Raw genomic sequence first — 71,091 nt, 5'->3', positions numbered from 1 at the left:
TGTGAACACAACAATGCTTTATGTAAAAGTGGTAACCCCACTTGTGCTTAAACGATGAGTATGACCTATGATCAAATGTTCTCATTTGACTCCTAAGTCAATATACTCATATATAGATGACCTAGTCATCGCAAATTGTTTGATAGATGCTAGAATTGGTTGTGCATGCTTTGCCACATATTTCAATTGCCATTTTATTGTGTGAGCATGTTGATTGCATATTTTACTCATTCGAGGACATCCACTTGTTGTTTTGATTGATTGGTTTTCTTTTGCCAAGTGGATGGACAAGAATGCCTAAGAACCCTCTCTAGCTATCTATGCTTTTCTCGTCTCAAACTCTATTCATGCTACATCACAAAATTTGATCAAGTCAGATTCGAACCACTCTGTGTGAGGAGCACTCGAAGTCCCCGATTCGTCATAGACTTAAACTTCCCAAACTTCTTTGTGATTTTCGGTCTGGCCGATTCCTCCATTTTGGTCATACCAAGATCACTAAGTCGATCAAGGTTTTCAATCTCGGTGCAACCGATTTGAACTTTTCGATCACACCGAGTTGCTGTAACTGTCAACAGTTATGCATCTCGGTGCCACCGAGTTGTTCCACTCGGTCACACCGACAGGGTCGGGCTATATATACTCACGGGCAAAATTTTGGAAATTTCTCCGAAACCCCTTCGCCCGCGCATAGCTTGCTCTGCCTCCAGGGTCTCCGGATCGTCTTCCTCGTCGCCAGCCGCCTCCTGTCGCTGGTCTCCGCCGCCGTCAACGGAATTCTTCCCCGCCGTTGCTGCCGTAGCGAGTTCATCGCCGAACTAGGGTATGGACTCGATCACAGTGCTATCCCCGTCTGATTCCTAGCACATTGTGTTCATTATGATTCTTACCACAATTGAAACGCTTCTATCCAGTCAAAACACTCTGTAGATTAGAGTTGAATCGAAAATTTAGGGTTAGGTTTGCGCCGAAACCATCTCGGACCCACCGGGTTGCAGAACTCGGTTCCACCGATTCGGCCAAGGCCATTGCACATGTGGTTCTCGGTCTGACCGAGAATTACAAATCGGTTGATCCGAAATGCTTTCTGTGGAAAACTAAAACTAAGTTTTTGACTCATTCTTTTGCAAAAACCTCTGCATTTTGTGATGCTCGTCCATTCTATCTCATCTATATCTATTCACAGGGTCTGCAGTTAGTGTTTGCAACATGTCTAACCAGAGTGACAGCTAGAACAGGTCAGAGGAGCAGGTTCACCTGAGTGAGGGCACTAGTCCCTCTAACAGTTCAGATGATGGTAGCAGGAGCACCCCAAGCAATTTGCCAAAGGTTGCCACTAGAGCAAGCAAGAAGAAAACTTCAAAGTCTGAGGATGAAGACTATGTGGCCACTGAGGATGAGGCCACATCAAATAAGAAAGTGGTTAAGAAGGAGTATAGCTCAGCTGCAGTTAAGCCAGGATGAAGATCAAAAGGCCAGCAGGAAGACAACCAATGTCTAAGGCCAGAGCATCCTCTCAAGCATCTTTGGAATCTCAACCCAAAGAGCCTGCTGCAGAAGGAAAGAAAAGGAAGGAAAGGGTCAAGAAGACCATGGCCAGAGTGATTGGAAAGGCTTCCATGATAGAAGAAGAAGAGGAAGAAGAGGTTGTTGCACCAGCACCTAAGGCCCAGAAGCTTATGGTGATGCTATCAGGACAGGGGCTGCATCATCAAAGCCCAAAGAAGCACCCAAAGTTGCCTCCAAGACCAAGACTGCACCAAAGAGAAATACCAGAAACATACCAACTGCTGAGAAGAACAAGGCCCCAGTGCCTGAGACTATTGCTGAAGAAGAAGATGAAGAGCATGTTCTGAGAAAATTGAAGCCAAAAATTCCAGACCACAATGATGCTCATCCTATGGCTGAGAACATGAAGATCAAGAGAGACTCGGGACTGAGGAAATGGAGAGAGACAGATCCATATGCTACCAGGAGAAGGATTGCTGTTGATTACAGGTTCCACACAAAGGAACATCAGGATTTCTATGAGACAATTTTGTTGGACAAGAAGCCTATAGTGTGTGATATGAGGTGGGTCAACTAGACCTACATGAAGGAAAATGAGGAACACTATCCTGGTGTGTTTGACAGCTTCCATGCTTGTGGAGTTGCAGACTTTGTTGGGAAGAAGCTCACAAAGTGGAATGAGGAGCTCATGATGCAATTCTACTCCACAGCACACTTCTATCCAGATGGCAGAATAGTTTGGATGTTTGAAGGTACGAGATACCAATCAACTATTGAGGAATGGGCCAATCTGATCAATGCCCCAAAGGAAAGTGAAGATGACTTGGATGTTTATGCCAAGAAAAAGATGGATCACAATTCTATGTCACAGATGTACAAGGAGATTCCTGAAGATGCTCTTGAGACTTTCAAGTTTGGGTCAGTCCATTTTCTTCTGTCAGGACTGCCAACGATCAACTAGATCCTAAGGCACACTCTTTTGCCCAAGTCAGGTGACCACAACAGGACCAGAGGGCATGCAATTAACTTGCAACATATATTTGATGTGCCATAGAATTTCAAGGTCATGAGCCTTATAGTTGAGACTATCAAGAGAATTGCAGCTGACCAGAAAAGAATTTTTGGATATGCCCCACAGATCCAGGAGTTGATAAACTCAAAGATGGGCACAGGCACATACTTGTTGGATAAGGAACACTTGCCTATCTATCCTGACTTCGAGGACAACCAAGTTGTGATGAATGAAGATGAACCCTCCTCAGTGCAAGCACAAGCAAAGAAGGAGAAGGCAAGGAAAGAGAAGGCTGCCAAGATGCCAACTCAAGAGGAGGCATCTGAGTATTTTTTTGAAAAGCAAGCAGGACCAGCTTGGTTACTTGATAGCATCATCTCTGAGGATTGAGAAGGGGTTGGCCACCCTAACTCAAAACCAGGAGAGCCTGGAAAGAATCGTGGAACAAAAATTCTATGATTTATATGTCAAAGTAACTGAGATTCAGTCTATTGTGGAGCAGCTACAAGATGACATGCAGGAGAGGAAGGGCAAGACAACCACTGATGCATTTGCCAGAGTGCCTCGAGCTCAGAGATCTGCTGCAGTGCCTGTTCCAGACACCAGAGCCACTTCATCTACACCAGCTACAGCTTCAGTGCCGCCAGCTCTAGCACCTACCCCAGCAGCTCCATCTACTTCGACTGAAGCCTTCGTCCTTGGAGTTCTCCGGACACCACCACCTGAAGACCAAGCCTGAGGGACGTTCTAGTGCTATGCATTTTCTATGAACTTTTTGGTAACTTGCTGCCAAAGCAGGAGAAAAATGTATAGATCATAGGCTTCGAGAGAGAGAGAGTTTGCTTTTGTTCTCTCTTGTCTTCTTGGTTGAACTTTGTTTGTCTTTTGATTGCTTGAGATACTATGCCATTATCTGTGAGACATTGATGATCATGTGGTTGATCATAAGCTACACTTATGCTTGTTAGATGATATTATCTCACTTATCCTTATATGATCATTCACTTTGCTTGGTGATGAGTGCATATATTTAATTCTTATCATTTTGAGCGCTCCACCAAGATGTATGTGACATGGAAGAGTAACCCATGATCCTAACTCATTGTGCATTTGCAGTCCAAAGCAAATCTTAAGATATGCACAAATTTAGAGGGAGCTCTTGCTTTTCACATACTTCTCAAAGCGACGATATCTTTCACTTTTATTATCATTTGTCGAAGCTTTGATCTATATGTTGTCATCAATTACCAAAAAGGGGGAGATTGAAAGTGCAACTATCCCCGGGTGGTTTTGGTAATTCCTAACAACATATAGCTCATTGAGCTAACATTACTCCAAGATTAATATTTCAGAAAAGCTCAATGAATGGCATGGCATGGATGAGGAAAGTGGATCCCTCAAAATTCTAAGGACAAAAAGTTTGGCTCAAGCTTCAAGATCAAGACTCTACATTTTATATTTTAGTGATCCAAGATCACATTGAGTCTATAGGAAAAGCCAATACTATCAAGGAGGGATGAGGTGTTGCTTAATGGCTTGCTTGCTCAAAGTGCTTAGTGATATGCTCCAAAACCCTCAACTACCTTCCCACATCCACATATGACCTAAACCAAAAGTCAAACTCGGCCCCACCGATTCTTTCTATCCGGCGCCACCGAGTTTCAAATGTCACAGCCACTGCCACAAACCCTAGCAATTCGGTCTCACTGATAGGGATCTCGGTCTCACCGAGATGGGATTGTAATCTTTCTGTTTCCCTTCGTAACGTTTCGGTCTTACCGAGATGAGTGATCGGTCCCACCGAGATTGTAATGTAAACTCTCTGTTTCCCTTTTGTAACATTTCGGTCCCACCGAGATGAGCAAATCGGTCCCACCGAGTTTACCTGACCAACTCTCTGGTTAGCTTATTACCAAAATCGGTCCCACCGAGTTTGTGTAATCGGTCACACCGAGATTACGTTATGCCTTAACCCTAACCATATCGGTCCTACCGAGTTGCATCTCAGTCCCACCGAAAATCCTAACGGTCACTAGGTTTGCTGAATCGGTCCGACCGAGTTTAACCATTCGGTCCCACCGAGTTTGGCAAATTGTGTGTAACGGTTAGATTCTGTGTGGAGGCTATATATACCCCTCCACCCACTCTTCATTCGTGGAGAGAGCCATCAGAACATACCTACACTTCCAATACACATTTTCTGAGAGAGAACCACCTACACTTGTGTTGAGGTCAAGATATTCAATTCCAACCATATGAATCTTGATCTCTAGCCTTCCCCAAGTTGCTTTCCACTCAAATCTTCTTTCCACCAAATCCAAATCCTGTGAGAGAGAGTTGAGTGTTGGGGAGACTATCATTTGAAGCACAAGAGCAAGGAGTTCATCATCAACACACCATTTGTTACTTCTTGAAGAGTGGTGTCTCCTAGATTGGCTAGGTGTCACTTGGGAGCCTCCGACAAGATTGTGGAGTTGAACCAAGGAGTTTGTAAGGGCAAGGAGATCGCCTACTTCGTGAAGATCTACCGCTAGTGAGGTAAGTCCTTCGTGGGCGACAGCCATGATGGAATAGACAAGGTTGCTTCTTCGTGGACCCTTCATGGGTGGAGCCCTCCGTGGACTCGCGCAACCGTTACCCTCCGTGGGTTGAAGTCTCCATCAACGTGGATGTACGATAGCACCACCTATCGGAACCACGACAAAAACATCTGTGTCTCCAATTGCGTTTGAATCCTCCAAACCCTTCCCTTTACATTCTTGCAAGTTGCATGCTTTACTTTCCGCTGCTCATATACTCTTTTGCGTACTTGCTTGAATTGTGTGGAGATTGCTTGACTTGTGCTAAGATAGCTAAAATCTGCCAAGAACTAAAATTGGGAAAAGGCTAGATTTTTATTTGGTCAAGTAGTCTAATCACCCCCCCCCCTCTAGACATACTTTCGATCCTACACTCTCTCATTTGGTGCTCCAAGGCTCCGCAGAAGCTAAAAGTTTTTGCATGGCTCCTCTTCAAGGATCGGATCAATACTAGGGCAAATCTGGCGCACAAGAACATCATCTCTTCCAACTTATGCCCAAGATGTTCTCAGCTGCCCGAGGATACGATCCACCTCTTCATCACATGCTCTCTTGCAGATAGGGTGTGGCAGCATCGGCATTACTCCGCAGGTTTCGGAGATTGCCGAGCTGTGGGACGTCACTCTTCCTCCCAACGCTTTGCCTATGGTTTTATTAACTCAGTTATGGAAGATTTGGGCTGCCCGCAACGAGATGCTATTTAGGTCCGTTGACCAATGTTCTGTAATAACCCTATGACTTGTTATCTCATACTTAGATCTCTGGTTGCATTATTTCATGGAAACGAGTGACAAGGAGGACGTCTCCTCCAACATGCCTTTGTAATTCTGTACTTGCTGCTTCGGCAGACTTTGAGTAATATATTCTGGTGGGGAACCCCCCTCCCCCCCCGACGGTGATTCTCAAAAAACAACATCAGCAGCACACACATATACTGTATTATTGAGCCAAAGTAATAGCTCTGCAGCACACTACAGTAAAATCCTTACTTTTGAAATAATCAACCAATAATTCCAGAGTTAAGATGCACCAAAACACACAGATGAAAACAGATACAACATGTCTTAGACACACAATAAAATGTTCTGTCGTGTTCATTTTTCAATAAAGGGTGGATTTTATTGACTCAAAATAGAGCATCAAGAAGATACAAACACGATGAGCATACACCCGGCCTCTCCATAGGTAGGATGCACACAACCAACACCAACGCACACACACAAAAACATGCCGGAAAATAGCAAAGTCATATAAGACCAAAGCTATGCGTATAGGCGAGGAAAAAAGAAAAAAATGTCCAAAGCAATCCGATCCTGGATCGACAAACTATAACAATGACCATATCTGCACCGACCATCTCATGACACCACACGGACGGTGAGGTTTTTCAACAGCAACGCCTTCAGGGTAACGACGTAAAAACATCGCCATTGCCAGGTATACCCAACTCGGGCCAAACCTAGGCTTTCACCCCGAAGTTCAAGACCGGGTGCTCAAGTAGCACCACCATCAAAGTCATTCGTGTGTTGTCGCCACCACTTTTCCACAATCCTAGCAGCAACATGCGGTGTGACCGCCGCCACCGCACAACCATCCCTCTGCATCAAGACTTCGTCCATAGTTTGCATTTCTCGCAGCCGAAGTCAACCACAGGATTTTGAAGATGAACTCTCAGAAAATCTTTTGATGGTGACCACAAACCACAGCGAGACCGCCGCTGTCCCAGATCCAATTCCTGGTGACGCAATCAGAAGCGAGAAAGCAGATCTGCCAACTCCACCTAGTCCTGAAGACCCGGGCATGCCGCTGCCCGCCAAGACCTAGGTGACCAAGCAGCCGTGAATATGTGCTGCAGCTAGCCGGCAGCCTGGACGAGCATCTGCACGCATGTGCACCTCTGAAGCAGCCGTGTGGATGCGTCCATGAACCAGCCCCGCACGTAGTCTAGGCCACGGATTTCATCCAAATCGGAAGGCCGGAATCACCAGGTAGCTGCCAGATCAGGAAGCCAGCGGCCAGATCGAGAAGCCAGCGGCTAGATCGGAAGGCGACCAAGGAGAAGAACAGAAGAAAAAACAAGAGGCCGGAGATGCCCCGCCATCGCCGCCCGCCGGGCGGCCGGCCTCCTCCGGCGGCGGCGTGGTGAACGGCGCTGCGAGGGAGGGCCTCCGAAGGTTGCTGCGGCGGCGCCTCCGGAGTCGCCTGAAGCGACCCGGGAGGCTAGGGGTTCTGTTACAGGGAGATGACCGCTCGTGTTCATACGTTACGAGTTTACGACTGTCCAAACTGGGAACTGATAGTTAGCAGAACACAAATGGAAATAATTACTACAATAAGGGTTACGAGTTTACGACTGTCCAAACTGGGAACTGATAGTTATCAAAACACAAATGGAAATAATTACTGCAATAAGGGTGAAGCAGCTACGTACGTGGCAAATAGTACATGACGTCCCGTTGTCCTCTGGGGTCTTCCAACTTCCAACTAGTCCAGCTCCATCGCCTGTCATCTAGTCCTCCTTGTACTTGAAGAACGAAACATGGTCAGCAAAAGCAAATTTTGCTCCCTAAATAAAGCAAAGCAAATTTGGCAAAAAAAAAGGAGCAGAGTTTTTACTTAACAGTCAACACACAGAACACGGCACCACTAGTACATCTATAGGTTAGCAAGTTTTCAAAAATGTCACCTATAGGAAATTACTCAAAACATCAGTAGTATTCTGTACGGACTAAGCATTGGAACTAACAAGCAGGAAAAAAAACATTCGACACAATTCAGGTAGGTGTGATCAACAAGTAAGTTCTGCGTACAAGTTGGATTTTACCTGCATAATGCATGCGTATTTTAAACAATATAGAAGTAAAAGCTGGATAGAAAACAAGTGTTAGCACAAATACCTTGGGCGGGATCATCTATTGATCTGCTCCGCTTCCTCTAACTTTGGACACCTGCTTATCTCCACCTCCTTTATATTTGCAACTGCCTCTGCGCCACCAATTGAAACTAGGTCTGGACAATCTTCAATCACCAATTTGTTGAGTGATACAAGATTACTGCGCCAAATGTTCCATGGAATGGATGTTATACCATTGCATCCACCAATTTGAAGTGAGACAAGGGATGTGAGGCACTTTAGGCAGCTCGGAACATATGGAGAGATATTCCCACACCACTCTAAGCTGAGCCTTTGGAGAGATGATGGCAATACCAATCCTCTTTGCCAGTTGAGACTTGGGCAGTTATCAACCACCAGATGTTTCAGATTAGGAGAACTCCCAAACCTTTCAAATGGCAGGGACAGTAACTCGAGACAATCTGCGACGTGAATTTCCTCAATAGCAAGTAGACATTCTTGTGTTAAGAGGTCATCAAGGGTTAACAATTTATAACAATATTTAACTGTTAGGACATTAAGGGATGAGAATGTTGTAATGCTGCCTCCAATAGATGCAAGAGATTGGCAAATGATGGTTAACTCTCGTAGAGATGGAAGACTCCACGTTTGTAGTTGGATGGACTTGACACGCCCACTTGCTAAATAAAAGTAGGTGAGGGAGCAGCAATCAATATTGCAAAAGGGACCAGCACCACGCAGGCTGAGCTTCTTAAGGGACGATGATACCAGTCTTTGGGAGCAGATGTTTGGACAATAGCCAATGTCAAGTTCTTCAAGGAAATGAAAATCCCCAAACTTTTCAGTTGGTATTGTTGCTAACATCGTGCAGCTTTCAATTTTTATTTTCTTGATGGCTGGTACACACTCTGGATGCAGAAACTGTTCCAGGCTTGATATATTTTCGTTCCTTTCAATGGTTAGGTCTGTCACTGACAGTGATAGAAAGGTACCAATTGCATGTATCTCATTTAAGTTTATCCTCCGTGAATCAAGAGTAAATCCATGCAGTTCAAATTTTTGTAAACCGGTCAACTTGCCAAAGTCGTTGGACAAGTTTTCTAGCTTGCATTTCTTGGCTTTTAAAATCTGCAGATTATATAGCCAACAGAAAGATGAAGGAATCCTTTTTAAAGGACAAGCTCCGGAGATTTCAAGGTACCGAAGATGCTTCCAGTTGCCAATAGTGTCTGGTAACTCATTTGTGAAGGCACAAGAAATAACATGCATACGCGGAAGATTAGTACACCAATGAGCCATTGCAAAACATGTCTTTTGCCCTAAATTCTTCTTGCAAATTAGGGTACGCAGCTTCGTGTACTTGCATAGTGTCAACAAGTTGGAATCATCAAAGTCGCAGCTAGGGAGTACGTATAGATGACGAACATTCTGGGGAACCTTATCAAAGTCACTCTTATTTCTTAAGATGAAGCAGTCGTGCTCGGAAACCTTTTGAGCCATGTCATGCAGCAAGTCATGGATTACATATCCACCACCAGCTTTTTGAAAGAAGGACCGTGCTACAAGGTCTTCAAAATAGTGACGGCTAAGAACTTTAATTGGAACACCACCTTGCGGTTCCACAAAGCCTTCTGCTACCCAAATTTCAGCCAAGCGTGCCTTCTGGAATTTGTAATCTTTTGGGTACACAGCACAAAATGCGAAACACTGCTTCAAATAGAATGGTAAATACATGTAGCTCAACCGAAGCGCAGGCAAAATATCTGTCTCCTCTTGTCTCAACTCCCACAGTTGACTCTCAAGTATAAAATTCCAATGTGATGCTTGAAGGTCCATGCTTAACATGCGTCCCAACGTTTTGGCAGCCAAAGGAGAACCCTTCAGTTTACGAAGTATTCCTCTACCAATGCGCTCTAACTCAGCATCATTGTTAGACTCCTCAGATCCAAACGCACACAATTTGAAGAAATTCCAAAACACGTCATCCTTTAGACCTTCTAAGTTAACCGGATCCATTGTGCGCACCCCCTCAATAACTTTTGGACATCTAGTGGTGACCAACATCATACTTCCCTCTTGGACATTTCTAAAAGGTGCACAAAACCTCTTCCAACACTGCCCATTTTCCTTCAAGGCATCATCCCACATGTCATCTAGGACTATCAATAACCTTTTGTTTTTCACTTTGTTTGAAAGAGCATGCTGAAGAGAATCCAGATTATCGTTTGTTCCCTCGTTTCTAGTACAGGATTGTATGGCCTCTTTAGTTAGCCTCTTCACATCAAAGTCATCTGAGACACAAACCCAAATTATCAGGTCAAAGTGGGACCTCACTCGTTGATGGCTGCAGATAAGCTGGGCCAAAGTAGTCTTTCCAACACCACCAATTCCAGCTATTGGCAAAACAGGAAGAAAGAATATTCTTGATTTGTTACCAACATGGTTGCTTGTTGACACAGTGATTGATCTAGTTGCTCTCTTGCGTTTTGAATTTTCAGGTACATTGAGAAATCTCAATACTTGCTCCAGGTCCTTATCACGACCAAATATTTTTGTTTCACTTGGCAAAGAGGTGGTCTCCAGCCTGACAAATTTGTCAAATCGCTGTGTAACTCCATGAAGCCCGATATCCTTTAGCTGACTCGAAAGACGATCCAATCTCAATTGGGCATCATTCAGCTTGTTGAAGCTACTTTGGATGACAATATCGAAGAATTCAACGAAAGGAGACTGACCTGCATCGCCCTCCACTTGCACCTTCTTCTCATACCAACTAAACTCATCAATAAGGTCCTCGGCATCAGACACTGAATCCTTGAGTTTCGGAAGGAGACTTGCCACAACGTCATCATGGCTCCTCCACTCTGCTTTATTAATGAGGTCATGCATTATGGGAAGAGTATCTCTGAGACCTTGTAGGTCACTCTCCAACTGTGATACACGACCTTGGAGATCTTGCTGCTGTGAGCCACTCCATCGGGAGTGTAGAGATGAAATGGCGGATTTGGCCCACTGAAACAAAGTGACACACTCATTGATGGCACCGATGACCCCAATGGAAGATAAGCTCATGTTGGCTAGAGTCTGGACATCTATTTTTCAACCTACGAGCAAACAATGAACGTAATTAGCATTATAGAAACACCATCACACAACTAGCATTATGGAAGTAAATTTTGCAGTCATACAGTATAAAATAAGCCAACAATTCTAGCAACCATTTCCCCCAGATATGTTTCCACCAAAAGTTTTCATGAAATTAGGCAAGGAAACTTTCTCATGAAATTAGTCTCAACTGATACATCAGCAAAACAACAAGCTAGTGAAACATCGCGAATGATCTTCCAGTGACAATAAAATCATTAAGTTTCAATATGTCTTTGCAATTATTAACAAACATACTGTTCTTTGACTAGAAATCCTGTATGTATTTGCATACATAATGAAATGTATGTCCTGACGTGAAATATACACTGCATATTGAAATGAAAATGTATTATATTCACATATGGAGCCGAGAGAAAGAAAAGCCTGGGGAGGGCCGTGCAAATGTAGGAAAAGGCTGCATACTATAGACCCAAAGTGGTCGGACCCTTCCGCGGATCCTGCGCAAGTGAGAGCTACATGCACCGGGCTGCCCTTTTTTTATGAATTTATTTATGAACTAGAAGCAGTACACGAGAAGACCAAATTATCTTCTGTGCCTCCTCCACACCTTTTTTTAACAAAAAGGTAGATCATTTGCTAGCTTATGCATTCAAAACGGGCGAAGAGCCCGGATGACCAAAGTTATTTACATGAAGGTGATGTTAACGCTGCACAAAGACATGCAGCAGGCCATCACCAAACCTCAAGGGAGAGAAAGAGTATAGAGGCGAGGAAGACAGCTATGCGGACGCTAGAGCTTGTTCAACCTCATGCTCCATAGTTTGATCAGAGCAGCAACCTCGTTGTAGACTTGCCTCTCGCACCAGGAGATCCCGTCAAAAACTCCCGCGTTCCTCCTCCACACGGACCACACCTTCACAACACAGCCGTCTGCTTGCTGAAATTTCCCTTGAGTTCTCTTCTTTGAAAAAACGGTTTGTTCAGAGCTAAAATAGGTTGGTGGATTCTATTTTTAACAACACAAAGGAGAATCAGAGAGTTCATAGAGCGCAGAAGAAAAAGAGGAAGCTCACCTGTACCGGCGCTTCTTGCCGTCTAACGAGCAGCGAGCGACTCTGCGGTCGAATGGGCAGCCCCAGCAGGAGGAGGAGAGAAATACTGAGAGAAGGAAGCCTAACAACAATCTCTTGGGAAGTGTCAACCATCACACACAGCTTGTGGGCGTGAGGAGCCTAAAAGATCTCCTAGGAAGTGCCAACCCTCACACACAGCTCCTGGGCGGAAGCACCAAAGCATGATCGATCGTTTTGTTGGCTTGTCCTTCCTTGGCGCAGGTGAGGTCCTATGCCTATGATATCATCATATCTTAATCTGTTTCATGCTAGCTGCTCCTTGTTGCATAGATAATCCTAAATTATATTTTTTTATTTACTTCCAAGCTGGACATGGTCGCAAAAACAAATGTATCAATATGGAGCAAGCCGAATACCGACATCCTCGATCACAAGTGTATATCGCACTTGTAGAAAAAAAAAAAAAATACTCCTTCTGGTTCTGGGAATTATCACAAACATGTTGAAGCATGTGGATTATGGAATGATCATCTTATCGTGACGGCAGCAACAGAAGCAGTGAACCATTCCATGAATTCATCTGTTGCAGCTCGAGATGCTAAAAGGGAATTAGTTGAAAACCAAACTGTCATCTTCACTTACTCAAACCTCAGTAGTTGTATGTAGTATCTGATAAAAGTGCAAGAGGAATGGGCAAAAACGCCACCAAAACTGTCCCTACATCGCAAATCATTTGAGTTGCATCAATCAGTCACTGCACTGCATCAACACCTCAAATCTGCTTGCTTGTCCATTGCTCAGACTAGTCACAACATGTCTTGGAGATGCTCAAACAAAAACTCTGAATTGACTTGGTTGCAGCTTTAAACAATCACAAAAGAGTAGTCTGAACCCTGCAAAACAAAATTGTTTTCCTTACTTCTGAAACCCCAAACACTGTCTTAAACAATACGGGCAGTAAGCAGGCTTCGGGCTGTGAACCAACTCCAAGCACCAGCAGCTCCACATCAGAAGCATATACTGTATTAGTGAGCTGCTTCAGCAAATTGTTTTCGGTACTCTTGAACCCCAAACACTGTCTTAAAAAAAAGTGCGGTAAGCCGGCTTCAGGTTCTCAAATCACTCAAAGCACCAGCATCAACATGAGCAGCAGCACATATACTTAAATAATAAAGAACATTCCTTAGCTAAACTCTGCTCATTGTCCAAACTAATCCTAATTTACTATCAAATGTATAACCCTGCATCTGAAAGTGCAGCTTCCTGCCGGCCACCATCAGAACTAAAAATGGCATTTAGTTTAACTCTGTGGCAGTAGAAATGTGTCACCTGCAACCTGCTTCAGCAAACTAGCTAATAGAAAAAAATCCTAATTTATGATGCTACCTGCTCCTTGTTGCATATCTTAAATTATACGTTTCCAAATGTTCTCTTTAGTTGTCACTGAAACCACAGAGTCATGCTCTGCTGGTAAAAGAAAGCAGCGGATGCTACTCCAATAACCACAGAAATGGCGAAAACGACAGTTTGATTCCTTTCAGTAATCAAAGGCATCAAATGCTTGCTTAACAAGGCAAAACCGAATGCCACCGATTTGGCTTGTAAGAGCATCTCCCCCTGGGGGCGCACCGGCGCTAAACCGCGTGCTGGGGGCGAGATGCCCCCCAGTCGTGGCGCCCACGCTTTTTTAAAAACTCACAAACACGACGCAAATTAAACCAAACTTCGGCGAGTTCGTTCATATTTAAAATATTTTACAAAAAAGAAAAAAACGCTATTAGTCTGCTCCTCGCCGCCCGCCACCCTTGCAGTTCTACATGCCGAGGAGGCTGTAGAACCGCGTGTAGTCGCCGCCGCCGCCATCGTCGTCGTCGTCGTCGTCGCCTCCGCCGAGGCCGCCATCCCTGCTGTACCCCTCCCCCGGTTGGCGCGACTTGTTGGACGGTCCAGCGGCGTCCTCGTCGTCGTCGCTGTCGAGGATCACGACGTCGTGCTTATCCTCGCGCCCATGTTTGCGGGCGGGTATCTCCTCCAGGGCCCGACGCTGCCGGACCATCTCGTCGCGGAGGTAGTCGTCGCGCGCCCACCGTAGGGCGTCCTCGTCGGAGAAGCCGCGCCGGGCTATCTCCTCGTACTCCAGGGGGAGGCTGGGCTCCGGTTTGGGAGCGACGAGGACGAGGCGTCCCGAGGCGGGGGTCGAGTCGGTGATGCGGACACCGGAGCTGCGGGTGCGCTGGCTGACAGGCGTGTCCTGGGGCTCCGGCTTGACGGGGCGGAGGCATGGAGAGCCGGTCGACCGACCGGACGAGGAGGACGCCCCGAGGTCCACGCGCCTCGGCGTCCATGAGCACCCACGGCGGCGAGAGAAGGACGGGGGCTCGGGGTACTCCATCCTCGGCGTGTTGCCGCCCTCGATGTACTCGAAGACGGCCTCCAGCGTGCGGTCGGGCACGCCCCATCATCAGCGCCGCCCCTCGGAGTTGAGCCTGCCGGAGGGCACAACGCCGTTGGTGGCCTCGAGCTGCTCGGTGTGGGGCCGCAGAAGTACGGCTCCCAGAGCGGGCTGTCGGGGACGTAGCGCGGCCCCTCCCTCGCCGCCCGCCGCAGGGAGGCACGGATACGCGCGATCTCCGCAAGCCGCGCTGCCCCGATGAGCGGTGGTGGCACCTAAACCCGCCGGCGCTGATTCTCCACGCCCCGGGCACCCGCATGTCCGGCGGGACCGGGTACTCGGCCTCGAAGAGGAGCCAAGCTTCGTCCTCGTGAAGGTGGCGGCGGGCGAAGCCGTTCGCTGCCGCGCCGTCACCTGGGAATCGTTCGGCCATTTCTTTAAACTGGGGACGGCGAGGGGAGAGGGGGGAAGGGGGAGAGAGGGCGCGTCGGCTGTGGAGACTCTGTGCGTGCCACTGGCGCGCTGGGGGTCGGCTTATATAGGCGGAGGCGCCGCGCGCATGCGTGGCCGCCGCGTCTACGCGTGGCATGCGCGGGGACGCGCGTTGTCATGCCTTCACCGCGCCGCCCGTGAGGCATCAATGGCGGAGGCTGACCGGCGCGGCAGCGCGCGGTAGCTTTGGCATTTATTCGCCGCGGAAAACGAGGCGATGAGGACGACGAAGCGGCGAGAAGCGAGACGAGTCGCTGGCAAGATGGGCCGCGGCTCTTTCGCATCAAAAACGATTCGCCCGGCGCCCTCGAGCGCCCCCCAGCACGCCGGGTTCGGGTTGGGTCCGCCAGCACCAATTTCGGCCCAAGCGGAGCCCTTGACGGCGCGACTGGGCCGATTTTTTAGCGCCGACGGCCGAAATGTCGTCTTGGGGGCCTTGTTGGGGCGCGGCTGGAGAAGCTCTAATGCACCCTCTCAGCACCCCACACCTCAAATCTGCATGACCATCAAGAGACAGGCAGATGCATGCTACAACTTGGTTGCAGTTTGAAACAATCAAAAGGCAAAGCAAACACAAAATACTTTAGCTTGGTTGGTTGCAGCTTCATTTTGGTAGCTTGGTTGAAGTTTCGAATAAATCATTAGAATTACTGTTGTCCTCTGTTTCGTTCAGAAATTAAGCCTGTTAGTTAATCCAGAAACCTCACAAGGCAATAATTAGTTATTAATATGGGTTGCAATCATCATAGCATAAAATTAAGTCTGAACCCTGCAACACCGATTAGACTGTTCCCTCAGAAAACCTAAAGGGGCCACTTTTGTTTGGTGCCGCGATCTGAAGGTCAAAAAGAAGAAGCTGAAAATTAAATTGTTTCCTGTGTTCCGAAGGCTTTTTTCTGACAATCAAACCGAACTGTTCAATTTTACTACTACTTAACCCACCCAAGCTATCATGGGATGCAAAGCGTGAACCACGTCGGCGGCGGCTTGTTCCGGTGCGGCCCAAGGCCCTCGACCTTCTCCTCCCTGCCGTCCTTCAGGATGAACACCCCGGTGCCACGCTGGTTGTCGGGTAGTACAGTGACAGGTCGTCCACAGTGTAGTAGACGCAACCAGCCCTAAGCTCAGGGTGCTCCCTCGTCGACACGCACAGCAAACCATTCACCCCGACAAACAGCGCGGCGTCGCCGATGTCGTCCACCTCCTTCCATTGTTTAGCAGTGGCGTCAAGGACTTGCACCTTGAATGTCAACCGATGCGTGATCTTATCAGACTGCTTGAGCACTACCATCGGCCGACCGTCCGGCGGTGTCACCAGGTGTGGTCGCACCAGGGCTGCTTTGGCGCTACCACCACACTGGTGAACACGGCGGTACCATCGGCACCCTGCTCCCACGCCTCCAACTTGCTGGAGTAAGTGATCGAGTAGAACCTGCCCTCATGGTGGACGACGTCCTCGATGCTGTCGCATGAGGGTGGCCTCGGCCACCTAGCACACTTGGTGCTGGCCTTGTTGATGCCATGGCACGAGGGCACTAGCTTCCATAGACGGCCCTCCGCCATGACGAAGGCCACGGCGCCGTACCGTAGATCAGTGATGAGCATGGCAATGGCGGCGGAGTCGGAGAGGACGACCTTGCAGTAGAAGTAGCGGCGCATGGAGCCGGGGGTCATCGCTGCGAATCCGTCAGGGTACGGCGGGGGCCCCCCTGATGAACTTCTTCTCCTCGAACGAGAAGACGAAGCCCCCACGTTCGGCGTCGATGCAGGGAATGGTCTCGATGGCCGGGAGCGTGCGCTGCTCGCAGGTGACCGGGTTGACGAGGCGCAACCGGGCGAAGGCATCGGCGGTGACGACCCACCCGCGGGAGAATGAGGATCCCAAGACGAGGTGGTCGGCCCCCGGGGCGCGCACGACGGTGGAGCGACGGTGCGCGAGCGAGAAAAGCGTGGCCGTCTCCGGGTCCGGGGTGTTGCCGGGCAGGACGAGCAACGGCGCCTCCAGCATGCGGAGGGCGGCGGGGAAGGCGAGATGGTCGAGGAGGCCTAGGCGGTCTTGGATGTTGGCTAGCATGTCCGGCGGGAGGCCGGAGACGCTGGCTGCGGCGTCGGCCTCTGCTCGATCTCGCGGCATTGGATTAGGGATGGAGAAGTTAGGGATTGGAGGGAAGATGGCATGGTCTGCGTGGTCCGATTGAGGATCAACGGTTAAAACTAATTGACTAGCCTTCCTTATACCCTAATAAGTTGGAAAGAATTCCTTTTTTACATAAATTGGAAAGAATTCCTTATATAACAATAAAAAACAGACAAGTTGCATCCCGACCTAATTGTACATGGAACCATTAAAAAATATTATTGCTTCTTTGGTCATGTGAATAATTTTGGTCTCAACTTGCATCAGGGGTAAAATTCTCTGTATATGTCATTTGACACTGTTAGTAGTCGAAATGGATGCAGATATGTTGGGACAAAGTGGTCCTCAATGGTCCTCATAAAGGTGGTGATCACGTTCTTGTGCTTGATAGGACGAGGAAGAGGGGCGACTTGATGGAAGAGGAACTGAGCGCCTTTAGCGGCATGACTGACCTTGTTAAGGAGGTGGCAACTGCATTAGGGAGAGCAAGTCAGTCGACGTCCACCCTGACATGTACACCGCCGACATGGATCAAGGCGGCTTCAGTCCGGAGCCTCTAATGGTTGCTCTTAGCCACTTGTTGGACGACACGACACAGGGCATGTGCTTGGTTCATTGCCATGGGGGATGCTCATAGGGTGATCTGGCTTATGACCTAGTTAGGCAAGCACTACGACCAGCGTAGCTTCTAGTGCTGGTGACGGCGTGCATGATGGTCGACAACTATGACGATGCACATTTTGTGGTAGCTAGGGCTTCAAAAAGTTGGCATGTATATTTTGATGAGGTGGTATATACTAAGCCATCACGCTAATGACGAATGACGGTGCACTACACCAGGGGTGGCCTGCGTGCTAGGAAGCCCGAGAGTGGGCCAGCCTCAGGGCCCCGCAATGACACAGACCCCTTAGGACCCCTCCCCCCCCCAATCGCCTATGGCGAATGACAATGGATTGGACTGAGGACACCGAAAGATTACTCACTGAGGATGGTGTTTGGCAGGAGATCATTCGTAATAAATATGTTGGGTCCAAAGCAATCTCCCAGGTCTACTGGAAACCAGGTGACTCTCATTTTTGGAGTGGGGTTATGAAAGCTAAAGAATTCTTTTTCCAATTTGGCACTTTCTCGGTTAGGGACGGCTCCCAGATTCGATTCTGGGAAGACACCTGGCTCTGGACTACTTCTCTAAATGTGCAATACCCAATCTTATATCGGATAGTTAGACATAAGTTTGTCACGATTAAGCAGGTATTGGGACAAGAACACCCGGATATTTCTTTTCGCAGAACGATTTCTGGACCACGTCTGACTGCATGGAACGATTTGTTGACTCGTTTGGGAGCTGTCCAACTGTCGGCTGAATCAGACATCTTTAAATGGAACCTGCATCTGAATGGAAGATTTTCGGTTAAATCCATGTATGATGCATTGGTTCATAACGAGGTTCCATCTGATAATAGAAAATTGTGGAAGCTTAAGATTCCTCTAAAAGTGAAAATTTTCCTATGGTTTCTCAACAAAGGAGTTATCTTAACTAGGGACAATCTAGCTCGGCGAAACTGGCAAGGCTGCAAAAAATGTGTTTTCTGCAATCATAATGAATCCATTGAACACCTATTTTTTGATTGCAACTTTGCTAGATCGGTATGGGCAATAGTCCAAATTGCTTCGAATCTATATCCCTCCACGCAGCGTACGGAATATGTTCGGCAATTGGTTGAGGGGAATAGATAAACAATTGTCTAAGCACATTCTTGCGGGGGCGGCTGCCTTATGTTGGGCGTTGTGGCTCACCAGGAATGATATTGTTTTTAATCACAAAAGTGTTTCATCTCCTATGCAGGTAATTCATATATGCTCGCGATGGCTCCGTATGTGGTCTATCCTGCAGAGGCCGGAGGACAAAGACTTTTTTATGATGGCTTCTACCCGGTTGGAGTGCTTGGCCAGGGACATTTTTTACCCCCATGGATGGCGGTGTGACCTTCGGATTGGACCGGCATCACCTTAGGCCTCTTTTATCTTTTTTCGCTACTGCTGGCGTTTTTTGCCTTTTTATTTTGGCTTCTAGTACTTTGAAACTTTGGCTGTGTGCATCTAGCTATGCAGAGGCCGGGTGATCTTTGATGCGGTTGTATCAATTTCAATTCAATGAAAAGCCCTTTATCGAAAAAATGTCTCTTCCATGTACTTTGTCAACTCCTCCCCGCCTCCGTAATGAGAAGCAGTGAAGTACAAGGATCGTATAAATACTCCTCTTTCTTGAGAAGGTTGTAGGAAGCTATAGGAACCATTTAGCATGGCAATGCCCAATACCAATAGCATGTTCAGCTTTTCCTGTATTGTCGTCCTAGCCCTAGGCAGTAGAACCTGTAGTTGCTTGCAGTTTACTTATCCCAACTTCAACGCAATCAAGATGGATAATTTCACCTTCAGCACAGGCTCAACAATTGCAGATGGTGCCTTGCAGATCACCCCAAGTACCGGAAACATGCGCCACCGGTCCGGGAGAGTGGTTTATGCAAGGGAAACCCTCAAGCTGTGGAACAACAAGCGCATGGCGCCCACCTCGTTCAGGACAGATTTCCTGCTCAACATCCAACCCGGTCAGAATGGGGCTGGAGAAGGTATGGCATTTGTGCTCACAAACAATCCATCGTTGCCCAGCAACAGCAATGGCCAGTGGCTTGGCATATGCAATGACACGACAGACGGCACGAATACGGACCCAGTTGTAGCCGTCGAGTTTGACACGAGAAAGAGCTATGAGGATGACCTTGACGGCAACCATGTCGGCATCGACATCAACAGCATCAAATCTATTCGACAGTACCCGCTTAGTAATGTTTCCATCATCCTCTCAAGTGGGTCTGATGTATGGGTCAGTATTAGGTACCACGGCACATCAAAATTGTTTCAAGTATTTCTAGTCCAACACAGCATCCGTGGGCGGTATGTCTACCAAGGAGATATCTACATTGATCTATCACAGCTTCTGCAGGACAAGATATATTTGGTATTTGCAGGTTCCACTGGCAACTTCACCCAACTGAACCAGATAAAGTCGTGGAACTTCACCATGATAAATGAATAAGTCTGCGTTTCTTTGGCCTTCAGGCGGCAATTAGCGGCAGATAGAGCTATCGGACGTCGGGTTGCTCTTCACGTGTGGGGCTCGACAACACAACAGTTTCTGCTCCATGACCTCTACTTCCCTCATGAGGACAAGTGAGTATTGTGGAAAGTTGTAGTATTGTATTGAGTGTTGAGTGTTCACTATGGTGTGCTTGTGAAGTTGTACGTTACATTCTTGCTTGTTTTCTGGCCGAATAATTTTATACATGTATCAGTTCTTTTTAATCACTTGAACAGGACCTACCAAACCAATGCTCAGATGTTGTCTTATGATTTCTTAGCATGTCCCTTTTTTTCTTTCCTTTTTAGCCCGCTATACATTTGTAATATACCAAAACAGACTCAGATAAAATGGAAGACATTCACCTAAAAAAAAGATAAAATGGAAGACATATTTTTAAGAGATTACTTGTTGATCTACATTAAGAAAGAGATCGCAATAGGATTCTAGACAGAAGCAACTATTGATAAATTCAATTGCGATGAAACATCGTGTGCGATTCAACTAAAAATTGTTAGTGATGACCATCATTCAATTTGTTGTGCTCGATGTTTGGCCCCCTTGCGTGTATTCTCTGGCTCCGACATTATTCTTGAAGAAATTTAGGGTTTCAAAAATAATAACTTGGTGATAGTTTGTAGCTTACCGACTTGTCCGAATCTATGTGGCTGTAATCGGAAATGGGTGAAGCTTCTGACGGCAGCTGAAGTCTGAAGCTTTTCAATACAGCCAACATCTTCAATTCTTATATATTTCGTACACCTTGTTCCACCAATGTTCTTAAACAAATAAAGGGTTCGAGAAATACCAGCTTGCTGCTAGTTTGTAACTTACTGACTTGTCCGAACCTATGGTCGCTGGAAATAGGTCAAGCTTCAGGACCAGAAGCTATTGACACCCAACCTGCTAGCCGCCGCAACACCACCACACCGTCTCGACACAATTTCACCTCCGCTTCACCCCTTTGGCCATGCCGACCAATCGCACCCACCTGGTGAAGTACCCGCACACCGGCTTCTTCCACCACACGCCGGTAGCGCGCCACCCAACATCTCCATTGGACTAATCCTGGTTCGAAGCCGTTTGAAGTATTCCGGGGACACAAATTTGAACTAGTAACTACCATCAAACGAGCTGTTTGGTATGCTAATGAGAAGCTCAGAGGATGATAAGCAAGGAATTTACCATGTCAGAATTCCTGCAGCTAGCATGCCAATTCGCACTAATACTGAAATTGAATAGTGGTGTGTAGACTTGGCAATCTGAGCCTGGTATGCTTGTAAGGGGGCGGTGGCCTCGCCAGATCTCCAGCTGTTAGAAATTCCAGTGCAAAGTTAGTAGCTTAACTAGCGATAAAGTTCACACGGAAAAATCTCTAAACCGCAGAGGACACGAACTGGTCGTTGCAACAGATGATGAAGACCTCCAGCAGCTTGCGAAGACTGGCGTGCTCCTGGAGAAGTTGAGCTGCGTTGTAGCAAGCTGAGGAGATTCCGAAGACGTGAACATTTCCTGGGAAATCTGCCGCCGACGCATGCGACGGCGATGGTGGCTATTGCAACCGCGACCTCCTTACAAGTAGCGAGCGGGGACCAATGGGGATGCGCCACTGCCGCGGCGCTGAGCCCCAGAGGTGGGAAGAAGGCGGCGGTCTCTCGGCTAGTTTTTATCATTTCCTTTTTAGAATAGAGTTTGCTAGATTAAATAGGAGTTTTAGTAAAGCACATATGATTAATGGTGTTTTGTTTATCACCGTTTGAAAGAAGCAAATCAAGTGGCACGTCATTTCGCAAAATATTCTTACGAGTCCCATGCTGAATTTGGTTGGTATGGGCGTCCACGAAAATTTTCTCTTATGTAATCCATGATGTATAACTCCTAATAAAGCGTCACAGCACGGAATTTCAAAAAGTAAGAAAAAAAAGAGTCATCCTATTAGCGACCTTTTTGTAGGCCTGACCACAAACGCCACGCCTCCCTCCTCCCCGTGCATGATTTGGGCCGGCCCATGTGCCCTGTTTTTCCTTTCATTGTTTTTGTTCTTTGCTTCACACTATTCAGGATTGTTTAAAAAAAATCAAAAATCTTCAAAAATTTGAGAATGCTCTTGGAAAATTTTCGTGCATTCAAACATATTTTTAATATTGAATACAATTCTTTTATGAATAAAAGTTACCTAAGTCAAAACAATTTTTTTGCGCATTTTAAAAAATATCACGAATTCAATAAATGTTTATGAATTTCAGAAATATTTGCAAATTTAGAAAAGTGTTCATGGATAAAAATATTTTATAATTTTAAAAATGTTTATGAATTTGAAAAGAAGGTCCACAAATTTCAAAAATATTCGTGATTTTGAAATAATATGCTCATGAATTCAGAGAATGTTCCCCCACAAAAAAAAGAATTCAGAAATTGTTAATGACTTTCGGAAACATTGTTCATGAAGTTAAAAAAAGGTTCATGGGTTAATTGTTTTTCACTAAAATCAAATAATGTTCGCAGGTGTTAAAAAGTCTTCATGAATATCAAAAGATTGTTCGAGAATTCAGAAAAAAAATGAATTTGAAAAATATTTCCAATTATAAAAAATTGTTCACGAGTTTGAAAAAAATGTTTGTGATTTTCAAAAACATTTTTGCGAGTTTCAATTTTTTCATGAATTTAAGAATTATTATCGAATTCAAAACATGTTCACAAGTTTAAAAAAATGTGTACGGATTTGGAAATTGCTCACGATTTTCAGAAAAGTACACAATTTAAAAAAATATAGTGATTTGTACAAAAAGTTTGAATTAAATAAATATTTGTGAATGTGAACAAAGAAAATAAAGGGAAATAGAAAATAAAAATCAGAAAAGAAGAGAAAAAAGAAAATGAAATGCAAAGGAAAAAGGAAAAGAAGAAAAAAACAAAAGAAACATGAAAAACCGGTTCAGGGAAGGTACAAAACAGGTGTAGAAAAGCCTCTAGAGGAGGCTCGGATAAGGAGGGGAAGGCTTGAAGAAGGTGGTTAGTCGACCCAGTTGAGCCCAGGTTGGAGATGGCGGACAGCGTTGTCGGCAGGTCGGCATCACCCTCACCTCTTGATGGAGGACGCGTGGGAGCACTTTCGCCTCTCAATGGTGGAAGAGCACCTCATGGGGGGAGGTGCAGTTCAAGGCAGAGTGCACGAACGTTGACGCCCTCGTCGAGCTCTACGACGGCCCATCGCTCATTGCCGAAGTCCGCGCCATCCTGGAGTCCATCGAGGATGAGCAGGTGGTGTTGACGAACAGCTGCATGATCTTCATTCGTGACCGAGAGCCGGAGGATACCTTTGTAGATGAGGATGACGAAATGCCTCATGCCGCGCCAATGACCACGAGGCCGGTGGTTCTGACGAAGGGATGATCGCAATCCCCTCAAACTAGGAGTAGATAGATTAGTTTGTAGTATATATGTATTTTTATTTCCGGATGTAGTACTAGCTCGTTTTATCTAGGAATAAGTGAATCTATCATCTATGAATGAGTTGTAGTTGTAGCTCGGTTGCAATCCTATGTTGCATGCTTTTGCATAATAATTTTGGAGGTTAAGAAATAGTGAGTCAGACCTCAGACGTATAGGGGGCAAGAGAAAAAAGCCCAACCGGACTGACACCTCCAACCGGACTGGGCTTCTTTTTCAGTCCGGTTGCTACGAGACTCCAATTGCTACCTCTGGAGAAGAAAAGCTTGAGCCTCCACATTCTTCCTCCTGTCTGTGTCGCTCCGAGAAGCTCGTCGCCGTCGGCTGCATCCCCGCCGCCCTAAACCAAACCAAGGTACTACCTTTCCCGACTCACCACGGCATGGGCGAGGTCACCACCACCAGCTACTACCTGATTTTCCTCGGCCTGATCCGTGATTCCCTCTCTCCATGTGCAGATCTGACCCCTGCATAGGCCCTTGTGCTTCCGCTCCAATCCATGGAGGAGGCGGAAAAAGGGGAGGTCTTCGAGAGGATGTCAGGACCCTGCTTCTCTGCATTGCTTAACTGAAGAAAGAGACAGTGGCTCTGAAGAAATCGACAGTGAGACCGAATCGGTATTCACTTGGGAAATGGACGACCCTGATGAAGCGATCGGGCGATCAACGGCTCAACTGCTCTCCTGTTCACAGTCATGCTGTTGCCGCCACTCTCTAGAAAGCCACCGTAACAGAACGGGACGCGACGGCGACACCACCGGCCCTGCCAGCTATTAAGCTCCTTCTCCACGCCTCCGGAAGCATCTTATCCCCATTCTAGAAGATGTACTACCTAGCGTATCTCTAGAACTCTAGCTATGTTTGTAGAATTCGGATTGGATCCTCGAACTGAATTGTACTCATATTATCTCTGTAATGATCCAATCCTGGGCTAGTTCGAATGATTTATGTGTTTGATTTGATCGTTCGTCCTGTCAATTGGTATTAGAGCCAGTGAATCCTCAGAGGTGAAGCGGATCTGACCACGATTGGGGTTGGGATCTCTCGTAAAATCCCTCGATCCAGTGTCAGGTCCAGGCGGCAGTGCAGATCACGGATCGGAGGCGGCTTGGAGTTGGCATCGTTCGGCTGCAAATTGGGGAGAAACTCGGTTGCGGTCGGAAAAATTCCACCGTAGTAAAATTCCGTAGCGTATCCCTAGTTCGTGCAGCATCGGAGAGGCAATTTTGGCGTGAAGTTTCGCGGCGGAAGGACGAGGTCACCGGCAAGTGTTTCAGACAAGTGCTGTTGTAAATTCCTGAGCAGCGGTGACCGCCATGCCTACTCGGACGAAGCACATGGATGAGATATCATAAGAGCTTGAGGCTCTGCAAACCGAGCTCTCTGCACTTGGACTGAAACAAGACAAGATGCAAGACCAAATCGACCAAGTCAACACGCGTTTGCAGACAGTTGAATCATTGGAAAAGCAGTTGGGCAAGGTCGAGCTCTTGGTGGAGACCAACTCAAAAGTTCAGCAAGAAATTTTCTCCATCTTGCGTGAGATGCGGTCAGGAAATCCCAACCCTCCCTCCCCTGATTCCCTTGGTTATGTTCCAGTGGTGCTGCAACTAGATCAAGGGGCGCAAGCAACTAATCCTCAAGGACAAGCAATTATTCCCCCACCCGTGCAGCAACGACAGTTGTTGAACACTCTACCTGACAGACCAGCAAACCAACAAACACATTCTCTAGTCAGCAATTCCTGGCAGTATCAAACTGATAGGGCAGCACAGTTCATTAACGCATCAAGCAACCTGATTATTTAATTGATAGGGCGCCTAACCCAAGCACGGCATCCAAACTTGTCAAACACTTGTTTGTTCCCATAGACTTTCCTGATCTCGTTTGTTTTGCCAAGATCACCTCCGGTTCCCCACACAGCGATGACGCCGAGATCCTCCTGTCCGCAGGTGACCAGCTGATGCAGATCCACCTTGGGTTTTCCCTCCTCAATGGCGGCAAGCCTTGCTTCGTTGATGCCAAACATTGCCGTGCAGGCAAGGTTCCTGCTCTTCTGCAGCGGCAGCAGGCTTGCATCCAGACAAACCTTCCTTGATGAGGCGGTACCGCAGGTTTCTGTTGCTGACGTCCTCAACCTTTGCCCTTAGATCCTTCACTTCCATGGCGATGTGGCGTCGATCACATAGGTCACAGGGGATGCATCCCCAGATCGGCTTCGTCTCCGTGTGGAGGCCGAAATCCATGAGGTTGTCCTCCACCTTGTAGGCCAGGTCGCGGACCTGCTGCACCCAGGTAATAAGTACCTTGTGTTGCCCTTGATCCTCGTCGGCCGTCATCAGGAATGACTGCATCATCTGCAGTTCATCCATGATAAAGGTCACATCGCGCTCGACGCCGAGCTGCAAGGCGATCTCCTCCGTGGCCTTGGACTTGGCATAGCCCAGTGCTCCATTCAGCACGGCCTTGCCCACGCTCACCGCCGTTGCTTCCATGCTTTTCTATCCCCTCTCGACTATGAGTGGATTGTGAAGGAGGCAAATGCTTCTTCCTAGTCTGAAGTTCTGAACTGAAGAGCAGGCAGCAGATGGTGGCTTCACAGGAGAGCCCGGCTGTAAGGTCCCTAATAAAAAAACTGATTTTGGGCAGATGTCAATGCAGATCTGAATCAAGCAACCTGATTATTTAACTGATAGGGCGCAAGTTTTTTTTCGTAAGATTGCATTAAAGCATCAACGATATGTTTAGTAAAAGCTTTATTTTGACTATAAGCATGAGGAGAATTTAGCACGGATTGCAACCAGGAAATACAATCTACAAAAGAGCAATTATCATAATTAAATTCCTTGAAATCCAAGATAGTGGGTTCGTTGCTATCTAATGTTTTAACCTCTTCAATCCCACTTTTACTAATTTTTGCATCAAGATCTAAAAAACTCTGAATTTTTGGGATGCCTTCTAACTAAAGTTGACTCATCTCTAGTCCCATCATTATCAAGATTCATATCGCAAAACAAAGATTTAATAGGGGACACATCAATCACTTTTAGATCTTCATCCTTATTATCATAAAAAAAATCCGGTTTAGCGGCCATCTTATTAACTAAGGTGGCCTGCTTATCCGAAATTTCAGCAATTAATTTTTCAAAATGAACAATCTGAGATTTGAAACCATAAAATTCCTTAGACATTTCATCAACTCTTTATTCATATATTCCATAAAGCCTTTTTGTTCCTTGAGCTCGTTTCTAAAGAAATTATTATGCTCAAATTGTAAAGTCATAAAGCTTCTGACATTGCTTTCAATCTCTTCCAACCTTTTAAGGTGAAGATCACCAAATCTAGGCAGGGCCATAAGGGCAACAAGCAACAAGAGGCAAGCGAAAAAGAGGCGAACGGAAAAGAGGGCGAATAAAACGGCAAGGGTGAAGTGGGGGAGAGGAAAATGAGAGGCAAATGGCAAATAATGTAATGCGAAGGATAAGAGTTGTGATGGGTACTTGGTATGTCTTGACTTGGCGTAGATCTCCCCGGCAACGGCGCCAGAAATCCTTCTTGCAACCTCTTGAGCACGCGTTGGTTTTCCCTTGAAGGGTGATGCAGCAAAGCAGCGTAAGTATTTTCCTCAGTTTTTGAGAATCAAGGTATCAATCCAGTATGAGACCACGCGTGAGTCACCTCGTACCTACACAAACAAATAAGAACCTCGCAACCAACGCGATAAAGTGGGTTGTCAATCCCTTCACGGCCACTTGCAAGAGTGAGATCTGATAAAGATAATAATAACAAGATAAATATTTTTGGTATTTTTATGATATAAATTGAAAGTAAAGATTGCAAAATAAAATAGATTGGAAACTTGTATGATGAAAAATAGACCCGGGGGCCATAGGTTTCACTAGTGGCTTCTCTCAAGATAGCATAAGTATTACGGTGGGTGAACAAATTACTGTCGAGCAATTGATAGAATTGAGCATAGTTATGAGAATATCTAGGTATGACCATGTATATAGGCATCACGTCCGTGACAAGTAGACCGATTCCTACCTGCACCTACTACTATTACTCCACACATCGATCGCTATCCAGCATGGATCTAGAGTATTAAGTTCATGGAAACAGAGTAACGCCTTAAGCAAGATGACATGATGTAGAGGGATAAACTCATGCAATATGATATAAACCCCATCTTTTTATCCTCGATGGCAACAATACAATACGTGTCGTTTCCCCTAGTAGGCCAAACCAAACTGATCGAGCACCGCAAGATTGAACCCAAAGCTAAGCACTTCTCCCATTGTAAGAAAGATCAATCTAGTAGGCCAAACCAAACTGATAATTCGAAGAGACTTGCAAAGATAACCAATCATACATAAAAGAATTCAGAGAAGATTCAAATATTGTTCATAGATAATCTTGATCATAAACCCACGATTCATCGGATCTCGACAAACACAACACAAAAAGAGTTACATCGAATAGATCTCCAAGAGAATCGAGGAGAACTTTGTATTGAGATCCAAAGAGAGAGAAGAAGCCATCTAGCTAATAACTATGGACCCGAAGGTCTGAGGTAAACTACTCACACATCATCGGAGAGGCTATGGTGTTGATGTAGAAGCCCTCCGTGATCAATGCCCCCTCCGGTGGAGCGCCGGAAAAGGCCCCAAGATGGGATCTCACGGGTACAGAAGGTTGCGACAGTGGAATTAGGTTTTCATGGTGCCCTCTAATGTTTTCAGGGTATGTAGGTATATATAGGAGGAAGAAGTAGGTCGGTGGAGCCACGAGGGGCCCACGAGGGTGGAGGGCGCGCCCCCCTGCCTCGTGGCTTCCTCGTTGGTTGCTTGACGTCCACTCCAAGTCCTCTGGATCACGTTTGTTCCAAAAATCACGCTCCCAAAGGCTTCATTCCGTTTGAACTCCGTTTGATATTCTTTTTCTACGAAACACTGAAATAGGGAAAAACAATAATTTGGGTTGGGCCTCCAGTTAATAGGTTAGTCCCAAAAATAATATAAAAGTGTATAAATAAGCCCATTAAACATCCAAAACAGAATATATAATAGTATGGAACAATAAAAAATTATAGATATGTTGGAGAGGTATCACCTAAAGACACATTTCCATGAATTTTGTGGAAGGACTCCCTAAATCCCAGGGGAAGAATGTGATCTTGGTAGTTGTGGATAGATTCACCAAATACTGCCATTTTATTGCTCTGTCACACCCTTTTATTGTTAATACTGTCCTTCAAGCATTCATTGACAATGTGTTCAAATTTCATGGATTACCAGAGTAACTGACAGAGACACAATCTTCACCAGCAACTTTTGGCAAGCACTGTTTAAATCCTTGGGAGTGAAACTCAACATGAGTAAAGCTCATCACCGCTAGTCTAATGGCCAGACAGAGAGAGTGAACCAGTGTCTAGAGACATATCTAAGAAGCATGTCTTTTAATGAACCAAAAATGTGGTATTCCTAGTTACCTATGGACAAATTGTGGTTCAATACATCCTATCACACTGCTACCAAGTACACCCCATTCTAGTGCCTATATGGATTTCCTCCCCCACTCTTTGGAGAAGTTTCAATTCCTGGTGCCAGTGATGTGGATGCAGCTGCCTTTTTACAGCAAAGAGAACAAATGCATCACCAGCTTAAACACAATTTATTGATAGCCCAACAACGGATGAAGAAATATGCAGATATGAACAAAACAGACAGAAAGTTCAAGGAAGGAGAGATGGTCTACTTGAAAATGCAGCCCTATCGTCTTGCTGCATTTGATATTAGGACCGGTATCAAACTTGCAACTAAGTTCTATGGACCATTCAGAATATTGGAGAAGATTAGCCACTTAGCTTACAAACTGCTCCTGCATGCTGGCGTTCAGATCCATAATGTATTTCATGTCAGCCAATTGAAACGTCATCTGGGCCCCAAGGCTATACCAGCTCCTGGCTTGCCACTGGTGGATGAAGCCGGCAAGATCAAAATAGCACCAGTGCTTGTTTTACAAACGAGAGCAGTACCTTGACACCCACATTTGGTAACGCAGTGGTTAGTACAGTGGCTCAACATGTCACCGGAAGAAGCCACTTGGGAGGACGCCGATTTCATCAAGCGCACTTTCCCTGAGTTCTTCAACAACACTATTCGCTCTTGGTTTCCACCAAAAGATCCTGGAGGACAAGGATCGTCTTCAGAGGGAGGCAATTGTCAGGACCCTGCTTCTCTGCATTGCTTAACTGAAGAAAGAGACAATGGCTCTGAAGAAATCGACAGTGAGACCGAATCGGTGTTAATTTGGGAAATGAACGACCCTGATGAAGCGATCGGGCGATCAACGGCTCAATTGCTCTCCTGTTCACAGTCACGCTGTTGCCGCCACTCTCTGGAAAGCCACAATAATGGAACGGGACGCGACGGCGACACCACCGGCCCTGCCAGCTATTAAGCTCCTTCTCCACGCCTCCGGAAGCATCTTTTCCCTATTCTACAAGATATACTACCTAGCGTAGCTCTATAACTCTAGCTATCTTTGTAGAATTCGGATTGGATCCTCGGACTGAATTGTACTCGTATTAACTCTGTAATAATTCAAGCCGGGGCTAGTTCGAGTGATTTATGTGTTTGATTTGATCGTTGGTCCTGTCAGAGGAACACCAAGCCTTGGCTGGACAGCCATCCGGGGGAGACCTCGGATGCGGCCGGCGTGTTCACCGACGACATCATCCTGGAGATCCTGTCCCGCCTCCCGGCCAGATCCGTCAACCGCTTCAAGTGCGTCTCCGTGCCCTGGCGCGACCTCATCACCGACCCCGCCAACCGCAACAAGCTCCCCCAGGTCCTCGTCGGCTTCCTCTACATGTCCTTCCACAGCGTGCACCACCACCACTTCGCCAGTGTCTCGGGCGTCGCAGCCCCGTTCGACCCTCCCCTCCCTTACCTGCAGCCAAACAAGTACAAGGACATGGAGCAGGTGGACGCCTGCAATGGCCTCCTTCTCTACCGCGGCTGCACCAAGAATCTGGCCCCTTGGGATTGGACAGAGGATGATTGTCGTTTTGTCGTGTACAATCCTGCCACTGGCAGCTGGGTGGAGCTGCCCCCTCAACCTCAACCGCAAGAGCCGGTGAAAGGGCGTAGCCGTGTCGCAGGTCTGGCTTTTGATCCGGCGGTCTCATCCCATTTCCATGTTCTTCGTTTCGAGGAGGCAGACTCATCGAGCGTGACAGGAGTGAGCATCTACTCGTCGCGGACAGGAGCCTGGAGTCATAGGGACAGGGTGATGGCTGAGGAAGTTACACTGTCGTATACCACTAGATGTATCTTTGCTGGCGGCGTGCTCTACCTGATGGGCTTCCTTCCGAGCACCAACAACGACCATGTGCTGCTGGCAGTGGACATGGCTGGGAAAGTGTGGAAGACCATCAGTGTGCCGTATGCCCGGAGATTAGCTATGATTGGATCGTCCCAGGGGTGCTTACACTATGCTCTAGCTTCCGACAATGATAACAACAACATCCATGTTTCTGAGATAAAACTCTGGTGCCTCAAGGATTGTGATAGGAAGGAATTGGTCCTGAAACGTACAGCCAGCATCGATAAGTTTACGGGCATGACTATGAAGAATTACAGGGTGATAGGGATCCATCCAGATTGCGACACCATTTTCTCGGTTCCATGTGGAGGTCATACGTTGGTAGCGTATGATATGCAGCATCAGAAAGTTGGATGCATCCTTGATCTTGAGAAAAATAGTACACAACGATTTCTACCCTATGTTCCTCTGTTCTCAGAGTCATTAGCAGATGCAAATGGGCGGTAGCTTTACCTTCAATGCTTCCTCCAAGAATTGGCTTTTCTATCAGCTGAATTATTTGTGCGTATCTCTGAATCTACTTCAGTCATGCCGCTCAATTTGCTGGTGCTTACACTCCTGCTTGCTTGGTTTTCAGTTCAGAGCAATGCCTGGTAACCTACAGATTAAGCATACTGTTAACTCCAAAGAACACCGTTACTCTTGTTCTTGTTTGCCTAGCACTGGCTATTGTTCTTGACATGCATGTATTAGTCCCACTAGATGACCAGTTGCGCCAAATGGCGCAAAGACCCGTTTAAAACCATGTTCGTGTTGGAAACATTTGCATTTTTTTCAATAACTATATATTTGAGTACATTTGGTAAGAACTTGTACCCCTATATATAAAGTTAATTAAATGCAAATACGTTCTTAAGGTAATAATGCCACAAATTAGATCATCGGTACGTAGGTCAAGATAGTTGAGTCTGCGATTAGGAACTCCGAGTAGCAGTAAACTTGCATTAAAAAAGGAGTAAACACAGAAATTCCTTCAACATCATCATCCAGGCTCCAGTAGCACTTGTTTGTTTGTTGGAGTCCATACTCTGATTGCGTGGTTGTATCATTGAGATGATCAGCAACATATCTTACTTGCGACAATATATGATTCAGATCATTGTCTTTGGATGTTGATCCAGCCGTCAAGTTGCTATCTATTATACGGTAAAGCTTCTTTGCTGCCATGTGATCTCCTTTGAGGCTATGGTACCAGCTGCAGGTGGCATTCAAAGATGAATGAAATCGTTTACTATATGTGTCCAACAAAGCAACACTACTGTTAGAATGATTCAAAATTAATTGGTTATGGGCTTTTTGGTAGCAGCATGAATTGAGGACAGGTAAACAAGGAGTTAAACTAACAGATGTGCAACAGAAAGCACAAACATCACTTGTAGGGCTGCTGCGACTGCTTTGCTGTCATGTCTCCTCGCGCTGCTGCTGTGGCGTTTGGTTAGAAAGGGTGAGCTCTTTGCTTGTTTGGGTTGGAGCAGCCCGTATAGTTATTACCTCTGGCATATCTTGGTTCCATTCTGTATGAGATAACTATAGCAGCAGCGCGAGGAGATATGGTTCCATTCTTGGTCCATCTGGAGCAGCCCGTATAGTTATTACCTCTGGCATATCTTGGTTTTCAGACCATCTGCAGATGCCCATATAGTTAAAAGTCCAAATGGCACAAAATACAAATTCAGATGAGGAGATATTAGCAAAATAAATGCTTAGCATTACAGATAGTACATAACAATCAAATTTTTGCTACTGAAGTGCATGTCCTTTTCTCTGAAATTAATGGTCGGGTGGAACATATATATTCACCAAGTATATCCCCTCTTCTCAGACCAAGACGACAGAATGAGGTATCATCTGTTTCCTAATTACACTGTAACCTGAAATCTGTGTGCATACGTGCATGGGCATATCCATTTATTCCTAATAGGAAAATAGGCCAAAACATCGGTCACTTTCTCTTTTGAGCTGGAAAGACCGATCACTTGGCTAATATGCATGCAGACACCTCTAATCTAAATAGAGGAACTGAAAAATCAGTCACTATGATTTTATTAACTATATACATATACGTTCCAGTCAAGCGCCTTTCTAGAAAGTGACATGCTTAGCTGTGATTTTCTTAAATATGCGCCACCAAATATTGAAAGGTAGAATAATATCATCATCCTTTTAGTTCCCATCCATATGGAGGAGCATAAAGATAGCAAAATGTTAGTACTGTATGCACCTTTTACTAAAGTATCACCTTCATGGCTAGCAACAAAAAAAGGAGCTTGAAAGTTTTGAATCTTCTGTTGGACACAACAATGGTGTGAACTGATTGGATAAGAATATAACAAATATTTGCTATCTTCATCTGCAGAGAGAGAACATATTCACATGATAAATTAGCAGCCAATTGTCCAAACTTAAAAACAGAATGCAATGCGAAGAACCGCCCACCCAATCATTGCCAACTACATCGCCAGCAGTATATTGAGAGAAATCATCAAATCTGGCCAGAACAAAAGGTCCCCATGTAGCTACCTTAATTAGTATATGTCCAAAATATTGTTTCCCAAAAGAAACATGAGTTACAGTTTAGTAGGACCGAGAAGGATTCAAGATTATAAAAGGAGCTGGGATACACATTCTTATTAAAGTTATTGGTTCAGATCTGTGTAGCTTTCAGGGGGCTACCAATCAATCCATATGTCCATCCCTACAATACTTTCAGGAGGGTACCACTCAATCCATTTGAGCATCTCCTTTTTGCATTAATAGAAGAGGAGCTAGCATACCTGCAGATGGGTTGGTGATGGTGAGGTCGCCAGCAAGTAGACCTAGCTGCAGAGGACACCGCCTCCCCCACGCTGTACTGCGTCAAACCTGGAAGTGCACATATTAAAGCAAGAGTTTATCTGCCACATAAGAAAGCACATACATAAATGCAGCAACAATTGAGTTGGGCACACACGAACATTGACAAAGCAAATAAGGAGAAGGCATGCGACTGGCTACCGAAAATAGAGGAAACCGCACAAGCATGGATATGAATACATAAATAAATATACACACGGCGACCCAACCTTGAGTCACAGAACCTCTTTTCCTTCAATCATGCCAGTGCCTCGAGAATTATTTGTCTTCGTACACATGCTAGCGGTTCCCACGATATTTTGTGGTAGCAAATATGAACACTCGACACTTGTTTAAAAGAAGAGAATGTCATGTTCCAAGACTCTAAAAGGACCGGCTGAAGAGTCATATAGATGCATGCGTGTTAATTGGCTACAATCTTGATGGCATGCAACTTTGTAAACTTCTATTTAGAACAAATTAGGTAGCTAAATTAACAACCAAGAGTACAGTGTCGATCCATATTATCAAAAATATGCTAGCTAGCTGCACTAACGAACAAGTCCACTCCAAATTGAGACGACGCAAATCATATTTGGGAGCTATAGCTGCTAGTGGACGCAAATAATGAGCATCGAAGTAAAAAAAAGGGACAGGTAGTGACAGCTGGGTACACTGACAGGAAAATCTGCAAGGCACAATATGAAATTAGGATATGTCACTCGATGACTCTGCACATCTAGAATAGGATGGCAAATTTTACGTAGAACACCGCCCATATTCTTTTTTCTTATCTTGTCTACGGGAGTTAGCTTTGAGAAGTGTAGAATTTGCACACATAATAGTTTGATAATCTGAAATGAGTGTGTGTGCGTCAGAATTGTTATTAAATAGGATAGCATATACATTAGCTTGGAAAAGGGGACTACATATCATTGGACCCGGACCCAGCTCTGAATAGAGAACCTACATTTCGTATCCAATAACTGAAATTTGTGCGATACATCCATAAAGGAATATTAGCAGGACATGCAGAAATTGGTGGCTGGACATATTGTTTAAGCAAATAAATAGCCACTACTTTCTTGTGCGCAACGGAGCACGTACAAATTCAGGAACTAAGCTTTAGTAACGACCGCATGGTTGATGTGGGGAAACAACATAGCTATTGCAGCACTGAGCTGTGAGCCTTGCATGATGTGCAGGTAGGCTAGCTTGATGGTGGAAAATCAGTGGCGATATGTCCACATTGGTATTGAAGAGCTTGACAGATGTAATCACTTTCAAAAGGAGACCACATGTGTTTGGATTCAGCTTTGAACAGGGGAGTTTATTTGACACACCTCTCCTCCTTAATCAAATGGTTAAGGTCTAAAAATATATAATGGTGAGCACAAGAGCAGAGTAGACATGGTTGAGCATGGCCAGTTAACTCTGAAAGAAGAAAGTCTGTGATATTACACTTAATATGTAAAAGAGGCTCAAACAATAAAAATTCAAAATAAAAATAATGCTCCTGCAGGATATTTTGTATTTACAACATCAGACAGTACCATCAAACGCTATATATTAGTTAGCTAAGTAGGAATCTCTCATCGGATTGTCCTCTAAATAATACCATGGAGGCATGAAACTAAGTATTTTCGGTCAGGAAAACAAAGATGCCAGCTTCCACCATGAATCGCAGAATTTTCATATAGTTGTGCTCACAAAGCTATTTAAACATAAAAGGAAACAGTACTACCTTGTATATTTGTACAACCTATCAAAAACAGAGTTGTCAATTAATCTCTTTGTATTGATGCCCTCATCACCAGGCCCACTATCACTGATACCTTCTCTTCCGGAACCATAAGTAGTGTGGTCATTGTAGAAATATGACAAGTTATATTCTACTTGTGTCTATCTCTATCTTGTGATTCCACTGCCCACTGTCGTGGTTGCACTGCTCATGTCAGATTAGAGTTATGGTGCCCTGAGAAACACGAGCAAAGTTTGAATAATCCAGTGGTTATATTCTACTTAAAATGGGACCATTATGCATAATATTATGTATGAATCGCTATGAGAGAGAACTGAACAAATTATATAGCAAACTGAGTGTCGTATTCAATTATATCCATGGAAAATATATTACGATCCCTAAACTACAGCAGTGTACAAAGAAGCGACAACCAACTAAGGAAGCGGAAGCGGACGCTGACAGAGATGACAGACCCAAGTCTGGGAAGGATGACAGTCGGATAGATATCTCATCTCTGCTTCTGCTCATCTCCGTTTATTAAGATGCGACAACATATGTATATATATGATGTGCACCCAACTCTGTCTTGAGCATTGCCTGCTGCTGAACCTGCACATGAAAAAACTGACAAATGTTCTTATTCTTGTTCTGCCTTATGCAACAGGTCCGATGAACCTACAGCTCAGTAAGTAGGTTATGGAAAGAAATATGGGGAATGATGGGGGAAAAGGTTGCAGCTAACCTGCAAGGGACACCGTGTCACCACCAAAAAGAGAGGCTATTTGTACAGCAACACAACTCGGTGTAGGAATCAACGGTCACCCACACACTAATCATATATATTACCTGTTTTCCTGCAATTGTTAAGATCAAAATCAGCATCTGTTAACTAATGCAGAGCGTGAATTTCTCTGCAGACAAAAAAGGCTTTGCAGATTCAGTATAGCTGACACAAACAAAATGCATTACCTGTTTTCCTCAAGAATCCGTGACTGAAAGCTGTGGAGAGCAAATTGCAAAATATGAGCATTAGTATCACAGAAATTCAATGGAACTTCAACAAGACCAGGGCTTGCTTTTCACACTATTGAACGCTCACGTCTTTCATATTTGATCCACCTTTCAGCTGGGCAAAACAACAAACAGGTGGGGGCACAATATCTATTTATGCTCAGAAAAGAAATTACCAAATATCCGGACACGAGGGCGTGCGTGAGAGGACGGAGGCGAGGACGTGCGGACTGATCGCTCGGGTGGATGGACGGCAGCGCGAAAGACGGACGGAGCCGGCCGTCTCTGCGGCCCACGCTCCTCCTGCCGACGCCGGCGCCGTGGACCACCGCTGCGGCTCGAGCTCCTCCCGGGGTCGCCGCTGCACGCGTGGAGATGGAGGCGGGGTGCAGCCTCCCGTGCATCGCGCCCGAGCCCCAGCCTCCTCGCAGCTCCCGATCCAGGAACGGATCGAGACGCCGCCAACCGCCAGGTCGCGCCCGACCTCGCCGGTGCAGGCCGACGCCGGCCGCCACACCTCCCTCCCCTCTTTCCTCTCTCTTTCTCCCTCCTCCCCTCTCCTTCCTTCTCTCTCTCCCTCTCATATTCTCTCTCTGCTAGGGTTCGTGCGGGAGGAGGCTAGGGTGGGGGCTGGGGATGGGCGGTGGCTGGGGATGACGAGACGCCGCCGCGCATGAAGAGGAGAGGAAGGCGACGCGAGGAGCTGCGCCAGCCGGCGGGGGAGACAGGCGGCCGAGAGGGAGGGAGGAAGCAGCGGCGGCGGCGGCATGGAGGAGAGGAGCGGGATGGGAAGAGACGAGGGAGAGAAAGGGGGTGACGAGGGAGATATTTCTGCAGCTGCCTCTGTCCGCTCTCGCTGCCAGAAAGGGGGTTCGCTCGCTGTGGCGCACTCTTCCCTCGCGTGGTGCGCTGCGCCCTCGCTGTTATGCGGTGTTTTTTTACCCCCGCGTGGTACCGTGCGCTCAAGGCCTTCGTTGTGACTATCATTCTAGAAGGCTTTATATGTTAGATGGGGCTAAATTATACTGTAATCAGCCTTCTTGTCCATAACAATCATTTATTATGATTATCCTAAATGCTAGTGCAGATTGTGAACCTCTGGTAGTTTACTAAAAGGTTCAATCAGAGTAGTTACTGGTGTGATGTCTACTCAACCTTATTCATTCAGTATTTTGCTAAAGCACTGCCTTGGAGCAGGTTCTTTTTACTTATATTTGCTGAATTCAGTAGAGCTTTGGATCTGTTAACCACAGAGGTATTGCATTAATGCCAAAAAAATGAAATAAAGGTGCAAGCTTTGATGGGAAGATTTTGTGCTTGGTGTTTGCGCGTTTGGTCCGTTTTTAATAATTCAGGTGATAAGACAAAGGTGTGTAGCATATAAGCTCATGCTTCATATATGAAAAATAGGATTTGGGCAGATGCCAGGACAGGGCATTTACTGTGCTAGAACTTTGACAGTTGATATGGGTGCTCTTGTTTCTAAATTGAACTCTAAAGTTGTTCCACCCTGCCTTTTGTCAAAAAAACATATGTAGTGTGAAGTTTCATCCGCTTTCGATGAAACTTCACCTTGATTCTCTCCAGTGCGTAGCAACTTTGTTTGCAATCTTATTTCACAATAAGAGAATGAATACAATATTATTTCTGCTTATTTCAGCTACCGACCAAAGTACAGTCAATGCATTTACACCTTAACTTGTCAGCCTTCTTAGCTTATAATTTTCGGACCTCATTTTGACAGAAGTTGTGCAAGTTAGTGAAACTGCAACTTTAGTTATCAATTGATTATTTCTGCACCCTTCTTACGATGTTGTCTAGGTATCAAGTGAATGGATTCAAGTAGATATATTACCTTTTGTCAGAAAAAATTGGCAACTCTCTCAGAACTCAGATTGATGTAATTTACGAACAGTTATGATGTTTTGTTTTCATGTTAAGATATGCTTTTTAATATTTTGGCTTTCCCATTGGGCCGTTCTGATCTAGCTGCCTGTTGATTACCATCGTTTGCTGATGTACAGCTATTAGCCGGCTGCTGCTACTACTAGTACGGCCACCACCACCAACACTGTTCGGCTGTTCCTGGCATGCCTGAACTATTTGACCCTCCTGAACTCTTAACTTCCATCCGCCGAGCTGCGTAAGTGTGCTCCGGGGTTCAAATATGCTGATGCAAGAAGTATGGAGGCTTGGTAGATCGAAATAATGCTCCGGCTTGTCATCTTGTATATTAAGATACGGTTTCATATTGTTTTCTGGAACCCTGATTCTTGACTGAATGCTGATGCTTTTGCAACGGGTCATGTGTGTTTCTCCTGCTGCTTTTGCAGCCCTGATTTGCTGACCGAATCGCCAAACATCTTTCTGAAGTTTTGCTATATATGTGATGTTATCTTTGCAACATTGATTGCTAGATGTTCATGTGTCTTTCTGAAGTTTTGTTACTGTCCATATTTCTGAGTGCAAGTCGAGATAATAAAATGTATTATTAAACATGGTCACTGATTCCTTGTGTTAATTCAATTGGGGCTATTCAAATGTAATATTTTTGGAGGCACCTGTAACATGAAGAAAGGGAGCGATAGGGGAAGCAAAGATTCATGTTGATATATGGTGAGCTAAAGCTGCCTAGACAACTTGTATTGTTCTTAAGTTTCAGACAAGCAACCGAGTGAGTGGCTGCTGTTGAGGCTTGAGGGTGCAATAGGCGAGCAATGTCTCCTTGCTGTAACCAGCTCTTCAGGTGTGGCCTTCCAGACTATGCGTAGGCTAATGGAGTGCTCTTGCCTGTAAAGGATAAAAGATCTGCACTGTTTATGTGGTTGGATTGTCCTCTTGATTTTATTTTATGATGGAATGAAGGCTATGTTCCTGTGGAATAAACTTCTGGAGAATTTTCTGAATTTCCTTGACAGATGCAGATATATTTTACACATGTACAAGAACCCGATTTTTTTATTAATAATAATTAGTAATGACGTAATTACGATAGTGGGAAAGGATTAGCCGAAATCTGAAAACTAGGAAGAACGCGAGGTAAAACAACGTCCACAGCTGGACGCTATTGTGCAGAACGTCCAGATTTGGACGCCAATACAAACAACGTCCTCTAATAGACGGATGTTATGTCGCCAGTAAACCCTAGTACGCATGGATTCGTCGCTCCTCAACCTCGCCATGTGCTAACCAGCCTCCAATAGTCGACATCTCTAATCATCACGACATCCCTATCTCTCTTGTTCCCCGCTCACAGTTAAGATCCTCCAATCTATCTCGTGGTTAGCGCATGTGATTTGGGGTAAGGTCGTCTTGCATTTCTGTTGGTTTCAGTCTTTGTCCAATTGATTCAATGACTTGTAAGTAAACAATGTGTAGACAACTTGCTTTCTATTCATGTGGTGCTACGGTTGCAAATTGGTCTGTTCTAACTTGTAGGTTGCAAAAAATCAAATTTACATAGTCGGTAGTAGATCAATGTAAGGTTGTGATATTTACTCCTTACATGTTCGTGTTAGCAGGTGAAGATAACAACATGTTAATCATACTGGTATATGTGGATGGTGAAGTGCAACATGGATCCATGGGTGTGTCTTATAGTGTTCCTCCCGAATTCACTTTTCCAGCATCCGAAGAAACCACTTTTGAAGATGTCAAGAGTGAGATATGTCGAGGACTTGGACATGACGATGATCAGTACTACCTGAATATGCAAGCTCGCTTGGATATTGGAACTCCTGCACCACATTATTTTCAATTAGTTCCAATATATGAGGAAAGAGGATGGACCATGATTTTTGAGAAGACCAAGTCTCGAACAACAGGGCAAGTGATAGAGCTACATGTCAACATCACGCCAAATCGAGGCATGTTGAGCCAAGTCAATGCTGCAAGCAATATCCCAAGAACTAAAAGTCAAAAACGAAGGTTTGAAAGTGCAATGCATTCCTCATTACAGCAAACCTCTGCCGGTGTTTTTCCAGAATCTAGTACGCGTGCTGCTGATCTCGACATATCACATGCTACACCTTCGAGTCATGTTAATGGAACAAATGATTTGCGAACAAGTATTTGGCGATGACCCATATTATGAAGAGAATACAGGCTGGGAGGAGGATTTCATTGCACAACTTGATGATGATGATGGTGAGCATGATTCTGATGGTGCACCTAGACAAAGTTCAGATGATGATTCAGAACCAAGGCATGTGCATCCTGTCAATGCATTTCCATTCATGAGGAGCTCCGGACAGAATGGTGTGCGAGCCTTTAGTGACATCTCTGTACTAAGGGAGACAACGACGGATGAAAGCTTTTTTGGATGTAAGAAACTTTGCCAGTCCATTGTCGGAGCTTCACATTTTTGTTTCGAAAGAGCACCTTAAAATTGCAATTGGTGAATTTCACATAAACATGAACTTGGAAGTAAAGTATAGCACAAGTAGTCAATCTAAACTTGTAGCGGAGTGTATAAATGATAGTTGCATGTGGAGGCTGTATGCAACACCAACAAAAATTGGTTCATGTTGGCAAATAAGAAAGTGTCCTTACTCTCACACTTGTCGTGCACCAGCAAATAGAACTGACCATTATCAGCCTCTATCATTGTTGTACCTCTGCATCAATGAATAATTGATGTTCTTCAACTGACCAGTCACTGGCCTAAAAAATTATTACTTCGACACCGCTTTCTACCCACTTCTGATTCATCTGACTCTGACGTTATACAATGCCTACTGCTTTTCCGCATCGTACATATTTTTACGTGGTCTTTTCTAATCAACACTTCCGATTCTCTCATGCTAGATAGAGGGCGACGGGTTTTAATCCATTTACTTTTATATTCTTTCCCATGCGGACCAATTTGTTGTTGTTTTGGCATATGGCTCACCTCATGGAACCGAGGACAAGTGCGTATACTTAACTGATGCGCTAAAGGCATTTCCTCCATTACAGATGTCAATATAATTAGCTTCGAATGCTACAACTTAGAAAACGGAACTGGTTCAGTGCTAACACAAGACTGGTACCAAAACAGAGCATGAGAATTATCGGCTTAGTTGGCTCGATTCTAACATACTCTGCAAGGATTCTCGGTTGACAAACGTTTGCGGTTCAACCGTCTACAATCGATTTAATATGCATCTGCAAAACAGGGCGGATGTGGAAAATAAAAGTCTAATCCAACACTACGAAACGGTGAGTGATAAACAGAACAAACGGCGACCTTTTTAAGTCTAGAACACTAACCCGCATAGGCCGACAGGAAGATTTTGAGGTTCCTGCCTCTTCTTCCCCAATAAGATGCACGAGCTTGAGGAACTCTGTCGGCGGCGGCGGGCTCGGACATAGGATGAATAGAGTGAGAAGATTGGTTACGGATGGCGTCCGAGTACATGCATGTCTGCTGTGGAATTGAATGTGTGGGCCACGCACGCAACGTGTACAGTACGCATTATGTACGGCACATAATCGGGCTCATACGGTATGCAATCTGTACTGGTACACAATGGCCTGTATATCCTACGTTGACTACGGTATATCTATGCGCGAATCTTGGAAACATCCAACGGTGACCCGTTAGCCGGTAGAAGCCGCCTCTGCTAGTTTTTCATTTCACGTCTCACTACCGCTTTGCACTTCAAAAATTAGTAACTGCATCTGACTTTCATTGGTTCAGGTTGTTTTCTTTTTACAGCAACTCTTTCCAGGAAAGCTCTCAAATCAGTAGTTCCGGTATTCTTACTCTTCATGTTTTACACCTGAAAAGTAAAATTGCTCAAGTTTTATAGTACTAATTGCAATACATAATGCTCACTGTAACAAATTCAGAATTTATAAACGTTCTCTCATTACAAACTAGAATGGAAAATTGCAAATACTCATGTCTAAACAATTCTTAATTGGCAGCAAACTAGTTTCTAATTTCACTATAATAAAATAAGAAAGACAACTGGTTAGTGGTCAAACTAACTTACTTAGTCTTGCACTTCTGTACTGCAGCCTGCTGGACAATATGAGAACAAAACCGAGCCCCTGCCTAGCTGCCTGAATTCAGTTCGACAGTGATAGATAAATTCAGTTAGAACATAGACTATGAATCGGCATGATCTTGTCTGTCTTAACTGGCTAGGGCTGGGGTTCGAATCCCGCAGAAAAGTTTTACTTCCCCTTGTTAGCTGATGCTTAGTTGGTTGGACGTGTGGTGGAAATTGGTTGTTGGTTGCTGCTTAGTTGGTTGTCAGCTGATGCTTATTTCTATAGTACTCCCTCTGTAATGAATACTATATGGTGTACCCGGATTGAAATTATAAATCAAAGGACCATGATGCAACGTGAACTATTTATCGAGTCCGTGGATGGTTGAAAATGCTGCAATTCAAAGTATAGTACCTACTACAGTACACCAAAGGTACTGTTATTTACTAGGGTCATAGAAAGAATGTAAATGTTGAGCTGCTTGCGGCTGTCATCCATCGGTGTACATAAGGCGTACCTTGACTGGCCAGCCGCAGATGGCACACGCACTGACAGCTGAGCCGTGAGACTAGCAACTATGCTCTGCAGGGTGTGCACCAATCACAGGCACTTTAGCATGTATTGAAAGATATGGTGTGGTGGGGGTTGACAGTTGGCTTGTGCGCAGTTAGCTGGTGGTTTAGATATAGTTAGTTGGCGATGTAGTCAAATGTTGGTTGTGGCTCAGTGGCTAAGAGGTGTATTTAACTTTGTCGCGATAAAAAAGAAGGCAGTGTGCAAAATTGTGTGATGGGGGGTTGTCTTTCTCTCAGGCCCTGTTCGTTTAATCCCCTCCCCATAGGGATTGGAGGGAATTGGGGGGGGGGGGGGGGGGGGGGGGGGGGGGGGGGGGTTGAGGTAGATTTTGACTTGCAAGGGATTTAATCCCCTCCAATCCTTTTCAAACCACTCCAAACCCAGTCTAACCGAACAAGGCCTTAAGAGGTGTCTTGTTTCAAAACATCAATGTCGATGATGTGGTAGTTAGGGATGCTGCCTTCCGGGTATAGTTTTCCTTGCAAAGCATCTTGAAATAATCACCAGTTGTTCTTGTAGATTCGTCTAGGTTCTTCTCTGCCAACGATCTTAATGGGTCGAGAACTTCGAACCTCAGCAACTATATAACTAATATCATGACCTAATGAATTTGTGGTATTAGATAGGGCATCATGAGTATACTTTTTCCCCACTATTCCTATCTAAAAAAATAAAAAAAATATACACGCTAAGAAAATGAATATCATGTCTTTGAGGTCAAGGTGCATACTCTTGCTGAATTTTGCCAGACTTCGTCACCGATAGTTTCAAACTTTTGTATTTTTGTCTACATTTTCAACATATAACAAAAGATGGTTTTCATGTTTAGTGTCGTTCTGAAAGCAGTTTGTTAATGTGTTTGCTTACCCTAACTCTCAGTGCCATGATAACCTTCCTTGATGAGTCTAGCAACATTTCAAGATGGCATTTATGCCTACTTTGCTGACCCTATCATTTAGCATGCGCCCAGACTACATTGAGTCTGCTAATTCCTTTACGGTGTCAAAGAAGCCATCATAGTTCATAATATGTGTGCTAACAAATAAATAGGTAAAAGATGGATCACATTACATATGGGTTACACTCGGAAAAGTCCTTCGATATGACTTGCACAAATATAACTTGTATACCCAATAAAAATTTCATGTTACATGCCACAATACATTTTTTACATGCAATATACTACCTATAAGTTGTTTTCTAGGAGTTTGCATAATTTTTAACTGATTTAATATTTTCTATAGTTTAAATGTATGCACTTAATGACTTCAGTATAGCAAACTGGCCCGAAAAAATGTCAAATTTTGACAGGTCACATGTAATGGTTTATTTTGAGTGTGAACATAGTTTCAAAGCCAACTGACGAAGTAGCGGTCGATTCGCATTCAAATCTGGTTCGTTCCTTCTCAAAATCTAGTTTCTGCCTTGTAGTTGGTCTCTTTCGTAAGTAGTCTACATGAGAACTTTTGTCAAATATTCTGAAATTTATGCCACACCCTCTAGGGATGATACCATGATACCTAGCCAAGTTACATAATTTTCAGGCTTCGTTTGAATTTCTAAGAATTAAAATGCCAATGACCACCATGTTGGTGCCCGAGTCTCGGTCACCTTGTGTCCGGAGCTCCTCTCATTTCCTCACATAAGTCCTAAACATATATTAAACACCACCAATAAGATTTTCAACCTAATTATGGTGATTATTCATGTAGCGTATAGTTTCAATTTGAATCATATATATTAAATGCCTAGAAATGGACTTAATAGATTAAATATAGCAAACATGCACGGGTAAATGCATATTTGACATGATACGTGTAATGTCATGTGTTGAGTGTGGAAAACATTTGAAGGACAAAGAAGAAGAATTAGTCGCTTTGTAAACAACCCATACTCACTCCCTCCCGAAACCTAGGTCTTTTCATAGATGGTCGGTCTTGTAAGAAGCATATGTGAAATTTTTGTTGAATATCTAGAAAAAGTTACCATAGGCTCCATGGGTGAAATATTGACACCATGCCAAGTTTGGTGCTTTTTGAATTAGTTTGAATTTTGAGAATTAAGGAACCACTGAGCTATATGTTGGTGGTTGAGCCTTGCCCCCTGTTGTTTGGCACTCCGTTAATTGACTTTTGTGTGGCCTAAATATAGACTAAAGAACAACAATAAGATTTTCAACCAATGTCATAGTCATTTTTTAATTGTATCAATTAAATGCCTGAAAATACACTTAATGGCTTAAATATATTAAAAAAATTACATGTCACATATAATGTTGTATGTTGAGTGTGAAATAGGTTTCAAGGTACCTTTTTTTGGAAAGCAACAGTAGCTTCGCATCCAAACCTAACCCAAGAAGAAGGAAGAAATAAGAGAAGAAAACAAAGGAAAGAAAAAAATTGTGAAATAGAAAACAAAGAGAAAATTAATAAAAGATAAGATAAGAAAGCAAAGGAGGAGAAAAGAAAGCAAATAAGAGAGAGAGAGAGAGAGAGAGAGAGAGAGAGAAATAACATTTTTGCTAAGTCTCAGTCGATGCTATATTCGTTCGGTCTTGCGTGAAGATCCGTCTAAAAATTTCTATTTAGCTTTTCTTTTTCTTATATGCTATGTTTGATTGAGACTTGATTAAATCTCAGTTAACTGAGACCTAACATTTGTTTACCGAGTGCTTGTAAGAAGACACCCGGCAAAGGTGACTGCACCGTCGCCCTTCAGTCCAACCGTGGTAATGGCAAACACGTCTCACTTTGTTTACCTAAGGCTGGTTACAATGGGTAAGAACATAAGCTAGTAACTTACACACTTCCCTAGACTATGTTAATACCTCCATAGTGGGTAGGAACATCTATGTAGTGTCATGCAATGATGTATTTATTAGGTTATAGACTCATTGTTTCTTGGAGTGTGTGATGTTCCGGTAACTTAGCTAGTTACCACAAGCACCTCTCTCTTCATTAAATATGTGCCACATAAGCAAAGTTGTATTGGAGTGTGTGATGTTACTCCTAAGTTCCTCCTCATTGTGACCAGCCTAATGCCCATCAGAAGACACTTCTCTTTGCCCAGTGGTCATTTTTTACACTCGGCTCAGGTGGGCTTTGTCGAGTGTTTTTCGTCTCGGCACTCGGTTGAGGTTGCTGTTTGCAAGCAGGGCCGGCCCGGAGGGGGGGGGGGGCAGGGGCGGCCGCCCCGGGCCCCCGAAAGCCAGGGCCCCCCTCCCCACCACGTACATACTTTAATTAGCCCAAGGTTGCCTAAAAAAGTTAATTAGCCCAGGGTTGCCTAAAAAAGTTAATTGGCCCAGGGTTGCCTAAAAAAAGTTAATTAGCCCAGGGAGATGCAAGGCCTGAGATGCGCACATAGTCAGATAGTCCACGAGGCCACTGAGTACGTTATCATGTATCCCTTCCGATCGAGAGAATTCATTGACTGCTTCCCAATGATTTCGGCTGATTCCTTTTCGCCCAGATCTTGAGCCGCAAGCCGGCGACTCTGGCCTCATCACCATGACCCCAAGTCCCATCTCCGTTGGACCGTCGAACTCCACTCCACGACAGCGTCAGGCAATGGGGAGATCGATCTATGCTTGTTGTTTTTCAGTCTAGAGCTTGATAACTTTTTGATTTTTCAGTTACCTGGTAATTTTTGTTCATGGCAGGCAGAGGCAACTTAGAATACTATCATGAAGATTATGGGAGTCAAGGGTGCACAGCCTCACGATCCACCATCTAAAGAGTCATCTTCAGTTGTGTCTGCATCGGTACAATTAGGTTTAATTTCAGTACTCTCTTTCTTTCTCTCTTCCTCTCTGAATGTGTGGCTTGATTTTTTATTCTATTTATCTTGTAAAATTATAAATTTAGTGCATATTCTTGCATTTAGTTTATATCATCTTAGTTTAAATTGTTGGATAAACCATGATAATTTTATTTTCTTTAGAATCATATTTACATTATTGAAGTAGACGTTATCATGAAACGTCACACACGGTGACCATCCACATCTCTCAGCGAAGAGCGCAATAGCATGTGCAAATCTTTATTTGAAGATATTCTCTCGTAAATGAAGAAGATATCTTCGAGCGCCTTGCTTCTTGCCAGAATCTCATCCGTTTTGCCCATTATGCCACAATGAACCATCATGGGTGTATTGATGACCCGGAACAAGTACTAACGATTCTCCCCTTACCACCGAGAAAATTGACCACCATAGAAAGTGCTCCCTTTGTCCGAGGGTCTCGGATGCCAGCATGGTGACACTAGTTGCTCCCATGAAATCACCCTGATGGCTCCTTGCAATCGACACAATCAGAACCTTGCCATCGCATCATCTATGTCCAGCTTGACACAACTTCACACAACTAGCAGGAGGATGGATCCAAGATAAGATGGTGACAAGTGACTTTGCGTCGAAGAATGCTAGATGAAATTTTTAAGGGGCCCCAAATTTTAGTTTCGCCCCGGGCCCCTAAAATCTCAGGACCGGCCCTGTTTGCAAGTATACAAACATAACGCACTCGGCCTAAAACGATTTTCCTATAGTGATAGATTTTTGTAGGACTACATAAATTTGAATCGGGATTTAGCACAGGATGTTAAGTTGCGGTGTGTGCATGCGGCTGTTTGGTACTCACTATATATATAGCTAACAAATAGCAGCAGCTGATCGATCACACATGTGTGTATTGTCACCTTCCTTTTTACCTCATCATACATACTCACAAGTGCATAGGCATGGCCAGCTCGTCAGCGTTGGAGTTCACCGTGAGGAGGAAGCTTGCGGTGCTGGTGCCGCCCGCGGCCCCTACGCCACGGGAGCTGAAGAGGCTCTCCGACATCGACGACCAGGACGGGCTCCGCTTCCAGCTCCCCGCCATCCACTTCTTCCGGCAGCACGACGCCCGGGACGATGACCCTGCGCCTGTACTACGCGGCGCCATAGCGGCGGTGCTCGTGCACTACTACCCGTTCGCGGGGCGGCTGAGGGAGCTCGAGGGCCACAAGCTCGCCGTCGACTGCACCGGCGAGGGCGTGCTGTTCGTTGAGGCTGACGCCAACGTCCGCATCGACCAGTTTGATGTGGCCCTGGGGCCGCCCTTCCCGTGCCTCGACGAGCTCCTATTTGACGTCCCCGGCTCCTCTGGTATCCTCGACTGCCCGCTCCTCCTTTTCCAGGTATGCTTTCGTCAACTTTCTGCTTTGGTAAACCTAAAAAAAAACAGTCGAGACTTTTCAGAAAAAGTGCACTGGATTATAAACGGGAAAAAATGCACTTGTAAGAATCAGCTAAGACTTTTAAAAACCATCTAAAATGTACCCTAACTATATAACGTGTCATCCAATACTGAGCCTCGTGCATGCATGCAGGTGACACGGCTCGCTTGCGGCGGCTTCGCCATGGCTGTGAGGATACAGCACACGATGGCAGATGGGGCGGGGATGCTGCAGCTCCTGGGTGCTATCGCGGAGCTGGCTCGGGGTGCGCCGGCGCCCACAGTACGGCCGGTGTGGGGGCGCGAACTGCTGCAGGCACCGCTGCTGAACGATGATGTACTACTCCCACCGCGCTTTGCGCACCGTGAGTACGATGATGTGATGGACATGAATGGCGGCATTGTGCCCTTTGAATTCATGGTGCACCGCTCCTTCTTCATTGGGTGGCGGGAGATCTCCGCCATCCGATCCCACCTCCCGTCGGCTCTCAGGCGCGAAGCTACCAACTTCGAGGTCATCACGGGGTGCCTGTGGAGGTGCCGCACGGCAGCTCTGGCCCCCCATGCCGACGAGGAAATGAGGATGATCTGTACCGTCAACATCCGTGGCAAAAAAGACACTATCATCCCCGTCGGCTACTATGGCAACGCCTTCGCTTCCCCGGTCGCCATCTCCACTGCCGGTGACTTGCTCGCCAACCCTGTGAGCTACGCCGTGGAGCTGGTGATGAAGGCAAAGCGGCAGGTGGATGTGGAGTACATCCTCTCCGTGGCAGCGCTCATGGCACAACGCGGGCGGCCACACTTTGCGGTGGCGCGTGCCTACCTCGTGTCGGACGTGAGCAAGGTTGGAATCCGCGACCTTGACTTCGGCTGGGGCAAGCCGGCGTATGCCGGTCCGGCGAATGGCGGAGTCGTCGCCTTACCAGGCATCGGCAGCTTCTTCATTGCTGTAAGGAACGCCATGGGCGAGGAGGGTATCGCAGTCCCCATGTGCATGCCCGGCCCCACCATGGACAAGTTCGTTAACGAGATGGGCAAGCTCATGCGCCCGGCATTGGCTGACACGTTTTCCAAGATGTGATCTGCCATCTCAGTTGAATCGTCATCTGGTATCACAGTTTCAATTGACCATAAAAAATGACTACTTGTACCTGAAATCTCGACCGGCTACATGCTTCTGCGTTTAGTCACCTTTTTCTTTAGCAAACGATGTGAGCATGGTTTAAATAATTAATAAAGATAACCATGATGGTCTTCTCCTCAAATTGTGCTATGCGTTGGCCGACAGTTCTTTTAAAAAGATCTGCCCGCTCGACAGCCGATAGATCTGACATTATCCAACGACCCAGCTCCGTCCTCACTATTGCAACAAAGACGGTGTTGCAGAAGCCTTTGAACAAAGCTCGTGTTGTAGAAACATTTGTAACAGAGTTTTTTTCCAGCTTCATCTTTTTGCAACAGAGATGATGTTGCGAAGAAAACTTCTGCAACATGGATGATGTTGCAGACTTTTTTGCAATGAAAGGATGTCGCAACGCACCGTCGTTGTTGTCGTCGCTGTTTTGCAACTCCGCCGCTGTTCCAGAAACTCGTCGCGCGTGCGTCCGCATGGCCTGACGAGCATGGGCGGCTTCCGCTACAAGAGGTCTACCTGACGGTGTCGCAGAAACTTCTGCGATGGGGATGGTTTGGATCACGCCGAGGCAGATGCGGCATGGCTCTTACCGTTGACACCTGGGTGGCTTCCACGGCGACCGCTCGGGCCAGCCGCCCCACCATGGTCGGTAGGCCACCGCCGGTGGAGGTTGTGTCGCCCTCGTTGCCCTCCCTGGTGGGTCTGCAACAGACCGCTTGTTGCGGTCTGCCTTTTGAAACTGGTGCCCAGTTGCAAGAATCTAGTATGTGGCTAGTGTTTCAATGAAGATAAGGATGAAGGAGAGAGGCGGTGCATGGGCCCATGACGACGCGTGGAAGACGTAGGACGCGGCGGACGTCAGACAAAAAATCGGTCGGTTGAGCACCAGCTTTTCCTATACATCTATATCAATACCCATATATAGTGTGGGAATAACTTACGTTGTCATCCATTGGATCTATTTCATGTAACGGCTGAGAATTGCAAACCCAAGAGTTGTAGCCTTCAGATCAATTCTTGTGTTGTACCGATCCTTGTCATGGCCTGCTCGGCGTGGACTCCCTATAGCTTTCTACACATATTCATTTTATTTCCATTTCATGTTGAGTCTGAACAAGCAGCAATAAAGAGATTGGTCCATATCACAGGAGCACTATTAAAAACTATATTAGGGGTGAGGAAAAAAAGCCGCGACAAAGAAAAAAGAGAGGTAAATACACCGTTGATGCTTAAACCTGTCACAGATGTTCACTTTAGTGCCTAAACTTGAAAAATACATTGAACTAGTTCCATAACTTGGCATGAGCATGCAAATACAGTTCAAATCTCTTCTGCATACGCACATGATGCTGACAAGGCATTCCGGTATGGCATGGGGCCCGCTGTCAGCTACTGAATGGCAGGGCGTGCGGCCTATTTTTTGGAAAACCCCTTAAAACTATTTTCTTAAAAATAGGACCTCGTAGATAAACGGCTGAAATAAAACTGAAAGCTAGACTGGTAGGGAATCGAACCAGTGAACTACTGTTAGGGCATCTCCAGCCGCGCCCCCAGGAAGGCCTCCCCAGGCGATTTTTTCGCGCCGGCGCCGAAAAAACGGCCCAGTCACGCCCCCAGGAGCCTGATTTTCGCCGGCTTAGGCCGAAAACAGCGCCGGCGGACTCAGGCCGAACCCGGCGCGCTGGGGGGCGCCCAGAGCGCCGGGGCGAGCTGTTTTGGCGCGAAAAAGACGCGGGCCAGCCGCGTCAGCGACTCGGCGCCTCGTCTTCCCCCAACAGCCTCGGTTCCCGCAGGGAATCAATGGCAAGGCTGCCGCCGGTCAGCCTTGCCATTGATTCCTCACGGGCGGTGCGTCACGGGACGGCGCGCCGACGCCTCCCCTCCCTCGCACGCGTACACACGGGCGCGGCCCGGCTATAAAAGCCGGCGACCTCCATTCACCAGCGCCCACACCAGCCCCGCCCCTCGCCGCCGTCCAGCCCTTCCTCTCCCTACCTCTCCCGAGCGCCGCCGCCCAGCCCCTCCCTCTACCTCTCCCGAGCCCGCCCAGCCCCGCCTTCGCCATGGCAGAACGCTTCCCCGGAGATACGGCGGCGGCCAACGGCTTCGGCCACCGTTCGCTCCGCGAACAGGAGTCCTGGCTCCTGTTCCAGGCGAACATCCCGGCGCCGCCGGACATGCGCGCCGGGCCGACGGGGTGGAGGCTCAGCGCCGGGGGAGTGCCCATTCCCCCATTGCCCGACGCCGTGGCGAAGCCGAGGTACTTCGCCGAGGAGGTCGACATCGTGCGCGCGTCCCTCCCCGACGCCGAGCTCTCCCTCCCCCAGTACGCCGCCGACAACCACGCGGCCTGGGCGGCGTATTTCGAGCGCCGCCAACAGCAGCGCTTGGCGTCCACCAACGGCGCGCTGGTGGTCGGCGGCCGGCAGAACAGCGAGGGGCGCCACCTCTGGTGGGGCGTCCCCGGCCGCACACTCGAGGGCGTGCTCACGTACCTCGAGGGCGGCAACGACCCGCCGTTGGCGTACCCCCCGGCGAGGGTGGCCGCCCCGGCGCAGCATCGACGCGCCGGGCCATGGGCTCCAAGGAGGTTCGGTGCCTCCTCTTCTTCCTCCTCATCCCGTTCTTCTTCACACTCCTCCGGCTCTCCGGCGCTGCTCGGCGTCAAGGCCGAGCCCGCGGCGGAGACGCCGCTCGGCCGGCGCACTCGCAGCGCCGGCATTGTCATCAACAAGGGCGGCCGGCGCGCCCCCTCGTCGGCTCCTCCGCGCTTCGTCAAGCCAAAGACGGAGCCGGGGCTGGCGCCGGTGAAGGCGGAGTTCGACAACGACGACGACGCGGCCCTCGAATGGGCGCGCCAGGACTCCATTGCGATGGAGAAGGCGCGCCGCGAGAAGGAGAAGGAGCGCCAGCGCGCCGCCCTACGCCGCTTCGAGGAGCGCCGACGCGGCCGCGAGGAAGGCGGGGTCGTCGTGTTGTGCGAGAGTGACGACGACGACTACGCGCCGCCGCCTGTTCGCCATGGCGACGCCGGGGAGGGGTCCAGCAGGGGCACCCGCGTCAAGGAGGAGAAGACCGACGACGACGACGGCGGCGACGACTTCAGCCCCTTTCTTTTTTTTAGATTAGGTTAATGTAATGTTTGGCCGAATTTCGCCGAAATTTGTAATGTTTGGCCGAAATTTAACTAGTTTTTATCATAACTTCGCCGAACGGTTCTGTTTTTTTTAAGATACGCGTCTGGGGGCGGCCCTGGGGGCCGACGGCTGGGGACCGACTCGCCCCCAGTGCCGTTTTTTTCGCCGGCTCACCCCCAGGCGGCGCTTTTAGACGCCCCCTGGGGGCCAACAGCTGGAGATGCCCTTAGCTTGCGGCTAGCCAATCGACCGCAGCACAGTTGTATAGTCAAAACTCGATTCATGACCATTAGTACACTAGGCGAAACAACATAAATTAAAGGAATTTAATAATCCAGCAAAAAATAGTGTCGGGTCTGTGATCCAAACATCCGACAAAATGTTATATATCAGCCTTGGATACCACTTCTACCAAAAAGGTCTCATGTTTCTAAAGTATAATTAATATTTATGACTATATAACAAACATGATTTCAAAAACAATTTAAATTTTACATATCATTTTAAAAATAATTCATGTGTTATTTTAAAACATATACATACAATTTAAATATTTACGAATTATAAAAATATCTATTTTATTCAAATATTATTCATGTGAGGATCTGCGATCTGAGGGCGCACTAGGTTCGCTTTTGTTTTAAAACACACAAACTTTTATATATTATATAAACTTTTTAAAACAACACTTTTTTTTCTTAAAGTATGAACACTTTCATGTACTACGTAAATATTTTATTTATAATATGGAAATGTTTAGAATTATATGTGAATCTATTTAAATATACAAAACTTCCTTAAATTACTTTAATATTTCATTAAAAATGCGAGCACTTTTAAAAATTGTAATATTAATTGCATTTAATATTTTTATTTTTTAAATTATTTATGGAGATATTTTATTAAATCATATGAATTTTAATGTACTTTAATTTAATTATATATATATATCATTTATAACACACAATTATAATTTACATAGTTTTACAAAAACTGGAAAAAACTGAAATGTTGAAAATGGTCCATTTTACCCACACGAGCGCATTATATATGTTATATAAAGAGAAATCTATCCTTTGATAAATTACATGTTCTTGGTTGGAGTGGTATTTGTGGCCACTATATAGTATTAGGGTGCAGGTTCAAATAATTGACCCGGCACTATTTTTGATCGAATAAATTAATTTGTTTATGTTGTTCAACCTGCTATATGACAACAAATTTCACCTTGTCTGCTGGTTAGCCACTCCCACATGAGAGCTACAGGTAACAGGTTCGATCCCTCACCCAATTAGTAATTTTAGTTTTGTTATTTCTCACCGAGGTCTTTTATGTAAGGAGAAAACAATTTCAGAGGTTTTTCCACATAAACCAGGACACTTGGGATGCCTAGTCAGGGCCGTGGATGTATACATATAAGATGTGAACCGTATTTGCACGTCCATGTCAAGTTATGGAACCAGTTCAATGTATTTTTCAAGTTCAGGCACTAAAGTGCACATTCGTGGCAAGTTCAAGCACCAGTGGTGTAATTACCTCGGAAAAATATATTGTAAACTAATGATAACCCAAGAGCAGGGGATTAGATATAGCATTTTCGATAAGTAAGACTGTCGAACCCAACGAGGAGTTAAATTTAAGATTAACGTTCTCTCAAGTTCTATCATACACTGATACAACTCTACGTGCAATGTTTTCTTTACCTAGAAATAAGAAATAAACTACTTTGTAGGTGTAATGGAATATATTTGTAAGATAATAAAGAACATATAAATAAAAGTTAGGTGTTATTTAAATAAAAGTGAAATAAAATAAATATAGCGATTGTGGAAAAGCGGTGGTTGGATGTGCGGGGGAATTGTTCCTATGAAATTGATAACTAAACAGATAACCGCCATTGCAGTTTTATGTGCGGGAAAGGCCTCTGCTATCCCTTTCTCGGAATTTTATGCACTTATAGTTGGAACTACTAGTAAGTATCCGCAACTACTAACAAGTTCATTAAGGTAAGCCCAACCCTAGCATTAAGATAAATTTGGTCCATGTTCATCCCATATGCAACGACTCACGAACTGGGGTTGAGGTTTCTATCACTCCCGCAATCCACCATAAGCAAATAAATCACATATTGCAACACCCTAAAGCGTAATGTAATCCACATACGTGTACACGCATATGATGGGCACCAAAGGACAAAAAAAACATGTCACTCAAACCCATCATGATCACCAATTAACCTATAGGACAAAAAGAAATTACTCACACATAATAGCGATGAGGCAATACATTGGATAAAATCTATAACATCCAGAACCATATTCAAGTAGAGGGTTACAGCGGGTTGCGGGAGAGTGGACCGCTGAATAAAGAGGAAGGAAGGTGAGGGAGGTGTTGATGAAGACGGCGAAGTTGATGGAGATGGTCGCCATGACGATGGTTCCCCTGGCGGCTCTCTTGCACCACTGGGGGAGAGAGGGCCCCCCCGCTTCTTCTTCTTCTTCTTCTTCTTCTTCTTCTTCTTCATTGGCCTTCCCCCAAGATGGGAGAAGGATTCTCCCTCTGGTCCTTGGCCGCCATGGCTCCATGAGGGTGGAACCCCCTCTGAGATTGGATCTTTCTCTGTTTTCGCTATTGTTTCTGCGGCCGAACACCGTTTCCTAAATATTTGGAGATTCATAACTCCGATCGTGCTGGAATTTTTACACGATTTTTTTTCATAAATTGGCTTTCATACGCCTGAAGTAGAGCTCTAACCACCTTACGGTCTAGCCACATGGATGGACGGCGCGGTTGGGCCCCAGGTCACACAGTCTATCCATGTGGCACCCATATGTGCAGTCTTGCGTTGATTCATCCACCAAAAATTATGATATATTCTATACAAAATCCACAAAAAATTTCAGGTCATTCTGGCTCCGTCAAATTTTCACCTAATAACCCCCCCCCCCCCCCCCCCCCCCCAAAAAAAGGGAGTTGGCATTTGGCATACACGGTTAATAGGTTAGTCTAAATAAAAATAACATAAATTATTGCCAAAAGTATATAAAAGTGGTATGATAATAGTATGAAATAATGAAAAGTTATAGATACTTCGGAGGCATGTCAGCTAACATGGATGAACTGAGCTTGCTTAGACGGTGTGCTCTTTGTGGTGGAACGTGTCGACGAGGATTAAGTACTAGACTTGGCATTGGTGCTCGCATTTTTCTGGATTTATTTCAGACTTTTCAGCGATATTCGTTCTCTGGGAGGAGACGTTCTCGTCAACTATGGAAACGCTTGTAGTGACTTTGCACTGGATGTTATTCTGGAGATGCATGTATTTGTTTCATGGGGCTAAATTATACTGCAATCAGCCTTCTTGTCCATAGCAATCAGACTATGATTATCCTAAATCCTAGTGCATATTGTCAACCAGCTAGTGTACTACTAAAAGTTTCAATCAGACTGGTTACAGGTGCCATGTCTAGTTGACCTTATTCATTCAGTATTTTGTTAAAACACTGCCTTTGAGCAAGTTCTTTTTATATATGTTTGCTGTAGGTAATGAATTCACTGAAGGCTTGGATCTGTTAATCACGGAGAAATTGCATCAATGTCAGTAAATTAAAATAACAGTAGCTAATGTTTGGTCCGTTTTTGTTTCAGATGATAAACCGAAGGTATTTCTCATATAAGCTTGTGTTACACATATGCAAATAGGATTTTTGCAGGTGCCAAGACATGGCATTTACTATGTTAGATATGTAGTGAGCATAACATATAGGCTTGTCTGTTGGTTTAGACGCTTAGCATTGTGCGTCTTGGCAGCCATATATTGTGACCCTGGTAATGCAGTGTCGATGTGCTTTGTGGCTGTACGCATCAAAGCGGTACCTGGCAAGGAAGGAAAATCGTTGTGTGCATTGACAGACTCCAAAGTTTTGTCAAAAATGAAAATCATAATGTCAGTATCTCGTTGATATCTGCACAAACTACAATGGGAACCTGCAAGGTTGTGAAAAATATCTTTAGAAAAGCGAAACAAATCAATGTTGCCAGTGCTTCATGGTTCGGTAAAGACGCAAAAAAGCTTCCTGAAGCAAAGGCCCCTGCAGACAGTATGAAGACAATGGGCAACGAATCGTTCATTACTTAGAGAGGTGGACAATTTCCTGGCTCCATTTCATGGGTGTGGTAGCAGTGTGGCAGAAGCGGATCGGATTATTCTAGTGATTTCAATCCAAGTTTATTATTCCGCCAAACACTGCATGTAATTAAGTAGTACTAATGGTTAACAGTACCAAGAAATCATTAGCCCATGGGTTAGATTCATTCAGTTTGCTACTGTGCATTTAGCATGGCTTCATGAGTCTTCCTGAATGTGTAGTACTCCTGTTCATTGTATGTTGAATGGTTTACTTTTAGCTAGGTGTCATTCAGTTGAGCAATTCATTGTCATGTACGCAAATATATATTTGTAGATCATGCATGTATATCACTGATTGTAACGGGCACTAGCCTCCACCTGCTGCTACTTCCACCACCACCACCAGTGTTGCCTGCATGCTTGAACTACTTCACTTCATCTTCTGAATTTTGTGCACACACTTCACTGTATGCTTGACCCACCTGTATGTAAACATTTTTTTTTGTAACCGTTGGCAAAAGCTTTGCCTCATTCTAGAATTAATGTTATTGGATTGATTTTATCTCAGTATTCTGGTTTTGGGGTACAATTTGGTGAAGATATAGAGGGAGGAGGGTAGGAGACATGAGAGCAAAGCCTCCACTTGAAGGATTATTTGGTCCAGAAGTCTTGAGCATAGCTGACTAACTCGATGGCTGGTGGACCCGCTGTCGTGGGAGTAAGTCTGACAGTAAAATAGGGGGTACGTAGGAGGAGGCAAGATCCTAGCTACGGTGAGATTGTGCACGCAAAATTTACGAGTCCAGGCCCTTCTCGGAGGAAGTAACAGCCCTACGTCTCGGCGCCCGGAGGCTTGGTCGACTGGATTATGCGTGAAAGTTACAGGGGGTGCGAACCCTTGTGCCAGTGGAGGGGGGTGGCTTATATAGAGTGCGCCAGGACCCCGGCCAGCCCATGTTACAAAGGGTTCAATGTACATTAAGGTGGGACGTTACTGGTAACGCCAATAATAAAGACATATAAATGACCTTTAAGGCTACAGAGTGAACACCTGACCGTTGCCATCCTGGGTGACTTTAGGCAATGGCGGAGCTTAGTTGGGGCCAGCCGGGGCCATGCCCCCCCCCCCCCCCCCCCCCCCCCCCCCCCCCCCCCCAGCCTCACTACAAAAGCTGAAGAAAAAAAAATTGGGGGCTGTTCAGATTAGAACTTTTTTAGATTTTGGCCCCCCAAACAAACATATTTGCTACCTCGCCTCCCCTGAACATCCTGTCTAGCTCTGCCACTGACTTTAGGCCTTCTGTATTCCGAGTGGTTTCTGGTATAGTCGAGTGACTTCGCATGGTCGAATGGAATTGGGGTATCCAAGTGAGGTTGAAAGTCGAGTGGATTGCACTCCTTGATAACTCAGTCGGTTAATCTTCTTGTGCTTTGAATATCTTTGAGTCTTAGGGCAGTGTCCTTGGGTAGGACGTCTAGGTCAGACCTATGACCCTACCCTAGGTACATGTCATCGTCACCCGCCGCTAATCTTTGGGCTGGCTCCCCTTGCCTGAACCATCATCGCTTGATTCATTGCTCGTTGGCTGCTCTGTTTCAGCGCTGGCTTTGCTCTGCTTCAGGGACTGAAAGTGTCCCATCTTGGATGAAGCAGTTTGCAGTGTCACAAGCTTTTGAACAGGCATCCATTTGGCGGAGGTGTTTTCTACCTCGTGAGAAGGCACCTCCTTGTAGCAGAATCTCCTTTTGGAATTTCTGGAGTTTCCTGGTAGAGAAAAGAATTGACATGTCACAACAGATGAATTATCTGCAATTCAGTGCAAGAGAGTGTAGAATACAGTGTGGATCTTAGTAAAGCCCTTTATTTAGAATTAATTACAAGGAGAGGGGAGAAAGCGTGGTAATATTTTGACAATAACAAACGGGAAAGGGAAATGATTAGGGCAAAATCTATTTTCTCGAGTTGCTCTGCATATTCAAAAAGTCCATCCCTCTCTCTGTGCTCTGATCTCTCGAGTCTCGACTATGGCTGGGATTAGTTCAAACATGTCAGAAATAAATAGATGTGGTGAGTAAGTACATCCCCTTCTTCCATTCTACATGGGTGACTGGGGAACCAGTTGAACAAGGGCAGAGATACCCAGTGCTGCACACCATAGTTATCTGATTGGATCACTACGCAGGTGAAAAAGTCAAATACACCAGAGTTCTTAACATAGACAGAGATAACCAGAGTGTTGTGGAGTTCACGGTGTTTGAAGGACGTGCTCGTTAACCCAGTTGAATAGGATGGGGCTTTCATTTCACAGACTGTAACTTTGGTTTATGATCTGCATTGGATCACGGCAGTTTGTAACATGTGGCCAACATCTGGAACAATCACTCTCGCCTCTCGATACGAACAGCCATCTCAGCCAAATTGAAAGAAAACAAAATATGTTGGGAAGCACAGGATACAAAGGGACTGAAAAAGTCAGTCTTCATAATTCCATAGCACTATTACGAATCAATGGAAACAGACATTGTTTCATGATATTACAAGCCGTTAGTAACAGCTTAAATCATTCAAAAATATACAAACCACTGGAAACATTTAAAATTATGTGTTCGTCATCCCAATTATTACAAACCATAAGAAACAAACAAACCCATGCACTGGTTATTGTTCCACAATATTACAAACCAATAGGAAGAAGCTAATAAATCCAATTGTCACCGTTCCACAATATTACACACCATTGGAAGCAAATTAATCCAGCGTCCACAATATTACAAACCACAAGAAACATACAAATTCAGTCTTCATCAGTTGCAGGCAGACAGGCATGACATGTTGCATTCTCTCCAAGACGCATGATAGGATGAGTATATTGCAAGGCGTACACAAAGCCAGAGAACGCTACCCGGTCAATTGGTAGCATATCTAATAGAAAACTTTTCCTCTTCAGATCCGTCCACAACTCCACATATAGTACGAACCCTGGTACTTTTTTTCATAGGTTAGAAACTGCATCATAAAACATAATCAACAATCATAGTGTTTTTTAACTTGGAAAAGCAGGCATCGAAGGGGTTTATAGAAATGTATACCTCTCAAGTTGTTGTCGTCAATGGGCGAGCATGTTCAAGTACCGCCAATTTCCTTCGCGTCAATGTGCTGAATCTTTAGCCAATTCGAATGACCTATTTGTTTGCATGACCTCATGAACACTTCATCACAGCCCTCCATTTTGAACTCCTGAAGAGAACGAGGAAGTTCTGGAAGCGACTTAAGATATGAGCAACGAATAATCGCTAGCTTCTTGAGCCACCTGAGTTTCTTCACATTGTCTGGGAAGTGGTCCCAGCAGCAGCCTGAAATGATGAGCTCACGAAGATTAACAAAAACCACAAAAAGTTCCGGAGCAGGTCCCAGTCGACTGCATCCATCCAGCCAAAGTTTATGTAGGTACTTTGGGCCGCCGTTCTCCTCGCCCACCATCCAACTTGGGTACATCAGACCACTGTAGTCCCAGATTTCCAGGGTTTTTAGATCCTTGGGTGGGCAAAGACCCTCAAGCACCTCTGCCTCAACTTCTGGTGGTGCTATTGCATCCCTATAAAAATCATTAACCCACGAAAGTCACAGTCCTGTCAGCCCTTTCTTATCCACTAGCTTTGCATCCTGTGCTTCATTCTTGGTTTTAACATTATGAAGATTTAGGATTGCCGGACTGCCCCGAAGCTTGTTTAGGCCACCCAGCTGTTTTAACTCATACCCATGTTCCGTCCATACTCCGAAGGATTCTAATGTTTGTAGTGATGTTAACCAGCCAATGTTCGGAAAAAGGATTTCTATCTCGCCGATAATATGCTGCAAGTTAGTGAGGTTACCCATGTTTATATCACGGGAAACTTCTAATATACTGTAATTAGCAAACTTTAGCATCTGTAGATGGTAAAGATTGGCTAATGTTGTTGGTAAAACTAGCTTTTGTTCGAGCATCACTAAAGCAAGATAGCGTAGATGCTTTAAATGACCAATAGTTTTCGGGATTTCAAGCACATGCCCTCCCCTGATTCCGGTCCATGAGACATTTACAGCCAGTACCCTCAATTTCCGCAGCTTCTTGAACACTTTCTCAAAGAAATCTTTGTTTACTGGCGCAAGCGATTCCTCATAATCATAATCAATAATCAGAGTGCGTAAATTTTCTAATTTAAAAATCTCCTCATTAACCATTTCTGCATTTGTCACGATAAGATGGCGAACATTAGGAGGAACTTTTGTTATCGAGCCATTCTCAATTCTGAAGCAATCACTTCCTGCCGCCTGCTCGGCTAAATCATGCATAAGATCATGTACTAAATAATAAGAAAAACCTAGATAGTGTCCTCCTGGTTGCACAAATGAGGTTGCAAGTAACTCATGAAAGTAATCCCGACCAACAGCTTCCATGTCATCTGCATTAGTAGTCTGTATGAACCCCTCCGCAACCCACATTTTGACTAACTCGTCACGGTTCAAACGATGTCTCTTGGGGAAAATGCTGCAGTAAGCAAAACACCGCCTAACTTGCTCATCAAGATGCTGGTAACTCCACCACAGGGCCCCTATTGTCTCATTCAAAAGATCCCGATCTCGAACTTCTCTCCAAAAGTCAATATCATTTTGTCTTCTACGTAGTTGTCCTCCCACTGTGCTGGCTGCCAGAGGTGATCCTTTCAGCTTCTGTGCAATTTCAGCCCCGACAATTTTGAGTTCTATTTGATCTGGATCATTTGGATCATCCACATTTACACCTTCAAGGGCATAATACATGAACAGTTCCAAGAAGACATGTTCATCCAAGTCAGGTATTGGCAGAACAGTGCGTGCCACACCAGGACCTAGATCTGAAAATGCATCTTTATTGCGACTTGTTGCTAGGATCTTGCTTCCTCTCTTTCCAACCTTGAATGGAGAAAGGAGCTTTGATAGCTTCTGTTCTTGGGCTAGCTTCTGCTTATCATCATCCTTATTGCACCAGATATCATCCAGTACCAAGAGGAATCGTTTGCCATCTAGTTTCTGCTCCAATACCTTTTCCAGGATATCAAGGCTATTGTAATTAGGGCATGCTATATCCTTATCCACAGAAGCTGCCTCAAACATCTCTTTGAAAATCTCACCAACACTATAGTTCTGAGAAACATGAATCCACATAACGAGGTCAAAATAGTCTTCAGTCTCCTCATATTTGCAAACATGTTGTGCGAGGGTTGTCTTCCCAGATCCTGAAATGCCATAAATGCCAATGACTGAGAAACATTTGCTGTTACTTGAGCTTGGATCAACATCATCATTTGTATCACGAAGCATTGTTGTTATCCTCTCACGATCCTCATCTCGGCCAGTTACCTTTTCTGTTGGAGCTGAAGTAGTATGTGTCTGCATATTTTTAGCAGTATCAGTTTTGCCCTTGCTCATCGGCTTTGCCAGTTCAATAATACCTTGTGCGGCAACAATGAGTTTTTCGATCGTGGCCATATTATCCTTCAAACGAACATTTAAAGCTGCCGGGAGAGTCAAACTCGGTCGGATACAAATATTCTGCAAAAGCAACCAACGTTTCTAAATTCAAACATCGATTCTAATATCAATATTTTTGGAACAAAGCCTGACAGGTAGACACATTCTGTCAGCCTGGGTAAAGATGCTAGATCTTGTCTACTTAAAAATTCATTCCATAAAATCTAGTGCAATAAAATTATTATTGAGAACTTTGGGTAAGATGTACGTAGTTTATTTCAAAACATACCATCACTCGTCTTAGACATTTCTGTTGTACTAAAAACTCTGGAAAAAAAGCACATTGTGATGCTAAAGTTGTGTTGACTGTAAAAAGTTCCACATATACGTTTTACCATTTGGGGGAGACAAAAAAGACGAGATTTTCTATGAATTTGTTTTCTTACCAGTTGTTCTTTTTGTATGGGCCACATACTATCTGTTTTTCTCCTGTTCTTTTTAGTACGAGATTCTGTAATATTGTACTACATTCATGATTTTTCATTTTTTGTTACAATAATTATAATGTCACTAAACTCACGTCAAAATTTAGTGGGTGTACCAACCAACATGGGGCTGAATCACAACTTTGCCTTTCTTGATTGGGTAGAACTAGTTGGTACTAGGCATAGGGCGACATATTTTTCTGTGACAGGAAACCGCACGAGCAAGCAATGCACGCTGTTCACAAAATACTCCCTCCGCCGTGCCTTAATGTTAGGTCTTTGTTTTTGAGAGAAATCCCAATTTATTAGGCGTATCTGTTTACTATGACTACCAATTTGTAGCATGTGGGACCCTTCGTCAGCCTTCATTGTAGTTAGAGAAATGGTAAGCACAAAATTTTATTTTGTACAGAATGCAAAACTATTTTTTTATCACGAAATTTTACAAGAACACAAATGAGTCAGACATTTCTATTCCTAATTCTTTTAGGATTCTTTACAGTAGGAAAATTATTATTTTCACCTTTGAATTACTTGGTTGAATGCCTATCCTGATAGGCCATTAACATTATCCATTATAGGAAAAGACAAGGGGGGAAACATTATAATTGACCAGGATAAATGTGCCATGTAGGGATGAGAAAGTATGGATCTATACAGCGCTAAAAACTGAGGATAGAAGAAAGGACCTGGTTTGATGGGCTAGCTTCATCATGGTGTCGCCATCGAAATTGCCGATTGCCAGATAAGAAGAATTTTTTCACATAATCTTGACTTTTCTTCCCTTTTTTTGACAAAGACCTTTCCTGCTCATCCAGCTGCTTTTGGTGACGAATGTATTCCAGATCATCAAGGATCTCTTCCATGTCATAGAAAGCAGATTTGAGATCACTCACCATCTCCTCGAAGAACTTCTTATGATTAATGGCCTCTGCTGCTTCTAGAGTAAGTGTCAATCGAGGGAGAATGTCTGTCAATAGGCGACGAAGTGTCTCTGCTTTGTCAAATTTGCAGTAGGACAAGACTTTATCCAGAAGCTTGGAGATGATAGGCGACATAATCCAGCTTGCGACGGATATGCCCCATGTAACACCTTCAACCACCATTGAGGCTTTTCACTTTTCAGAGGTAGGGGGGAGATATGGAAGAATTAGGCCAAGATGTTCTGAGAACCAACACATGTTCTACAAAGGAACAACAAACCAAAGGCTAGGCAATGGAATTTCAAGAAAATAAACCTGTGGTTTTAGTTTGTACTGACCTGTCTGAACCTTACGGTGGTACCACAGATGGGCGAAGTTTCTGACGGGAAGCAGACTGCGATCACCGGACCAGAGTTCCACCGAGCAGCGGTTGCAATCGGCTGGACAGAAGTATCGCCGAGCAGTATCAGAGGCACCAATGGGGCAACATGGAGAAGCCTGAACCGAAACTTTGTGGTCACAAGAATGGGCTCAGTGGTTGTGGTGGAATTTGTCCTCTGGGTTCATAACCAAACCAGCAGGGTGATTGGGTGAGCCAATGGTGGAGGAAGGTCAACAAATTTGGCGGGACCAAATCAGATGCACAGAATAATCAGTGTGGAGAGTTGACAATGAACACCGCCGATGGAGACAATCCGAGCCCTGTGCAAATTCCATGGGGCAAAGTGTAGACCATGATCTCAAGCAGCAGGTTAATTAGTCACTTACAGCAAACAACAGGGCAACCAGCAGTGGTGGTGCTTGAGGATGATTTGTACAGACATTAATCATGGCCGTGGAATGGGAGTATTCTTGCATAAAACTCGCACTCAACTTTGGGCGCTACTACTTGCATCATATATTCATCACTTCTGCTTCGGTACACCCCACGGTTGAGATCAGTTTGTACCCCTTCATAATTAATGGCATGATGGGCTTTTAGAAAGTTAGTAATAATCTACCTCTTGCCAATCCCCCCCTTGAAAAACGTCTCGATTAAGTCGTCATCAAGATCTACGCTTTTGGCCATGGCGCAGACATTGTCTGGCAACTCCTGACGGTGCCCATGGCCACGTTCTCATTGAGGTCAAGCCGTCAAGGTTCCTGTAGTGCACGTATGCATTGGATTGTTGGTCATGGGTGTGAGAATCCATGGACGCGTAAATATATCTGATCAACGCCGTCTGTCCCACGGCGTTGCCGTATCTGACATGCTGGTGATGTTATGTCCCCAGTAGCGATATAGGAGGAGGCCGGCGTCTGACAGCCAGGTGGCGAAGATGTTTTCTTGGTGATGGCGTGCATGCCGCGTCCACGGGTGTCGAAGTGGTCGGCGCTTAAGCTCGAGGCGCGCAGAGAGGAGGTAGGTTAGGACGACCACGACGAGCGCCTCGGGGCGCATAGACATGGACAAGGATCTCAACTCCTCAATATACTAGGGTATGTCGTTATAGTGTGCATCTAGAAAGCAGTTGACTTTCATCGTTGTAGGAAATTTCCATTCATGTTCTACAAGTTGCCAAAAAATAAAAATAGAAACAGCTACCTGCTGCCATCTTGACTATTGGTGCCATTATTTACTTATTTAGACAGACGATAGATGAGGGCCCGAGAGCAAGCTGGCTCTGAGGAAGAATATCTTAAATTGTTGAATCCGCTTCGCAAGGTTAAATTGTATAATCTAGATGTAATAGGAGTCTGCTGCTGGTGACACAATTTTTTTTGGTTCTGATGAATAAACTCAGAGATGTAGCCTCGGAGGTGCATGAGCCTAATTCAATTAGTGAAGCACTGAAGCCATATCTTTTGCTTAAATTGTTGTCCATAAATCAGTCTTGGTAGGACTATGCATCTTCCAATGCAATGAAGTAGGATTTGGGACAACAAAAACATCTGTTAGTTTTTCGAGAATGACTCACAGTACTCGCAGTGAACTTTTCAAGACAGGTAACAAGATAGATGATGAAACCAACTGGCTACTACTGTTTGTGCAATCCAAGAACAGAATTTAATTAACTGAAAAGACTCAGAAAGAAAACTAGGGGCGTCCAAGAACCAGACATGGCGGAGGATGATGAAGATCTCCAGGGAGCTTGCGGAGGTCAGCGTGCTCCAGGGAGAGGCAGGGGTGAACGGAGCTGGCTGAGAGGATGAGCTCGATTCGTACAGAGGAGATATTTCTGGAGAAGACCCTCTGAAAAGTGAAAAATGACCTTAACTGTTACATCTTTTATATTGACTTAGCAAATAAACCCTAATAAGTGATTACAAAATAAAAACCAAAAATATATCACGGGCTGGATTTGATAATATTTATTTACATAATCATATTAATAAGGACAGGTATATCACAGGCCAACATACTACATTTATACTCCGTTGCGATGGACAGGTTTTTTTTAGAAAAGGAGGATGACCCCTGGCCTCTGCATCTGGGCGATGCATACTGCCATTTTATTAATTATTCTCACAAGACCTTACAAAGTAATACAACAGTAAGACTAAAGCCGCCGTCTAAGCACCTCTATCCAGTTGATGAAGGGGCGCAGATAGCCTGAGCCTAATACCAAACAGACATCACAGCCAAACCTAACATCTAAGACCTGAGATCCCATCCAGGACGCCTGCCGGGTATGGGTCTCACCGGTCCGGCGTGCACTCAGAGGCCGCCGCCGCCAACTGCCACCGCTCCACTTCAGAACTGTACTGATGCATCAACCTTGCTCGGTCTAGCTATCGTCGACGCCACCACGACGCCAAACGGCACCTCCTCCCTGCGCACAAACAGCTGAGCACGTCGCGGTCGCCACTGATACACCTCAGCACCATGCTGCCAGGTATCACCAGCCGACACAGCTTGAAGTCCTCGAAAGATCTGTCATGCGTAGCACCTGCGGACCAGGCATGACAAAGCGTAGCACCTGTCGGTCAGGCATGACTTGACATCACCCCCGAAGCTCCATGCAAGACGAAGCCGCTCCACCCGGCAACCTCCACACCATCGCCACTGCTGGAGCTACTCGGAGCCCACCATCCACAACATCTCTCCCCACGAACAGCAGTTCCTCCCAAGACGGCGCCTCCATGGAGGATACGACGCGCAGGACGCCGCCGCCGCCCAATCCAGACTGAATTTTGGACTTTCGTCCGAGAAGGGTTCGGGGGTGGATAGGGGGGACCTCGGCTTCGCCTCCAGGAAGGGTAACGGCGTCAAGTGACATCGCCGACGCCGGGCCGAACACGCCGACCAAAGTTTCCTCCGGTCCCCATCCTATGCCACCAAACCTCCGTGTACTCCGGATCCGGCAAGCCACGATCCGAAGCCCGCGAAGATGAAAGAGCCATGGGGCTCAACCCACCAGAAAGGAGGATCGAGAAGAACTCCTTGTAGATCTCCAGACGCCGAATCCAACGATCCGACGTGGCCAGCGACGATCATCACCACCCCGCGGCGGCCGACGGAGTCCGACGAAAGGATCCAGATGGATCCGATCTGGATCCGGCGGCACCCGCGACCACCGGTCAGGCCAACGCAGCCATCACCTCACGGCACGCAGGCCGCCACCGCCGCGCCGCGCACGACGCCGATGGGAGACCTGCCCGCCGCGCCACCGGACCCCATGTTCGCCCGGCGTTCCTCTGGATCCCGCTGTCCCGCGCCAGCCGAGACGGAGAGGGTGGGGAGAAGCCCTGCCGCCGCCCAGCCGGCCAGGCTTCGCCCGGCGGCGAGGAGGGGGAGAGGAGGAGGAGACTCGAAGGGCGGCGGCTAGGGTTTTCCCCCCGGGTCGCCCGCGGGGGCGACGCGAGGGGCGAGGGGTTTGTGATGTCTTCTAGAAGTGATGGACAGGTAATTATCTAGAGAGAGAGAGAGGTGCGTACATGCGAACGAAGGTAACATACACAAATTACACGATTCTATAAAAAAAGATCAATTTACATGAGTGACGACAACCGGCTGACTTTCTCAGCCGACTGAGCAGTAACCACGCCCTTAGATAAAACCACAATCAATAATTAACCAATCCCGTGAAATGAACTCGTTCAATTTAAGCTAAAGAAACAACTTGGCGTGTAAAGTATGACGTGATATAGCTCTATGGATGCATACGTATATCAAACAAATATTTCTGTCATATACAAAGAGCAAGTCACCCACCAAAAAAATAAAGAAGAGCCAGTCATGATTTGCATAGTTGCGCATCCCACCCGTGGCTAACAGCTGGCACCTACTTAAAATTCACAACAAGAACCAATTGAGAGGTGCTTCAACTATCACGCCACCCCGTTTGTTTTAGAACAAGTTGAGCTGGTGATCATTGATCAACATGCATTATACTATGGCAATGTAAATATAGTACACATCTACTTGGCGTAGTTGGCTTTCGTGGAAATTTCTACTCATGTTCCCACACATTTAAACTAAATAGAAGAGGTTCACATACCCCTCACGGCAGGAAACCACAACCAAAGCAGCTTCAAAGGCAACCACGCAATCCTTTGGAGTGTTGTGTACTTGTGTTCAGGTGGGCTAGGCGGCTGCTATGGCATGGATCAACATGCATTATACTAGGGCAATGTAGATATAGTACACATCTACTTGGCGCGGTTGGCTTTGGTTGTTGGAAATTTCCACTCATGTTCACACACATTTTTAAAACTAAGAGCATATCCAGCTGCATCCCCAACAGGCCCCCCAGGCCACTTTTTCGGTGCCGGCGCCAAAAAAACCGCCCCAGTTGCGCCCCCAGGACGCCGAAAAGCGCCGGTTCGGCCCTTTTTTCCGTCTGGCGGTCACAGGCCGAACCCGGCGCACTGGGGGGCCATTGGGGGCTTCGGCGCAAGGGAAAAGCGCGGCTGGCCCACACCGTCAGGTGAAAAGTCAAGATTTTCTTCCCCGACTCGCCTCCCACCCCCCGCGCCCTCGGCCGCCACTAGCTATATCCCGGCGCCGCCCGCCGCCCTTCACCGCTGGATAGCCATTCCCCGCCGGAAAAATAGCAGAGGTTCGCCGCGGCAGTCCCTCCAACAGCAGCTGGGCGTTTCCGGCCGTGGAGGGGCAGTTTAGCGGCGGGTACACGCCCACCGGGCGCAAGGTGTTCGACGATTTACCCGCCTCGGCGATGGCCTCGGATGACGAGGAAGCGCTCGCCGCGCTGCTGGAGGAGGAAGCCGAGGCCGACGTCCAGGAAGAAGAACATCTCATGGTGCTCGCCGCCCTCGCCTAGGTGCTGGCGAGCAATGAAAAGCCGCGGCGGGGCGGGTGAAAGCAAAGAACCGGCATCGTCTCGAAGGCTACTGCATGCTCTACTCCGACTACTTGCCGATGCTCCACTTCAAGGCGAGAAAACATTTCGGCGCCGTTATCAGATGAGCCGAAAGCTCTTCCTCAGGATTGTGAATTCCATCCGGGAGTTCGACAACTACTTCAAGTGCAAGATGGATTGCACCGGCAAATTTGGATTCACCTCGATCCACAAGTGCACGACAGCGATGAGGATGCTTGCATACGGAGCTCCGGTGATTCACTCCACAACTATGGGCGCATGGCCGAGTCCACCAACATAGAGTGTTTCTACAAGTTCTGTCGGGCAGTGGTGGCAGTGTTTGGACCGCAATACTTGAGAACACCCAATGCGGAAGACACTGCTCGGATCCTAGCACAAAATGCAGCAAGAGGATTTCCTGGGATGCTTGGAAGCATCGACTGTATGCATTGGAAATGGAAGAATTGCCCATTTGCTTGGCAGGGGATGTACAAAGGCGCCAAAGGGGGTTGCAGTGTGGTACTTGAGGTGGTGGCCACACAGGACCTCTGGATTTGGCACTCCTTCTTTGGTATGCTAGGAACTCACAATGACATCAACGTGCTGCAGTGCTCTCCTGTCTTTGCCAAGCTTGTTGAAGGTCATTCTCCTCCGGTGAACTTCGAGATCAATGGGCGGCATTACAACAAGGGGTACTATCTAGCTGATGGCATCTATCCGAGATTGTCAACATTTGTGAAGACCATCTCAAATCCTGTGGCAGGAGGCAAGAAAGCCTGGTTTGCGAAGATTCAGGAGGCTTGCAGGAAGGATGTCGAGCGGGCATTTGGTGTGTTCCAATCTCGATTTGCTGTTGTCCGGTACCCCGCTCAGATCTGGTCGAAAGATCAAATGTGGGAGATCATGACTTGTTGTGTCATCTTGCACAACATGATCATCAAAAGCGAGCAAGAAGACCCCGTGTTTGACACTGAACCATACTACAGGCAAGGCCCTCTAGCCGAAGTTGATCACCAGCTATTGGCAACCTGGACTGCCTACCTCAGTATGCATCAGGAGATCCGAGACCCACAGGTGCATCATCAGCTGCAGCATGATCTGGTGGAGCACCTATGGAGGCTCAAGGGCGACGCCGGGCGCGACGTGTGATGAAATATGATTTTTTATTTGTTGAACTATATAATTTGTATTGAACTATTTGTTGTTGTACTATTTTGTTAAAGTATTTGATTTTTCTGTGATGAAATATGTGATAAAAATATTTAAATGTTCATAATTCAAAGCCGAGCCACGGCGAACCACACCGAATATGGGCCTATTCTCGCCCATATGGGCCCTTTATTCGTCGAAAGTGGGCCGAAAAGTGGGCCAATTTCGGCGCCTGGGGGCGACGGCTGGGCGCAAAACCGCCCCAGCGCGGATTTAGCGCCGGCTCGCCCCCGGGGGCGATTTTTATGCGTCCTTGGGGGGGGGAAACGGCTGGAGATGCTCTAAGTAGAAGAGGTTGTCATACCCCTCACCCCGGCAAACCACAACCAAAGCGGCTGCAAACACCCTTGCTGTGTCCTTGTGTGAAGTGCAGGTGCTACGCTGCAGCCATGGCGCTCTGGACTGGGATCGGTCAGGCTACTACAATTCAGGCTAGGGTTCCAAAAAACTACCAGATTTTTTTCCGCGGATAACCAAGTCAGGGGTTGGCTGTTTCAAATTAAAAACCCAAAACACCGAGTGCTTATCAATTGATCGCGATTATGACAAGTCGGGCCCACGCCTAAACCAAGCGTTATTTTGACCGTTTGTTTGCCTGTTAACTAACATGCGGGGCCCACATGTCAGTGTCTCTTCTCATCTTCTTCTTCTCCTCTCTACCTCCCTTCTTCTCCTCCACTCTCCTTCCTCGTGAAACCGCCATGGTCGCTGGCCATGTTTCTGGGACGCGCCACCGCCCTATGCCACATCCGACCGCTGCCCTATGCCACGTCCAGCCACCCTCCG

At 45.9% G+C, this 71,091-nt stretch overlaps 5 protein-coding genes and 1 long non-coding RNA gene across 16 annotated transcripts; 3 read left to right on the top strand and 3 right to left on the bottom strand.

Annotated features, from left to right (window-relative positions):
• Window positions 1-8,008: 8,008 nt before the first annotated feature.
• Window positions 8,009-11,026, bottom strand: LOC125518121 (putative disease resistance RPP13-like protein 1). Its single transcript, XM_048683061.1, has 3 exons — window positions 9,496-11,026; window positions 9,133-9,197; window positions 8,009-9,082 (listed from the first exon to the last, which is right to left on the bottom strand). The coding sequence occupies exons 1-3, from the start codon at window positions 11,024-11,026 to the stop codon at window positions 8,009-8,011; spliced, it is 2,670 nt and encodes an 889-aa protein (XP_048539018.1).
• Window positions 11,027-19,464: 8,438 nt separating this feature from the next.
• Window positions 19,465-20,253, top strand: LOC125523049 (probable L-type lectin-domain containing receptor kinase S.5). The gene has a single exon (XM_048688085.1). The coding sequence runs from the start codon at window positions 19,465-19,467 to the stop codon at window positions 20,251-20,253; it is 789 nt and encodes a 262-aa protein (XP_048544042.1).
• A 10,133-nt stretch (window positions 20,254-30,386) lies between these two features.
• LOC125518120 (putative F-box protein At1g50870) lies at window positions 30,387-31,969 on the top strand (the record flags this gene model as incomplete). The annotated part of the gene is made up of 1 exon (XM_048683060.1): window positions 30,387-31,969. A coding segment is annotated over one exon (1,194 nt), but the record flags the coding sequence as incomplete, so codon positions are not given.
• Window positions 31,970-32,006: 37 nt separating this feature from the next.
• LOC125525200 lies at window positions 32,007-37,625 on the bottom strand. 9 transcript variants are annotated; one of them, XR_007291190.1, is made up of 6 exons: window positions 36,897-37,624; window positions 36,679-36,708; window positions 36,452-36,563; window positions 33,908-36,318; window positions 33,355-33,483; window positions 32,007-32,757 (listed from the first exon to the last, which is right to left on the bottom strand). It is a non-coding gene; the product is annotated as an uncharacterized LOC125525200 (long non-coding RNA). The 9 variants fall into 9 exon arrangements; XR_007291194.1 differs by having other exon boundaries at window positions 33,373-33,483; XR_007291189.1 differs by having other exon boundaries at window positions 32,007-33,483; window positions 33,908-33,995; window positions 35,710-36,318; window positions 36,897-37,620.
• Window positions 37,626-47,976: 10,351 nt separating this feature from the next.
• Window positions 47,977-49,729, top strand: LOC125525112 (benzyl alcohol O-benzoyltransferase-like). The gene is made up of 2 exons (XM_048690138.1): window positions 47,977-48,452; window positions 48,645-49,729. The coding sequence occupies exons 1-2, from the start codon at window positions 48,012-48,014 to the stop codon at window positions 49,572-49,574; spliced, it is 1,371 nt and encodes a 456-aa protein (XP_048546095.1). The 5' UTR covers window positions 47,977-48,011; the 3' UTR covers window positions 49,575-49,729.
• A 9,706-nt stretch (window positions 49,730-59,435) lies between these two features.
• LOC125522165 (putative disease resistance protein RGA4) lies at window positions 59,436-64,845 on the bottom strand. 3 transcript variants are annotated; one of them, XM_048687243.1, is made up of 4 exons: window positions 64,132-64,845; window positions 63,560-63,988; window positions 59,985-62,466; window positions 59,436-59,901 (listed from the first exon to the last, which is right to left on the bottom strand). In XM_048687243.1, exons 2-3 carry the CDS (start codon window positions 63,974-63,976, stop codon window positions 60,517-60,519), a joined length of 2,367 nt encoding a protein of 788 aa, XP_048543200.1. In that variant the 5' UTR covers window positions 63,977-63,988; window positions 64,132-64,845; the 3' UTR covers window positions 59,436-59,901; window positions 59,985-60,516. The 3 variants fall into 3 exon arrangements, with proteins under 3 accessions (XP_048543200.1, XP_048543199.1, XP_048543201.1); XM_048687242.1 differs by having other exon boundaries at window positions 59,436-59,874; XM_048687244.1 differs by lacking the exon at window positions 64,132-64,845 and having other exon boundaries at window positions 59,436-59,874; window positions 63,560-64,112.
• Window positions 64,846-71,091: the final 6,246 nt, after the last annotated feature.

The sequence above is a fragment of the Triticum urartu genome, chromosome 7 (assembly GCF_003073215.2).
Source record: "Triticum urartu cultivar G1812 chromosome 7, Tu2.1, whole genome shotgun sequence".
In the NCBI taxonomy this organism is placed as follows: domain Eukaryota; kingdom Viridiplantae; phylum Streptophyta; class Magnoliopsida; order Poales; family Poaceae; genus Triticum; species Triticum urartu.
This window is presented reverse-complemented; position numbering and strand designations above follow the sequence as displayed.

Excerpts from the sequence above, each read along its gene's own strand:
- LOC125523049 (XM_048688085.1), top strand. The coding sequence starts at position 19,465 with ATGCCCAATACCAATAGCATGTTCAGCTTTTCCTGTATTGTCGTCCTA.
- LOC125522165 (XM_048687243.1), bottom strand. The coding sequence starts at position 63,976 with ATGGTGGTTGAAGGTGTTACATGGGGCATATCCGTCGCAAGCTGGATT. Across the intron at positions 62,467-63,559 it reads AAGCTAGCCCATCAAACCAG|AATATTTGTATCCGACCGAG; the intron begins GTCCTTTCTTCT and ends TTGCTTTTGCAG.
- LOC125525112 (XM_048690138.1), top strand. The coding sequence starts at position 48,012 with ATGGCCAGCTCGTCAGCGTTGGAGTTCACCGTGAGGAGGAAGCTTGCG. Across the intron at positions 48,453-48,644 it reads GCCCGCTCCTCCTTTTCCAG|GTGACACGGCTCGCTTGCGG; the intron begins GTATGCTTTCGT and ends GCATGCATGCAG.
- LOC125518121 (XM_048683061.1), bottom strand. The coding sequence starts at position 11,026 with ATGAGCTTATCTTCCATTGGGGTCATCGGTGCCATCAATGAGTGTGTC. Across the intron at positions 9,198-9,495 it reads AGCACGGTCCTTCTTTCAAA|AAATGAGTTACCAGACACTA; the intron begins AAGCTGGTGGTG and ends TTGTGCCTTCAC. Across the intron at positions 9,083-9,132 it reads CCTTGAAATCTCCGGAGCTT|ATTTTAAAAGCCAAGAAATG; the intron begins GTCCTTTAAAAA and ends TATAATCTGCAG.